At 49.3% G+C, this 71,103-nt stretch overlaps 2 protein-coding genes across 5 annotated transcripts in view; one reads left to right on the plus strand and one right to left on the minus strand.

Annotated features, from left to right (window-relative positions):
- The first annotated feature begins 2,845 nt into the window (after positions 1-2,845).
- Positions 2,846-26,861, plus strand: LOC107113230 (dual specificity phosphatase DUPD1). Its single transcript, XM_015414527.1, has 4 exons — positions 2,846-2,952; positions 3,884-4,110; positions 11,857-12,077; positions 24,271-26,861. Exons 2-4 carry the CDS (start codon positions 3,935-3,937, stop codon positions 24,525-24,527), a joined length of 654 nt encoding a protein of 217 aa, XP_015270013.1. The 5' UTR covers positions 2,846-2,952; positions 3,884-3,934; the 3' UTR covers positions 24,528-26,861.
- Positions 26,862-41,254: 14,393 nt separating this feature from the next.
- The window catches only part of KAT6B (K(lysine) acetyltransferase 6B), a 167,671-nt gene continuing 137,822 nt past the window's right edge, over positions 41,255-71,103 (minus strand). For 3 of the 4 annotated variants that reach the window (XM_015414530.1, XM_015414529.1, XM_015414528.1), the window contains exons 12-16: positions 62,405-62,636; positions 56,624-56,783; positions 53,907-54,200; positions 47,017-47,350; positions 41,255-44,109 (exon numbers count right to left, since the gene is read on the minus strand). In XM_015414530.1, coding sequence (XP_015270016.1) covers positions 41,651-44,109; positions 47,017-47,350; positions 53,907-54,200; positions 56,624-56,783; positions 62,405-62,636 — 3,479 coding nt within the window. In that variant the 3' untranslated portion in view covers positions 41,255-41,650. Of the gene's footprint in view, positions 44,110-47,016; positions 47,351-53,906; positions 54,201-56,623; positions 56,784-62,404; positions 62,637-71,103 lie in introns of those variants that run through there. The other variant, XM_015414531.1, reaches the window with a different exon arrangement.

The raw sequence follows: 71,103 nt of genomic DNA on the forward strand, positions 1-71,103 counted from the left end.
AGAGATGGATAATTTAACTTCGATCTTGAGATGACAAAATGGAATAACCTTTGAAAAAACATGGTCCAAATTTTATAAATGGATTGAAGAAAATAATATCTGATTTCCACAGACATACAACCGAAATAGGACAATGAAACACATGCTTTAATATAGGCAAAGATCTTTATATATATATAAACTATAAGGTGTGAAAAAATATGAAAAAGTAAAAATAATAACTGGTTAATGTATGAGGGTAAGAAGTAGATATAACATGGATGTATACTAATCCCCAACTATATGTATGTTTGTCTGTTATAAAATAAAATGACAAAAAACAATATTTAAAATGATAAAATGGCTCAGTAAAGACACATAAGCAAGGCCAAAACCAGGGAGGAGGGCTAATAACTGTGATTGGGGGTATGCCAAACACAACAAAGAAGTCTTCACCCACTGGCGAAAGACACAGATGGAGGGAGACAGACAAGTCTCCGGGGGGTGGGGGCAGTTCCACAGTTTTGATGCCACGACCGAGAAGGCCCTTTTTCCGGGTTGCCATCTTGAATTGGAGCCACATGGAATCATCTCACCCCACCTCCACACTCTAGTTTGTAGATGAGAAGACGTCAGGCACAGAGATGGGGGGGGGAATCTAATGCAAGGGAGTCCGCTCTCCAAAGTAGCCATTTCCTCCAGGGTGATGCTCTGTATTCTTAGGGCTGTGGATTTGAGGATAGGGACTTGCACTGAAGTGAGATTGTAAAAGAGTGTGTGGCTTTCTGAAAACCCTTCTGTTACAGTAATAATTATGCTACAATACAGTTTGTTAGTCTTAAAGGGGCTACTGAGCTTTTTACTATTTTGTATGTTATGGATGGCAGTGATATGAGAGCCAACTGAGCTGTGGGTCCATCTCATGCTACTGACAGTAGTTACACATTAGGCCCTGCCCAAATGGCTCTGGGCATTAAAGCGCACTTGCCCTGTAGTGATGGAAAGTGCTAGCAAATCATAGCCAACTCATGGTAACCCTGTAGGGTTTTCAAGGCAAGAGACATTCAAGGATGATTTGCCATCGCCCGACTCTGCATCATGTCCCTGGTATTCCTTGGAGGTCTCCCATCCAAATACTACTCAGAGCTGACCCTGCTTAGCTTCCAAAATCTGACGAGATCAGGCTAACCTGAGCCATCTGGGTCCATGGCATGGTGCTGTGTGGGTGCTTCCCAGGCAATCATCTTCAGCCTATTCTTGGGAGCCACAATCATTAGGAAAGAGCCATGTGATAGAAGTGTAATAATAATTTACTCATATTTGCAAGAGCCAATAAGATTTGAGTCTGATGGGGGATTGGGCAAATTGATCTAAGGAACTGAAAGAAGAGAAAGTATTAGCAAGCTCAGTGGTTAAGGATTTGAATAGAGCTCTTTATAGTCCAATCCTGAGGACACTTCCCTGGGAGTAAGCCCCCTTGGATAGATCTCAGTAGGATGTCTCTGTTAGACTGATGAGTAATTGTTATAGGAAGGGGATAAACAACTAAAGTAGATGAGATCCTTCTTTTCTATAACCATGGATCTACATCCCCTTCCTCAAGCCTTGCTGCTTGTCCCAACTCTCTAAAGTCAGAGCAGTTTGGCCAGTGGCAACCCTCTGCCTGTCCAGGAAGTTCAACTAAATGCCACTAGAAGTTTTGTCTCCACTGCTACATCACTTAATGCATTACAATATAGGTTCCTGTTCAGGCTATAATGTATGATGCTTTAGTTTGTGAAGATCTGTTTTCTTGGTCACATCAGTTGGTGCTATTTCCCCCCCTGTAGACTCCTCTTCCATCCCAACGGACTCTGCTGCTCATATGTTGTCTGTCAATCCCACCTTTCCTCCAGTCTCCCTTCCCTTATATTGGCCTCACAGCAATAGCAATATCACCCAGCCTGATGAAGGGAGCTTTGACGCTTGGAATCTTGTTCCCTGAAACTCTTGTTGGTCTCTAATCTGCTACTGGACTCAAATCTAACTGTCCCAGTATCACCGAGTAAGCACCATGCAAAGTATAGATCTGAACACGGGTCTCCTCAATCCACACTGGTCTTCATGCCATTGGTCCATCTACTTCAGCATGGTCTGCTCTGATGCAGGTGATCTCTAGAGACTCAGACAGAGAAAGATCCTTTCCAACACCTGAGGTTCTTTTAGACCTTCTCGGTTTAAACCTTTATCCTTGGGCACACAAAGCATGGTCTCTCTACCATCAGTCCATCAGTGTCATCATTGTCTACTCAGACTGGCAGTGGTTCTCCAGGGTTTTATGTAGAGGATTTTGCCCATGCTGTGCTTTGTTTCTGAGCCGTTGTGGTCTGGCTAGGGTGGTTCCCAAGCCCTCCTAAATTTTTGGAGAGCCCCTTCCTAAATCCCACATGGCTCCGCCTCCATAAATAGTGACAATGGCCTGTGATGTCACTGGCTCCTCCCTATGACGTCACTGGGCCTCGGTTCTTTTAAGGACCTAGCACAGCAATGCCTCTGGCCCAGCCCCCCCAGAAATTGGAAAGTCTATGCCCCTTGCCCCCTAGTTCCAATCAGCAGCTTTAGCTGGCTTCTTTTTGCAGGGGCCATTTCTGCCATGACCTGATCTCTGCCCTGAGGACAGTAAAGGTGCACGGGGTGGGGGGAGGACTCGTCGGCCACGGTTTGAGCCTGTGCAACACACGGGAGGCTTGCTGGCTTGAGTCACCCAGTGCTCCGGCTGCCGAACAGCCAAGGCCACCGGTTTCAGGTCACATCAGGGAATATTTAGTAGCAGATGTCAAGATTCCCCCCTTCGAGTGGGTATCACACAAGGTCAGTCAGCAAATCCTGTGCTAAAAATAGGTGCCAGTTTCAAAGTTGGTGAGATCTTCTTTGTCGTCCCCGACGGGCTCGGAAGATTCACTCTCTGCCTCCTGCTCCCGGAGCCACTTGCAGGTAAGCCGGGAGGCGAGAGCGCCGGCTGGCCTCCCCCCCCCACGCCCACCCTTTCCTTCCAACCAGCCAGGGCAGAGGAGGGAGGCGGAGGATGGATTGCGGGGCAGATCTTTCGAGGCAGCTGGTGGCTTCTTGCAGCAATTCTAGGGAGGAGGCAAGGATCACACCAGAGAGTCATTCGTTTGGGAACAAACTGGGTGCCTGGAACACTCAAAGACGAGCAGGACTTCCATCCCGGGGGCTGGACTTTTGACCGTATAGATTCACATCTGTCACTATACAAACTCTCTGGTTTGGAGATTTTTATTTTTAAACTGGTACCTGTTTGGGAGATTCTTCAATCTCATACTGGGGACCTTAATGTTTGAATACTATTCCTTAGGAGGAGGTCTGGGTCTCCCTGCCTGCTGACTTAGCAGACCACCCAGGGGACAGAGCTTTGCATGCAGCCCTCCCCCGAACCTCAATGGCACTACAGATAAGATTAGAATTTCAACAGCCAGCCCATATGCAAAAGAACCTCCTCAGGAAAGCTCCTCCATTAGCATGTCACAGGCCGGGGAACTCCTACAAGATAGTGACTCAGCCATACCCCACCTTCCTGAGTGGATATAAATTACCTGCCTGCCATTTTTTCTTCTACTCACCTGGACACAGAGAGTACTCCCTCTTTCTGTGTTATACCTCTGAGGATGCCAGTCACGGCTGCTGGCGAAACGTCAGGTCCGACAATGCCAAGACCACGGCCACACACCCCGGGAAATCTACACCCACTAGCACCCAAAAGGGATTGCTTGCCATCCCTGCCCAAATGTATGATGTGAATAACCCTTTGGGCAAACAAGCCTGTTGTTACAAAGACAGCCATATCTTAAAAGAGAACAACTGTTGCCTTGGGAACTTATGACCTTTTTCTGTTGTTGTGTTGCAGTCTCCCCCACCCTTCCAAAACTGATAGCAAAACTCATCCCTCTGCAACCAGATGTCTTCGGCAGGTCTGAAACCAGTAAAGATAAGTGCCTACACTGCAGTCAAAGTGGACCCTGATGGGGACTACTGTACCCCTGGTGCATTTGACCTGGAGCGGCTCTTCTGGAAAGGCAGCCCTAAGTACACACACGTCAACGAAGTCTGGCCCGGTCTCTACATAGGAGATGAGTAAGTAACGCCAAGCCAGCAGCTACTGTAACCATGGATCAAGATGTTTGTCATAAGTAGATCGCAGCAGGTGTGCGCTATTGACACTGTAACTCTGGGGCTGCGTGGGGTGCCGGCCAGCTTGTGGGGTCGTAGTAGTATAGGGGTCCCCAGCATGGAGCCTGCACGTGCCAGGCCGCCTGCTGACAACCTTTTTGGCACCCACCCAGTGTTTTAGACAGTGGGCGGGGGCAGGCGGGGGTTTTGCCCAGCAGAGCTTCTGATAGGCCACGAGGGGTTCGATTGACTGTGCAGATTTTTTTTTTAAAGGCTGCCCCCACATCATAAGGATCTCTGATTTGGCTCCACCTCCTCTTGCAGCAGCCATTTTCTGGCCCCCGTTTTGTAGCTGTGCTCGCCGTGCTCTGTCCAAAGGTGCACACCGCCCCCAAAAGGTTGGGAAACCCTCTTGAAGCAGATGGGTTGTCAGTTGCCAACCGGAAACGAGCAGGTGGGGAGACCTGGGCTGGAGGCTTGGAGAATCCAAGGGGTGATTCTAAATCCCACACTGGCCTCCAGCCAGAGCTCCCAACACTCCACCGTTATGGTGAGGAGGGGACATGGCCCACGACTCCCTGGAGCTCCCAGGGAGCAACGCGCCCCTCGCCTGCCCGCCCCAAGAGCAAGGGTGGCCCTAATCCAATGTGAGGTTTCCTGCTTGTAGAGTGACCTGATGCAAAGGACCTGATGAGCCAGGGAGACCTTGAATGACGGGCTGGATTTCTGGCAGGGGCAACAGTAGAGGAGATGGGCAAAGGAGCGGCGGCTGACCACAGAGGCCTCTTTAATCTTCCCCCACCCGCCTGGTCAGTGCCTCCCCTGGGCAGTGTTGACATTTCTCCCCCCAGCCCACCCCTGGAAGCAGAATGGGTCCTCCAGGGGGCAGGAGTGCCTGGGATCGGTGGACCCAGGAGGAGCCCTTGATCCTGCCCTGTAAACGCCACCAGTCCCTGCCCTTCCAGCTCCCGGTGAAGATGTGGTTGGGAACACTTCCTCGCCCAGAAAGAAGCCCCCTGGTTTGCTTCAGCAGGTGGTCACGCTGGTCTGCCGCAGAAGAGCTGGGCCGGAGGTCTGTAACAGCCCCTTGGAGACCAAGAAGACTGGCCGGGCAGGAGCTCCGTCCGGGAGCTCTGGCTCTCAAAAGCCCCCCGCCCTGCACATCTCGTGGAGCCAGCCTCAGAGTATCAGGGACTGAGGCCAGGCATAACTCTAACTGTAACTCCTCAACATCTCAACATGATGACTTTTGAAATGAACACACTGTCATACACCTTCAGTCACCCAGTGAAGTTCCTTGCGTGGTGGTGGTGGCGGTGGCTGCTCCCAAAGCAATGCTTTAAAAAATCTGTTCAGGAAATCAGATCTCCAGTGGCCAATCAGAAGCCTTGCTGGGCAAAAGACCCACTTCCCCATTCTCTTTCTAAAATACTTGGCAGTGTCAGCTATGCTGCCGTGGGGGTATGGTTATGACGGCCCACCTGTCCCATTCCTGGAAGGGGATACGGACATGGGGCTGGGGGACGCTGCTCAATGGTGTAAACCATTGCGGGACTCTTGGCCTCTCCTGTGCAAGACGTTGACGGCGGCCAAAGAAGCCTATAAGGCGCAGGCTGATAAGAGAAGGGTGGCGGGTTGGGCTCTACAGCCTGGGGACTCTGTGTATGTTTCTACCAAAAATATCAACATGACCAGGAGGCCTCCCGGAATGGTTGGGAGAAGGTGATTTTCGAGAGGTCAGTCTGTCAGCTATGCTGCGATGAGGGTTGGGGAGTTCATTCTGTGTCTTGGTAATTGCTATTGCATTCCTATCTCTGCTGTTCTGCCTGTGCTGAAATGCTTATCGCTACAGATGTGCAGGAGGAGGATGTATTGTCTGGAAGTCTCCTGTGTACCGTGAGAGACTACTAGTTCCCAGCTTTCGCCACCTAACGGTTTCCTAGCCGGTCCCACGTGTGGGAGGGTAGCTAATTGGCCCATGCCATGGGGGGGCATACGAATGCCCTATATCCTATTATGCTCAATGGGTTGGCGCCATTCTTAAAAGTGCCTGTGCTACTGCATCTATAGCATTGCAATAAAAGTATAACCGTTCCTGAATGCGTGTATTTCGTTGCCAGCTGTGGGTTCTGACAGGCAGGTGCCAGAATCAGCGGGCACCAGGGTGCCACACTGGGGACTTGTGCTGCTTTGGCAAAAAAGGGGAAATGGGCATGTGTGGAAAAACGGGTTCCTGGCTACAAAGGTGAGCCTGAGGCATGGGTGTTCTCTCCCACTTCTGTCTCTGCAAAAGGTTAAATGCCTCAACGGTTGATAACCCCATGAGCAAAGGTTATCCTCCACCCTACAACTGTCAAAACTGGACTAAAAAGGTAAAGGTAAAGGTTCCCTTGCTTGAAAGCCAGTCGAGTCTGACTCTAGGGTTGCAGTGCTCATCTCCGTTCCAAAGCCAAAGAGCCAGCACTGTCCGAAGACATTTCCGTGGTCATGTGGCTGGCATGACTAAACACCAAGGCACACGGAACGCTGTTACCTTCCCACCTGTGGAGTCGCCGTGTTGATCTGTGGCAGCAGAACAAGGTCTGAGTCCAGGGGCACCTTTATTTATTTTTATTTTATTTGTTAAATTTATACCCCGCACCTCCCCGCAGAGGCAGGCTCAGGGCGGCTTATAATATACATATATAAATATATCTGTTAAAACACTGACATATAAAGGTAAAGGTTTCCCTTGCTTGAAAGCCAGTTGAGTCCGACTCTAGGGTTGCGGTGCTCATCTCTGTTTCAAAGCCGAAGAGCCAGCGCTGTCCGAAGACGTTTCCGTGGTCATGTGGCCGGCATGACTAAACACCAAGGCGCACGGAACGCTGTTACCTTCCCACCAAAGTGGTACCTATTTATCTACTTGCAATTTCTTGCTTTCGAACTGCTAGGTTGGCAGGAGCTGGAACTAGAGACGGGAGCTCACTCCGTCCTGCGGCACACTCGGGTCTCGAACTGCTGAACTACTGACCTTCCACAGCCTGCAGTTCAGCGTCTTAACCCCTTGAGCCACCGCAGCTCCTTCTAAACTGGACTACAGACCTGCTAAATTCCCTGCTCCCTCTTACTCCATAGGTGCTCAGTTCTTCCTTGTATTATCAGTGGGTAAAATCAGACATAGGAGGGAGGCACCAAACACCACCTCCCACTCTCGCGAAGCCTCTTCCCTCTCTCGTCTGAAGATCGGGTAGCGAAGGAGAGGTGAGGGTGGCCTCACAGCGTTGGAGCGCCTTGTGGATGGCAAAGCAGTTGAGTCAGATACAGCCCATGGAGGCTTGCCAGCCAACGGCAAATCCACTCTCACTTGTCAGTAATCTACAAGGTAATGCTTCTGGCTGAACCAATTAATATTCAAAATCATGCCAATTTCCAAGTCAGGATTCCTCCAGAGCCATCGCTTTCACAGTCAGCACAGCCGAGAAACTTTCAAGCCTGTCAAGTTGAGACCTCCCATCATTGGTGATACGGAGGACACCCGACCTTTCTCCTGTGGCTCTCGAGGCAGCTTCCCATCCCGCTACTGAGCAGGGCTGCCGCAACACAGGCCTTCCGGCCCTGGCCTCACGCCAAGATATTGCTGAAGACAACGAAGAATCTACAAGCCAGACATACCTAACCTTTTCCGTACGGCGACCCGTTAAGTCCAAATTTACTTGGTAGGGTGACCCACCCAGCGCTGGCCCAAGGGTTTGGTGGTGGTTGTCTTTTTGGTGCCCTGGGCAAACGATGACCAAGGCACCCATCTAGGTCAGCATGTGCCATTTTCTACAGTGGCTAAACAGATAGTTCCGAGAGACTAACCAACATCGCACGGAAAGCACAGCTGCCCCCACTATGAACCCAAAGCGAGTGGCAGTCTGACAGACACAGCCTTTGCCTCTGGAGGGGCTGCATCCCCGCCTCTGACCCCCCCCCCTCCTCCATGACTCACTCTAATCCATCCCTTTAAGAGTCTAAGAAACTCTCACTCCCGTGACCCTCAGGACAAGTTATACTTGACCAACATGTATATGCACCGAAGGAAAAACACCAACTAACACAGGGCATGGAAGATTCTGTTCCCAGGGTCAGAGCGTGGTTTCCAAAATCCAAGAGAGTTCCATGGAAAGCGCAGAGGCAGCCATGAGGGAGGTCTGGCCTGAGACCCACTTCTGGAGGCCTTATGGCCAATGTTCCCTCTAAGCTGTGGAGTCTCGTGAGCAAAAATTGTACTCTGTGAGGTACTGCCATTAAAGTTGGGAACGAGCGATTTGCCTGCTGCATAAATTAGTTTGCTCTGGATCTATCCTTCCTGAGCTAAGACAAACATGTGTGAGCTGGAGGCTAAAAACTGTGAGCTAGCTCACACTCACTCATCTTAGAGGGAACACTGCTTCTGGCCCACTTTTGGGTCCCAAACCACAGGCTGGGAAACCCCGCTCTAGACTGTGAGGCAGAGGGAGACACTGACTGCCCTGCTTCTAGGTCAGCTCATGATCTCATACCCAGTTGTCTGATATAGAACGCCCGTGGCAATAAGCCTCAGCCTCTGCTCTTCTTCTGCCAAACTACTTGCCTCCAGATGAGCTGCTTAGTCTTCCCTTAATTCCTTGGACCAACAGGGCCCCAGAAATCAGCAGCTGTATTGGGGAGGGTGTGTGTGTCAAAAGACTTTTCAAGGATTAGCCTAAAGAACATCACCCAGTGATGTTGTACAACAGGTCGACCACATGCAATGTCTGAAGGGTATTTTTGTGTCTGGAACTTTGTGGGAGACATTGTGCCCAGAGTCCTTGGCTGGCTGCTGCTCCCAGGCATCATTTTCAGACATGAAAACACTCTTCACACATTGCAAGGGAAAATGCGGTTGGCCAACAATAGGAAACTTCAGAAAGAAGCAGCACTGCTGATTGTCTTGGTACAGTTACATACATACATGAACTATGGTGCTGGAGAAGACTCTTGAGAGTCCCTTGGACTGCAAGAAGATCAAATCAGTCAATCCTAAAAGAAATCAACCCTGACTGTTCCCTGGAAGGCGAGACAATGAACCTGAAGCTCAAAAACTTTGGCCACCCAATGAGAAGGGAGCACTCACTGGAGAAGAAGACCCTGATGCTGGGAAAGATTGAAGGTCAAAGGAGACGGGGACGGCAAAGGGTGAGATGGTTAGACAGTGTCACAGATGCAACGAACATGAAGTTGAGCAAACTTCAGGGGACGGTGGAAGACAGGAAGGCCTGGCGTGATCTGGTCCACGGGGTTGCGAAGAGTCGGACTCGACTATGCGACTGAACAACAACAACACATACATACATACATACATACATGTGCATACTTGCTTTCTCAACCTTTTGCTCAATGCATAAGAACATAAGCAGAGCCCTGCTGTATCAGACCAATGGTTCATCTAGTCCAGCATATCCCGTCTCACACAGTGGCCAACCAGTTCCTCTGGAGGGCCGACAACATAGAGGCCAAAACCTTCCCCTGATGTTGCCTCCTGGCTCTGGGATCCAGAGACTTAATGCCTCTGAATGTGGAGGTTCCCCTCCGTCAGCATGGCTAGTAGCCACTGTAGAATCTGCCCTCCATGAATCTATCGAATCCACCTTTAATGTTGTTTATTCCTGTGGCCATCTGGCAGCAAATTCCACACTTTAATAATTACCTACATAAAGAAGTATTTCCTTCTGTCTATCCTGAACCCACCGCCCATCAGCTTCATTGGATGCCTTTGAGTTCTAGTACTTCGGGAGAGGAAGAAAAATCTCCCTTTGTCAAGTCTCTCCACCCCGTGCATAATTATATAAACCTCTGTCACATCCACCCTTAGTTGTCTCTTTTCTAAACCGAAAAGCCCCAGAGACTTTTCTGTCTTTCCTCCTAGGGGAGGGGCTCCAACCCCCTAATCATCTTGGTTGCCCCTCCTCTGTACCTTTTCCAGCTCTGCCGTGTCTTTTTTGAGATGTGGTGACCAGAACTGTACACACAGTATTCCAAATGAAGCCATACCATAGATCTATACCGGGGCATCATAATATCGGCCGTTTTATTTTCAATCTCTTTCCTAGTGATCCCTGTCAAATCATAATCCCTGGAAGGCCAGATAATGAAACTGAAGCTCAAATACTTTGGCCACCAAATGAGAAGGGAGCACTCACTGGAGAAGACCCTGATGCTGGGAAAGACTGAAGGTCAAAGAAGACGGGGACGGCACAGGATGAGATGGTTAGACAGTGTCATAGATGCAACGAACATGAAACTGAGCCAACTTCAGAGGATGGCGGAAAACAGGAGGGTCTGGCGGGAGCTGGTCCATGGGGTCGCGAAGAGTCGGACTCGACTGTGCGACTGAACAACAACAACAACGATCCCTAGAGCAGGGTTTGCCCTTATCACTGCCACAGCACACTGGGTTGACGCTTTCACTGAGCTATCCTCTATGACACCGAGATCTTTCAGTCTCACCAAGTTCAGCCCCCATTCGCCTATACTTGCAGTAGGGATTTTTTGTCCCCATATGCATCACCCGACACTTAACAACACTGAACTTCATCTGCCACACTGTCTCTCGCTCACCCAGTTCGTGGAGGTCCTCTTGGAGCTCTTCGGAGCCAGCCGGGGTCTTCACCATCTTGAATAACTTTGTGTCATCTGCCAATTTAGAGGCAGATGTTGTGATCTGGATGCTTTGAAAAGCATGACCCAGACGTTCCAACAATCTTAAGTACATCTGAGGCCACTGAAATCAATTATCTTGAGCATAATTATTTTGGCTTTTATTTGTGTTCATTGCATTTGCTGTGAGTTGAAAGTTCCATCTATGGCATTAGACCAGTGACCATTCACACAGTCAAATCGTCACACTATGCAGTCATTAACCAGCATCCTGTTGGATTACTTCAAATAATAAAAGTATTCCTAACAGATCGGGTAGCAGATGATGTGAAGGACCTCTGCCTAAGACCCTGGAGGGCCTCTGCCAGTCTGAGTATGTTACCCAAAGGGGCAGCCTTCAGTTAGTTCAGGGGAATTAGCATAGGAGGCTGCGAGAGGGGGCAACTGGGACTGAAACACCAATGTTTATGGGGATTGTTCCTGTGAGAAATTGTGACTAAACAGGAGATTTGTTCAAAATACAGAGTTTTTTATCAACAGAAAAAATGAAGAAAAAGGGGGGGGAATTCATTCAACAAAACACACAACATTCAAGAGCTAACTAGAAAAGCAGGAAGGAGTGGGGAAACAGCGTTCTGGGAATTGGATGATATTTACCAGTCTTAGAGAGCTCCATGGAAGCAGCAGATCTAGAGAGAAACGGCCAGCATTTTGTTCTGTGAAGGAGAGAAAATAAAGAAGCCCATGAGTGGGGGTGCATGTGGTTGGTACCAAGAACGCAACGGGTTTTCGGGGCTGATTCTTATAGGAAAATTGTACTGTGAGGCTGTGGAAAGGGTTGTGTCTTTTCTGGTGGGAAACTTTTAGAGAACAATCATGATCGTTGCTTTACCAGGATGCTTACAGGCACAGTAGCTTGTTTAATTGCTGGGGGTGGTGTTAGATTCCAGCACTCGCAGTCTGGGGAGAAGTCACCAACCGCTGCAGATTTCAATAACCAAGTCCAGCTAGATCCAAATGTCATGCCAGTGTTATCCTTGACAAATAATTGCTTCTCTTTCCAAACAGAAAAACAGCCCTTGATCGTTACAGTCTTGAGAAAGCTGGCTTTACCCACATCCTCAATGCTGCCCACGGCCGGTGGAACGTGGACACCGGATCAGACTACTACAGGGACATGGCCATCGAATATCATGGCGTGGAGGCAAATGATCTCCCGACCTTCAGTCTCAGCCCGTTCTTTTACCCTGCTGCTGAGTTCATCCACAATGCTCTCCAGAATGAAACAAGTAAGGGTCTGAATTTTTAGCAATGACGTCCTCTGCACTGAACGTGAGCCGCTAGGGCTGCCTCCTGCACCTGCTATCCTGGTCAGAAGGCAGATACCGCTTCTGAGTAGTAAAATCACATATATTCTGCAAACCTGTGAAGGAAAAACAATCTCTCACCCTTAATCATTACTTCCTTCCCATCTGTAGCCATAACCCCTTTTTCCAAGGAAGAGAGATTATAACAAGACATACCCCTGAGCATATATGAAGCACCTAGTATCTTCTCAGCTTTGAATCTCTGCAACCTGCCCACGTATGCTTAGAACTGAGGAGCAGGCCTTTTCCCCGAAGGAGGCGGGACGCAACATGTTGGGATCTCAAGACAAAAAAGGGGGATTCTGTTGGTGTCTCCCCCATTCCATTGGCCAGCAGCTTCCTTGCCTGGTCTTGTGTTAGGTGTACCTGGTATTACTCAGAAATTCATGGCTTCCATTTAGTATCCTTTCCTTGTCATGGACAGATCCTTGTCTAGTAAGAGACTTAGAGAAGCTTTATAATTCCACAAGACGGGGACAACGTATTAAGACGGTCTGCCCTCAGAGACTGATGGAGCCTGATGGTTTCCTAACATCTCTGGGAGGGAGGGAGGGAGGGAGGGAGGGAGCTTCCTTGCAAGGGACCGGGGGCCGTATTTGGGCAAGCTTGCGTTGCCAGCCTCCAGGCGGTAGCTGGAGATCTCCCGGGACCAGGGAGGGAGGGAGGGAGGGAGGGAGGGAGGTCATTTTAAAGCCAACTCTGTGTTCGTAATGGTACTTCTCTGCCACCATCATTCCCTCTGCAGTCTGTTGTGGCCAGTGTGTAAAACATGTTGCAGATGAAATCAGCAGGTGTGGGCTGGGAGGGGAATGACCCTCCGCCCAGGCCCAGTCTCACCTTGCCCCTAAGAGCCCTCCAACAAAGGGAAGGGGAGCGAGTGAGCCCCATGCCGTTTGGCCATGCGCCTTCTTCCCTGCCTAGTGTGCAGAAAGGCCTGTTGGCTTGTAGCAGCATTAGCTACTGCACACCCAACACAGGCGGCGAGAGCCTCACCTCACGCTGGGACCCTGAGGTCACTGGATCCCCAGGACTTTCCCACCCCTGGAAATCAGGGACCTCCACTCCTTCCTGTCATGTTTCATGTGGATATTTCCACTTGGTGCAACCTGAGGACATGGGCGGGATTCTTGAAGAAGGCAGGTGGACCACGATGCCCCCTCCCAGCTTATTAGAACAGCCGTCGGTCTGAAGGCCCTGAAGAAGGCGGTTGTAGCCTCCCTCTCTGAAACCACCATTATTAAACACTTACCAATGTACACTAACTGCCGGACCGGAAAAACACCACACAAGGGCAAAGGGCTCAGACTTGCGATGGTTGTTCAGCTCCCCACATTCCTGGCGGAGGCTGATTCCATTCCAGTCCGGCATACAATCTGGTTTTAGCATTGCTGGGTGCATGACATACACTGAGGCATTGGCTGACCCTATCTGTAACTCCCCCCCAACAACAACAACAACAACCCCCACCCCGGGTTTTAGATTGTGAGGCGGTGGTGTTTCCCCCCCCCAATACATTTTATTGAATATTTATGAAAATATCCAAGTGAATGAATACAACAACTATAAGTGCATAGAGAACTTCATATATAATCTATGTTTAACAAATGATATTCAAATAGCATCTAGAAAGAAACAAAGTAAACATAGTTAAATAAGAGACTGATAAAGAGACAGTTTCAACAAACGATGCCTCAACTCCAAAATGAGTTGATCATATGTGTTAGCTGCAAACTTCCACATCCATCTAGAGTAGAGACATTTATCTTACCATAATCTCAGGTCATCAGTCACTTTAGGGGTGTCAGTGTGTTGCGAGAGGTATTCTAAAATAGGAAACCATGTTGAGACAAAAGAGGTAGGATCAGGAATGTTGTCAAAGCGTGTAAGATTATCCGAGAGTTTTGCCATAATTTATAAATCCCACATCTTTATATGCCATTGTGAAAGAGTGGGTGCCATTGTTGTTTTCCAATGAGTGGCTGCAAAAAGCATTATGGAGACCCTCTCTACCATCGTGGGAGCAGAGCCATGAACTGCCCAACTGTTCAAAAATAAGTGTTCAGGTATAGGTAGAATTTCTAAGTTGTTAAATGATTTGATCTATTTGAATGCTCCCTTTTGGGGCAAGCTACCCAACAATGTAAATAGGTGTCCAAATCCCCACATTTTCCCCAGCATCTTGGATCATGTGAGTGGGTTATGTGAGATAATTTTGTGATGCGGTAATTTTCATTTAAAAAATAAGATCTGGTTTGTAGAACAAGAACATTTCTCGTGGAAGAATGGGGAGGAAGAGAGGACACACAGTGGTGGCTGGTACTTCCTGAGCTCCACCACTGGACTTTGAAGTTCTGCTCCCCCAAAGCTCCCCATGGCTCACCCCCCCTTTTGAAGTCAAATTGAGCTGCGATGGGTGTGGGCGTGGCAGGAGACCTCCAGGGGGCCAAGGGAGTCTGGCCGGCCTCTCCAGCCAAGCGTCAACTCTCATAGCATCATGATTTTGCCCACATGGGCACTTTGTCAGCCAATGAGTTCCGCTAATGACTAAAGTCCCCTTGTATATGCAAAGTATGTCGGTGAGTCAGAACAGACTCATGGGGACCCAGGAAGTTCCACCTCAAGGGAGGGGGGTTCTCAAAGGCAAGAGAGGAGTGGGGGTGGTCTGCCCTTGCCTTCCTCTACCTTGGTGGTCTCCCATCTAAGCACCCACCTGGGCTAGTCTGGGCTACTATGTGTAACAAGCATAAAATTAACCCTATAGTTTCTTATGCAAAGTGTTTAGCACAAGTAGGTCAAAGTTTCTTACCTTTAAAAGAACTGTTCTTACTCAATATCTGCATTTCTGATCAACAGTCCATAGACACTAAAATATACAGAGCCTGGTGGCAGTTTATCAACAGACTTTTTTATTTGGGAAAATTCCACTTCACTGACTCCTGGTTACATGGTTCTCAGTGTACCAACAAAAAACTTCCTACATGAAGCCACCGCAGTTCCAGATTGTTGTACTTTGCATGCAATTTTCATACGTGCAATAGATGCCCTATCCTAGGGAGCAGACATATTGTAGTTATTGAGACATCCTTATTCTGAAACTATCAGTCCCAGGTAGAATAACATAAGAAGAGCCCTGCTGGACCAGACCACTGAGGGTCCCTCTAGTCCAACATCTTGTCTCACACAGTGGCCAACCAGTTCCTCTGGAGGGCCAACGACAGGGCAAAGAGGCCGAGGCCTTCCCCTGACGTTGCCTCCTGGCATTGGTATTCAAAGGCTGACTGCCTCTGAACGTGGAGGTTCCCTTTAGCCACCCTGGCCAGTAGCCAATTATGGACCTATCTTCTACAAATCTGTCTACGCCCCTTTTGGGGATACTCCAGAGCCAAGTAGGGGTTTTACCCACCTCTTAGTTCTTCAGATGTAGTAATAATATGAAACAGTTAACCACATGGTCTGTGCCTGCAGTGAAACTGCTCAAACTGACTATAAAGAACGTCACGATTAGAGTTGCAGCTGTGGTGCGCCGGGATCTTGGCAAGAAGTGTGGCTCACCATCAGCCAGAGATTCATGGGAGCGCAAACCAGACAAGATAATGGAGAATGAGGGAACAAAGATTCTTTGGCACTCCCGATCACAAACAGATAAACACCTGGAACACCCCTGATATCACAACTGTAGAATAAATAAGAAATAGGGTTTGGATCATTGATATTGCAATCCCAGGAGACAGCAGAACAGAAAGGAGAAGATCACAAAATACCAAGACCTATAAACAGAGTAGAGCACCTCTGGAAGAAGAAGGTGACCATTGTGCCAGTTGTCACTGGAGCCCTTGGAGCAGGGCCTAGAAGGCTCAAGAAACATCTGGACATTCTGAGCCTTGAGCAAATCCAGAAGAGAAGGTTTAGAGGGGACAAGATTGCAGTCTTCAAGTATTTGAAGGGCTGTCACGTAGAAGATGGAGCAGATCTCTTCTCTCTTGCTCCGGATTGCAAGACTAGATCTAAAGGGTGGAAATTCCAAGGGAGTCGTTACCGGCTAAATATCAGGAGAAACTTCCTAACTGTAAGAGTGGTTGAGCAGTGGAACAGTCTGCCTCGGGAGGTGGTGGATGTTCCTTCGCTGGACGTTTTCAAGCGGAGGCTGGACGACCATCTCTCGGGTATGTTGTAGATATGTAGGACCTATCTTTCAGCTATGCTCCTGCAGAGTGCAGGGGGTTGGACTAGATGACCTGCAAGGTCCCTTCCAACTCGTAACTTTCTATGATTCTATGACAGCGTTGCTCGGAACAGCAAGAATCCTGTGAAGAAACCTCTGCAATTCCCAAGAACCTGGTTAGATCTTGAACGGCAGAACACCATCCATTAGTCTGATATCTGATATTATTATTATCTTAATGATAATAATAATAATAATAACAATCACAGAATGGGTAAGAATTGCTCGTCAGCCAGTTGAGTTGAATTGTCCCTTTGTTTAAACATTAAAATTTTCCAGGACCTCAAGGAAAAGAAATCCACTTCTTTCTTTGAATTTTGACAGTCATCAGTGAGTCAACCCAAACAACTGAAGGTTCTGGAGATGTACAACCCACTTGGGGCAGAGGGAGGAAATGGATCTTCTGAGGAGGAGAGACAGGTTGGAGCCAAGTCTGTGAACAGCTGCTGCAAGTTTAATGTCCTCTAATGTGCCTTTCTCTCTGAGGGCCGGCTCATATAGTACGTCCAGGAGGAATCCTTGCTTCTCTCTCGCAGCCCGCTAAGCAGGGACTCCCACATCCATGAGCTCCAGATGAGTGCCGGAGGCAGGCGTCTCCTGGGGAAGGGGTCAGGAAGACTCAGCACAGCACAGGGAAAGCAGGGGCAGGATTTATGTGAAGTGTGAGCTGAGGAGGGAGGAAGTGGGGGAGTGTGGGTGGGGTCCAGAAAAGCATACAATGTCTCCCCCTCTTTCCTTTCACATTTAGACGGGCCTTCAGCTGGTATAATGTCTGAGGCAGGTTCCCCCTCTTGCTACTTGATCCGTCCTGTGCTTGCAGGCAGGATTTATTTTTACCCTCACCCAAGCAGGGGGAGACTGCAACCACTTTGACAGTGAAAACATGGTACTCAGTCCACAGGGGCCTCACAGCTTGAGTCATCCCGCACACCGTTTGCTGGCCTGCAGACAGTGCTCTGATTCTAAATGGGGGGATTCAGACTTACTAAGAAATGCTCAGCCTGAATGAAGCATCAGCTTCTTATTCCTCCACATCTGCAAAAGAGCCTCGCCGGGGATTTCAGAGCAAAAGCCTACAGAGAAAAGCAAACACTCACCAGCTAACCGACAAAGCTCTTAATATCATAGGGCCACTGGCTGAGCCCCTGACCTCCTGTCAACCCCGCTTCCGGTCTCTTTAGACGGCAGGCCGCCCGCCTCACCTGGCATGTCCTCCAGAACCCAGCTGAATTTTTAAGAGGTCTTCCATTTTCAACAACTCCCACTCATAGCTACAACTAATCCTTTGTTAAGGCTGAAAGAGGAACAAAGAGAGACTGATGGCTTTAAAGATGGTCCCCTTCCATTCCTCTCCTCCCCAGCTTCTGCTGAGTCAACTTCTGCTGAGTCAGTCTCAAAGACACAACTAACCCTGGGCCCATCAGTACCAGGGTGGGGCTCAACTCCATGCAAAGCGACCCTCCAGAGGGCAAATGTTGCATTCGAACCAGGTAATGCTTCCCTCCTGCAGGGTTCTATTCTAGCCACAATCATAGCTCCTCCTGTGCCACCTAGGAGTGGTCTTGGGACACTTCTTGGCCCCAAGGTTCGTAAGGGGAGAGTTCTGCACACCCACAGATAGGTAGGAAGTTCCAGGAACCATCTTTTACAGAAACGGGTTTCTTGAAAGCAAAAAGCAGGAAAGATTTATGGTGCCTGTTTCAATGTATACATGATAAACTAGCAGGGGAAAGGAAGCCCACAACCCCCACAGTAATAGTTAAAAAACACCAACAGACCCATGTAAAGCAACAGCACACACTTGGACCCAACCAGAGTGCCTCTTTATGAGCTGACAAGCAAAGCTTGAGAATTCCTTCCTTTGCTATTAGCACTTTCCAATTGTTTTGCTTCAGCTCCCACACACATCAATGGGGTGCCTCACAGCTACAAACCATCAAAAGCCGTCATGTTATATAAAATGTCAGGGCCAGTTCAAGGTATTCTGTTGTCCTTCTTAGGTGCTCTTGCAGGGGCCGTGGCTCGGGCCTGACCAGTGCTGGGCACAGGCACGGGGAGGGGGGGGGGAGAGAACCTCCCGATGACTAGGAGCAAGATGTAAAATTTCCGAAAATTTTGAAGCCATGGGGGGAAAATAATGTTCCCCCAGGATTGTTTTCCAGACAAAACCTGAAATATGTGCAATATTTAGGTAGAGGTAAAGGTTTCCCTTGCTCGAAAGCTAGTTGAATCCGACTCTAGGGTTGCGGTGCTCATCTGCGTTTCCAAGCTGAAGAGGCAGCACTGTCCAAAGACATTTCCGTGGTCATGTGGCCAGCATGGCTAAACACCGAGGTGCACAGAATGCTGTTACCTTCCCACCTATTTATCTACTTGCAATTTCTTGCTTTCGAACTGCTAGGTTGGCAGGAGCTGGGGCCAGAGATGGGAGCTCACTCCGTCACGCAGCACTAGGCTCTTGAACTGCCAAACTACAGACCTTCCGGTCTGCAGCTCTGCATCTTAACCTCTAAGCCACCACACACACACCCCAGTGTGATATTTACTGTCCCATAAAACCTAAGTTAATTTTACTGCTTTAACAACATAAAATGCATTGTTTATAACTTAGCAAATAAAATTGACATAGTTGACATACTTATGGAATTTAAAAGTTATAAATGCCTTTTCTTTTTTGGTATTTTGTGTGTGTGTATGTGAGTGTCCATGTCTGGAAGTCATGGCAACCTCTGGCGACTCCGACTGGGGCATGGAGGATGTTCAGAGAAGTGGCTTGATCGCCTGCCCTAGCATCCCAACCCTGGTATTCTTTGGAGGTTTCCCATCCAAATACTTGCCAGGGTTGGCTCTGCTTATCTTCCGAGATCTGATGAGGTCAGGCTGGGCCAGGCTATCTACAAGCAAAACTGTAAAGGCAGCCAACACCTGAGAGAAAACTGCTAGTCGGTGCCCCTTGTGCTAACTTAGGGCAATGAGCTACTTGTCCCCTAGTCTGTGAGTACATGTGTCAGAGTGGTTTGAGGGAGAGGTGAAAAGGTGAACCGCAAGGTAAGAGTCAGGTCAAAAGGACAACAGAAGGCATGCAACAGTGGAGAAGCAATGAGAGCCTTGCGTGCTTCCCTCGTGAAGTTCAGGTATCCTTTTAGTTGCAGAAATGCATCTTGGATTTAAGAGTCGTAGATGTCTGTAACATGACCACCTTGTCTTTAAAAGCATTCACTTGTTCTAAAAGAAAAAAATATTTCAGAGGATTATTTTTCAGTAGTGTGGCGCCCCTGCCTGTTGAAAGGGGTCTTCTTTGCCCCTGTCGCTGTCCTGACAAACGCTTTCCCCCTCCTTAACAAGGGAATGGGAGGCCTCAGAAATTGGGCCGGCTACCTGGTTCCGTCACCAAGGTTAAGCCTGCACCCCTGCGCGAGTCCTCGGAGACGTCCGCCGCGTCGTCTCTCCCTCCGACTTCCCGGTCGGCCCGTCTCCCCTCTCGACTCCACAGTTTCCTCCTCCCCGGCCTCCCTCTCTGTTCCCCCTTTTATTCCATTTTTCCTCCCTCCGTCTCACTGGGCACCTGAGCTGCCCATCAAATGTGGCTCCGTCTCCATATAAGAGCTCCGACGCTCTGCTTGGGGCGGGGCGTTTCGACCCCGCCCGGAGCAAGGGCGTGGAGGCCCCCTGCTGCCTGGCCGCGCCGGCCCTGCAGACCTCGGTGATGGCGACGTCTCCCTGGGATTTGCCCTCCTGCCTCGTACCCGGGGACGTGCTCTGCGGGGAAGGGGTTGGGCTGTGGCCCGGCACCCGCCGTCCCCGTTGCTTCCTGCCTCTGGGTTCGCTGTCTCTTTGCCCGTTTCGGAGCCTGGAGACTTCCTCTCGGGGCCGTCGGCCGTGGTAAGCGGGGGAGTTGCGGGGTGGGGCTCGAGCGGGGGCTCCAGAGAAAGGTCCGGACAGTCGGACCTGGGACAAGCAGTTTCAGTAGTTCTGATTTTTGCATTGGAAAAATGTACAAAAAGGCCTCAGGGGAACAGGAAAAAAATGTGCTCCCCTCCTGAATTTCCCTTTTCCCCATAGGCCTTCATATCTCTAGCTAGGAGTGAGCTATGCACCTGCAGGGATTGGTGCTTCCCCATAGTGCTGCCCCATGCAATTGTGGTGGTGGTGGTGAGGGCTTGGCTAGGGAACTGGCTCCAGGAAAGGTCACTTTCTCACTGAACAGCCATGCTTCTACTTTTAAAGGAAGCTGAAGGTGGCACGCTGGAACCTCCAGTGTACATGTGGTACCTTCACACTTCTGTTGTCTTTGGCCAAATGACTTTTGCAGATTGTTAAACATGCAAAAACCTGTGAACAGTGGTATGCATCACAAGGCTTCTACTGCACCGCTTTCAACACTCTGGATAAAACAATCCAGAGAACAGTGATAGATCAAAGTCCCTCTTCTCCCCCTCCTACCACACTTGTCCAGCTAGCCTTGTGGCTCTCTCTGCCCGTCAGCACACATCTGCCATACTACGGCTCCTGTCCATCCAGTCCTTTCCCTGGGCTGAGATAGAGGAGAGGTGGCACAGGTGTGTTCCATGACTGAGAAACTGTAACTGTGGTGAGACGTCAACCGTACTCCATCACCTATTTATCCCACCCTTGATCCAAGGAGCAAAGACTGCCATGCCTGGTTCTCCTGTCCTCTATTTTGTCTTTAGACCAACCGTTTGCAGTAGTTGAGGCTCAGTCACCCACATAAGCAGACACCCTCAGCATAGTCTAACTTCATCTGAGCTGCCACCCTCAGCTTTCAAACGCATCCTGTTAATTCCTCCCCCCAGTCTGGAGTCTCTTTTTGAAATGATGAAACACGTTTCTAGCCCTCATTGTTTGCTTGGAAGGGAATCAGTTGGATGACAGAAAGCTGCAGAAACCAGAAGGCAGAACTCATTTTAAAAATAGTCCCAAGTATAACCACTACGTCATACTGGCTATTACCTGAGCCAACTCTGTTGATGATAAGCTTGACTGGTGCTGAAAGTGAGCATTAAAGTGGTGGACTTGCACTGAGGAGACCTGGGACGGAATCCTGGCAAGAGTGCCATGGAGTAAGGGGTCATGGAGTCAGAGCTTCGGATCGTCACCTTCTCTCAGCATAACGGATTCTATAGAGTGGCTGTGGAGGGGGCGGCGGCGGCGGGGACCGTGGCACTTACACCAGCCTGAACTATATGGCGGAAGGATAGGCTATGAGCAAAGTATTAATGGCGTTGGCCAAAAGGTAGTGCGTTCTTGGCCATTGCCCATGTGAACATTTTTGCAAAATGCCATATCTGATATGTTGTGAGGAAGTCTGAGACTGATTGGAAGTATTCATTGCCATGCTATGTAAATGTCGTTCATTTCAAGAGAGTTTGGTTGGGACATCCATGAACGCACCATTGAAACAAGTAGATGCTGTATGGCAGCTTCACTAAGCAGATGGCTTCCTGCCCCTCTCCTGGGGAATTTGATGAAAGATGTAGAAACTCCAAGAGGTTCAGTTCTTTGTGTCGTAACCTTCCCTTATGGCTCATGAGAACTCTTTCCTGTAGTTCAATCTTCCCATCTGGCTGGGAAAGGGGAGTTGAAAGTACATGTGGGGGGGGGGGAAATCAGACGTGATACTTCCTGTGAATTTAGAGAGCACTTCTGGACTGACGTTTGGGAGCAGGTGGGGGAGAAAAGGAGAACACTGTACTGAAGATCCAGACTCAAAAGCTTTTGCTTAAGAAACAACAAAACCCCAAAACCAACGAAACTTGGGTTTCCTAAAGCACTGAAGGAGCATAAAGCATAGAAACACTAGATTGGACAGGACATGGATTTTACTGGTTTGGAAACACTTCATGACAGGTTTCAAGAAGAGGCTGGACGAATATTTGTCAGAGATGCTTTAGGCTGCTCCTGCATTGGGCAGGGGGGTTGGACCAGATGGTCTGTATGGCCCTCTCCAACTCTAGGATTCTAGGATTCTCCAGTAGTGGTAAGATTAAACACGAGTCAAGGGAATGTTGAAGGAGATGAACTAAATTCTTTACTCTTGAGACAGTTTTCCAGTTTGGAGAGGGACTGTGGCTCTGAGGTAAAGCTAGAGATGTAAAATTTCTGGAAATTTTGAAGCTCATTAAAAAACCCATTTTTTCCCCGGAAAAAAAATGGATTTTTTGGGAAAAATTGGAAAAAATACTACATTAGCATTTCTTTTACCTTTTCTAGATTGAAAGTCATTCTGTTACTTTAGGACCATAAAATATGACTATGGACATTTTTACTTGGCATGAAATTATCACAACTAGCATATTAAAAATACAGTGTATCCAAACAATTATTACAAACAGAATACCCACCCACATGCAAAAACAAAACTGAAACCTTTTTATTTTCTTCTGACAACAGCACCTCCTAAAGGAAGAAATGCATCTTGTTCTTGCATTGGAGAGTTCCGTTTGTAACCTAGGACTTGCTTGTCCTCAGTGCACAGAAATTAGATCGATCTGATATATAATATATATATATTAGAAGTGATTTGGAAAATATTTGAACACCTTGTCTTAAAATATTTTATTCATCATGTTAAAATAAAACATTCCATAATCAATTTTTTCCTTTTCTTTTTTCAATTTTTCCAATTTTTCGGGGGGAAAAAGGCTTCAGGAAAAAAATGGGAAAAAAACTTTTCCTAACTTTTCCGGGTCTTCACATCTCTAGGTAAAGCATCCTCTTGGCATGCAGAAGGTCCCTGGTTCAATCTCTGGGATCGCCAGTAAAAAGGATGACGCTAAGGGTGATGGGAAAGACCTCCACCAGAGACACTGGAGAGCTGCTGCCAGTCTGAGTAGACAATACTGACCCTTGATGGACCGGGTTGTCTGACTCAGTCTAAGGCAGCTCCGTGTGTGTGTTCACCAAGAGGAATTTCAAGTAAAGATCAACTGGGAGAGTAGTCTCAATTTGGACCTGGGAGAAGGGACAGTTCAGCCCTTCGCTTTTGGACATAAGAAGAGTCTGGCTACTCACGTCCTTCTTCACACTGAGGCCAGCCAGTTGCCCTGAAGGGCTGGCAATGGGGCAGAGAGGCCAATGCCCCACTTTAGTTGGCCCACAGAGCTTTTTGCCTCCTGCCAAAACACATGAATAGCTGTATATTCCCCCAACGGGACACACAACTTGTGGGAGAAAACTGACATAAGAGAAGGATTAAGCCTCCTCAACCCTGCTCCCCCATGTTGTGGCTCCAATCTGAATTTGAGCATCCTCTGTCTACTATTTCCACTTTAAACACCCATGGAGATCCAATCATGGATCTGGTGGCGTGATGCCTAGTTAGTCCAAAGAGCACACACAAATATTTTGAGAGTCACATTGGACATTACCAAGTAAATACGATGTACACAAAGCATCCGTTTACATGAAGTGCTTATTGTCTGCCCTGACCCGGGTGGACCCGGGTGGCCCGATCTCATCTGCTCTCGGAAGCCAAGCAGGGCCGGCCCTGGCGAGTCCTTGGGTGGGAGGCCGCCCAGGGAGTCCAGGGTCGCTCTGCAGAGGAAGGCCATGTGGCCAACCACCTCTGAACGTCTCTTGCCCTGAAAAGCCCACGAGGGGCTGCCATACGTCGGTTGTGACTTGGCTGCACTTATTCTCTCCCTTTAGGTCATCAGGAGGACGTGTGAGAGATTTGAGTATTTAACTTTTGCCATTGAAACGTGAAGTCTATGCAGCCTGAAACATCTTCCAACTCTCTCTAAAATTAACTCTTTCCTGACACTTTGACTCCCTGGAGGGTTCTGGGCAGAGTGTTCAGAGGCAAGTCCGAAAGGCCATTGGTGGAGAACCTGACGGGCACCCCTTGCCCCTCTCTCTCTCTCTCTCTTACAGATAAGGTTCTAGTCCACTGTGCCATGGGCCGCAGCCGCTCGGCGTCCTTGGTCTTGGCTTACTTGATGATTTACAAGAACATGACTGTAGTCGATGCCATAGATCAAGTGCTCAAGCATCGATGCATCCTTCCCAACCGCGGCTTCCTGAAACAGCTCCGAGAACTGGATATACAGCTGGCCCTGGAGAGGAGGAATGCCACAAATGGGGTCGCCTCTAGCAGAGAACAGGCGGCTGGCATCGAGACAGAGATCTAACACTTCCTGTCGCCCAGAGAAGAAGTACCATTTAAAAGAAAAGGATCAGTGAGCTTGAGACGATTCAGTCAAGAGAGTCATTTGTAAAGAGGGTTTTTTGTGGGGGGGGCGGGGCGTGGGGGGGAAGAGTGGGGAATCAATAGCACTTCAAATGCCTTAAGGGTATTTTCAGCTGGGAAATACACAAGCGAAGAAAAGAAGGAAATCCTGCAAAGAAGCCTTGAGGGGGGGACTTGAAAATGATGCTCTTCAGACTCTTGCTGGGGAAAGGAGGGGGTGGGTGACGGGGATTATAGGAGCTCCTGTAGCCCAAGGCGGAGCGCACAACATATGGGAGGGGCTTAGCTGGGGTCCAGGTTGACCCACTGCTGGAAACTGATTGACTGCTGCCCTTTTGGAGGTGATGCAGTTGCTCCCATTGACAGCAGAAAGGTCTCAAGGCGTAAGGATGTTCGCTTGACAAGGAAGCAGGATTTCTCTCTCCTGGGCAAGGGGGTGGTAGCCACGAGGGCCACTCACATTCCCCACGCCCTGATTTATTAAAGGCTTTCAACCCTGTTACGGGATCATACAAAGAACGAGGCAGCGGGCTCTCTGGGAGAACGGCTCACAATCTAAGGGCCGCAACGAAGCAGCAGTGGGAAGGGGAGGGGAAGCAGCACTTTCCCAACTCAGTTTCCTGTAACCAGCGACTCTTCCACTTGGCCCTCCGTAAACCTCACCCTGTGAAGGAAGAGTCCGGGGGCAAGTCGATCACAACCGCGCTGGTGGAGGGGACCTCCCTGGCTCTCCCTCCCTCTGGCGTGCGTGGCTTCAAACAGAATAGCAACTTTCAACAAAAGCCACAGCCAGTACACTTTCATTGCAACCGCAAAAGCAGACTTGCACACAGTCCCAACGTCACTTTTCATGCTCTGTCTGACCCGCAGAGCATACCTGAACTCAGTGTGCTGGGGGCCATTATTTCAGATACCTCTTGAAGGCACAAGGAGAGCATCTGGTGCTTTCCCTTGGTATATTCTTCGAAATTCTCTAGTTTTGCTCAAAGTTGTTTGTTTATTACCTGTCGACTTTCTTTATATCTTACTGAGGCTGGTGACAGATTACAAAATATAAAAACAATACAATCTGGCCGCAGAAGGCATCCAATCACAATGCAATAGGACAAGGATCACGACGTTAGAAATCAGTGCCAAGGCAAACAACGACAAGACGTGACAGACAAGAAGCAGTGCAGGAAACGGGATGGCAAAAGCTGAGGTCCCGTTCTCTGCCTCCACCACCCGGCTGGCCTTTGCTGCTTCCGTAACAACGGCCACTGCCTCTCACCAGCAATTCTGCCGCTCCTCAGTGCGAGGAAGCAGAGGGCCACAGCAGATCCCACAACTTCTCCAGAAGCAGTAAAGCTGCTTGGCAGGGCGGGCAAAGAGAGGGGGGAGCCCCAGGGAATCATAGCGTCGGCTGGAGCTTATATGCCAGGTAGTCCAACCTCCTGGTCAGTGCAAGGCATCCAAAGCAACAGCATCCCCCAAAATTGTTGCCCAGCCTCTATCTGGAGACCTTTGGCAAGGAAGAGCTCATTGGCCCTATAGGCAATCTATAGATCTAATTCTCAATCTACAGATCTAATTCTGGGGATACTTAAACCTGTGGGTTGGAGCCATGGAAACAAAAGGGGGTTTTCGCCCCCCCCCAGCAAGCTTCCCCTAGGTCTGCACAAAAATCAGAAGAGGTGTTTTGTTTTGTTTTTAAGGAGGGGAATTTAGGAACAAAGGAACACATCTGCACAAACACCATCACCTGACCAGCAACAGGGCGGTAAGGATGTGCTGGGTGGCTCACTGTGCTGTAACGCAGCCCGTCCCCGCCTGTCCTCTGCAGGCTGGCTGACAGGTGCAGAGGAGGAGAGGGCGTCACAAAGGAGATGGCAGCATTGTGGGCGGGTGCGGAACAGCAGGACTTGTGGCAGCCCTTCCACTCCAGGTGGATGGCGGGGGGGAGGGGGAGCAATGCCCCCCCACCCCCAAGCAGCAGAAAGAGCAGACGAGTGGGCTGGTCTCACGGGAGGTGTGCAGGTGGCCGGGTGAAGGGGAGCTCCTGCTGCCCCCGCCTGCAGAGACCACTGCTGAGGCAGCCATGCTTGAGGTGGGCCGACGGGTGAGGAGGGGAAGCCCCCACTGCTGGGCCCAGGAAGGGGAGCGACAGGCGAGTGGGGAGGGTGGCCAAACAAAACACCTGCGATACTCTTAGTGGGTGAAGGGGAGTGGTAGAGGGGTCTTCTCCTATAACGTACAGTCATTAAATCCCACCTTGCCCTCTGGGACTTTTTTTTTTTTTTGATAAACCAGATCTGACATCTGTCTGATTGCCTTTCCTTTGGCTCATAGCTAGAGCTGCGAACAGCGAGGACTTGACCTTTTAGAAACCTTGCAAGCTCACAGGATAACACTGAGTTCTCTGTAGTTGCATCTCTCGGGCACTATGACAGACATCAAAACATGTGCAAGAACCAACTATGGCCAGCTGTACTGCACCAGTGTGGGGAACTGTTCACAATGTCAGTGAATGCCTTACTGACAGCTGTTCTGCATAACCAAGAGCTTACATTACTGAGCATCCCAGATTTGCAGAAAAACTTGATGTCTAAGACACATTGTGGGTTAACCCTCCCCCCAAATGATAGAAGCACGGTCTGTGGCTATAAGAAATTAATGCCCTCAATTGCCACTGCTAGGCAATGTTGCCAGCCTTCAAGCCTTGGCTTTTGTCAGTCAAAAGCCAGGAGGAGGTGTGGGGTGGGGCCCTTTCCATGGCTGCTTTGGCCTTTAAGGGAAGAAAAATCTAAGACAGGTGTGGCAAAAACCACCAGGCAAGTTGCTGCCATGTGAGTTGCATGACCCATCCAGGCCTCACTGCTTGCTACTGTTCAACATGAGCCACTCCACAAAAGGCAACGTGGTATAACAGAGTTTCAGCGGAGGACCTGTGAAACCCAGGTTTAAATCCTCACTCTTCTGGAAAAGCTCAGTGGGTGACCTTAGGGTACCCTACCTCAAAAGGTCAGTGTGAAATAGAGGACAGGATAATGACGTAAGCTGCTTTGTGTCCCCATTGCGGGGGACGGTGGGGTATGAATGAATTAAATAATAAATATAGCTGAAGATGGAGGGGCAGATAAAAGGTAGGCTGGTTGGTGGGTAGGAAGGCGAAAAGGAAACTGGGAAGTTGAAAATATGGGCCCTGCCAGGAGCAGGGAAATAATGTGGAGGGGGTATAGAGAGGGAAAGGCAGGAACTCCTCACAGATCCTTGCTAGTTCCCCATTGTACGATTGGGCCCAGCCTGGCCAGGCACCACCCAACTTAGCTGAGCCACATCGACCGGGCTGGCACCGCACAACTGGGCCAGACTTTACCTGAGAAGTGTCTGCTGCGGGGGGGGGGGGATCAGAACATGGGGACAGCTAGCTGGTGAATGGGAAGGAGAGAAGGAAGCAGAAAAAGGGTATGGGGACTTTCCGAGAAAGGAAAGAGGATAGTGGGAGAGGGGAAACTGAGATGCCCCCACAATCCTTGCAGGTCCCCCGCTTGTTCCCCCCCCTAAATTTCAGAACCCCATCCCCTTTCCTAGCGACACTTACGTTGGGCAGAAGGCTGTTGTTGCTACGGATGTGGCCGCCACCCTGCTACCTGAGTCCGGAAAATCACAGCTGACGATGTAGGCCTAGAATCCAGCAAGAGCCATGGCTGCTTCAAGGATTCGGGTACCGGAGAAAGCTCACCATGGTGAGTTACAGAGCCAGATGGGCAGCCCATATTGTCACAGGGAAATCCCCTGAGATGCAGTGACCTCCCTTATGCTTTGAAAGAGACAGATGACACTCTTCTGCGCATCTGAACCTCATTTTGGCTTTTCACACTGTTTCATGAGGATCGAAAAGATGCTGGGGAAATTGGGTGAAGCTGCGGCTGTGCAGCAAGTAGTGGAAGACTGACACATACAATCGGGGGGGGGGGAAGGAAGAGCGAGGCAGAGCAGTGGCTTGTGGGAAATTGGTCTGTGTTTGCAAGGCAAGAGCCTGCAAGATCCTTTTGAGTACCAGGAACATAAATCACGACCCAGTCTTTCACAAGGGAATATATAACCACATGCTTCTAACAACACCAGAGACGTAACTGACTGGGGTCCCAGCTGAGAAATGTTAGAAGAAGGGCTGCATATCTCTAGCCAGTTTGGTGTAGTGGTTAAGTGCGCGGACTCTAATCTGGGAGAACCGGGTCTGATTCCCCACTCCTCCACTTGCACCTGGCTGGACGACCTTGGGCAAGCCATAGTTCTGATAAGAGCTGTCCTTGAAAAAAGAGCCATTTCTGTCAAGAGCTCTCTCAGCCTCACCTACCTCACAGGGTGTCTGTTGTGGGGAGGGGAAGGGGAAGGAGTTTGTAAGCCGCTCTGAGACACCTTTGGGTAGTGAAGGGCGGGGTATAAATCCAATCTCTCCTTCTTCTTATGCTGAAAGATTCACAATACTAAGCACAGTTTCCAAGGCAGCAGAAAACCTGAAAGGAAGGGTATCTTCTGACCCGTAGAGGATCCCCCCAATAATAGTCCTTGAAACAAAATGACTGGTATTTTAACGTAGTAATCCCCCCCTCACCTGATTGTGCCCATAAACAATGCACCACAGCATTTTGTTAAACTGAGAAGCAACCCCACCAATGGGAAAAGCAGAACATTCTGGTTTCCACTCTTTTCGTAGCTTCCATTTACTTAGCAAGCTCTGCTTTTCTCAAGCTTAGCACATCTCACAATACAACTGTTGACAGAAATGCTCACACAAAACAAAACGGCGTTGCTCGAATTTACTTCATCCAGAGCTATCTGTCTTTCAAACATCTAGAAAAATTGGGGGAAGGTTTTGCTGTCCATTGCACACACTTGCTCAACTTGGATATTTTATTTTGAATCCACCACCTGTCTTTTTACAAAAAGCGGGTGCCACTGTTGAGCCACCACGTCGCCGGGGCTCCCAAAGACCACCTGCAGCTCGAGAACTTGTTCTCAGCTCAGCATCCGCTGGATTGCCATGGTCGACCGGCGCAGAAAGCATGTCAAGATTTGCAACCTGCCCTCTTCCAGGGACTGAAAACTCATCCTGTGCTTGTTAGTCTACTTGGCTAAAACGGTTTAGACTAGAAGGGTTCCCAACCTTCTTGAGCCTGCAGGCACCTTTGGAATTTGGACACAGGATGGTAGGTACAATCACAAAAGGACTGTTGCAGGAGGCGGCACCAGCCACAAAATGTCAGGGAGGGAGAATATGCGCAGCTCTTATAGTAAGTTTTACAGGCACAAGCTCTGTTTCACAGGATGCCTTTTAATCTGCACAGCCAATAAGGGACCCTGCTGGGCAAAAGTCCCACATAGCCCCACCCGCCTTAAGAACATAAGAGAAGCTAGTGTTGAATCAGGCCAAAGGCCCATCCAGTCCAACACTCTGTGTCACACAGTGGCCAAAGATACCAGGTGCCACCGGGAGGTCCACCAGTGGGGCCTTCTGAAAGCACTTGGCAGGATCCAGCCCAGGGGTTGGCAGGCACCATGTTGCCCCCCCCCCCCCGGTTTAGAAGGGCAGAAGAGATCCTCGGGGACAACCAACTGGTCAGTGGGAACTATTGTTTGGTCTGAGCTGCCAGAGGGAAGGGTATGGAAAGCAAAGTAAAATCCTTAATGTCACAACAGGGGGCAAGGCAAAAGGTAATCAAGACCTTGTGGTGGATTGCAGCTTCTGCTAGCCATAGCTGTAAAAAGAAACTTCTGCAGGATGTGCCTCTTCTGAGGGTACTGCAGTGGGGCCTGCAGGCATCCATTCTTAGCGAGGGGAAGGGGGCAAGGCCCTAAAGGCAACCTGTTTATCTTCGACGTGAACTCTGTGCTTCACATCCATGGGAGATTAGCGAGCAGTGGCCTACCTGGAAGAGGGTGCTGGCAGGTCATTACTGCGAAGCTGAGGATAAGATGTGACGTCCCATGTTGGTACGAGAGTTCTTTTGGACATCTAGGGCGTAGTGCCTTATGAACGTATTAGGCATAGCCCACATAGCGGCTCTGCAAATGTCCATTAAGGGAACTCCCTGGAGGAAGGCAGTTGAGGCTGTTTAGGAAGAACAGAAGCACACGTTTCGTGTCCAAGGTGTGTAACAGCCTCTCCTCTGAGGATGTCAGAGCAGGGAAGAAATCCAGGAGGAAGACCTCTGCCTGTAGGTGAAATTCCGAAACTACCTTTGGCAAGAACAAGATGTCAGGTACAAGGCGGACGCCGTCTGGCAAAAATGACAAGTAAGCAGTATCATGTCTGAAAGCCAGTATTTCTCCAACTTGCCTTGCTGAAGTGACAGCCACCAGAAAGGCTGTTTTCCAGGACAGGAATTCCATGTCGCAAGTTGCGAGCGGCTCAAAGGGTTTCCTGGTGAGTTGGTGAAGGACCAGGGGAAGGTCCCAGGGGACGACAGGACTTTTGATGGGAGGGTTAAGGTGTAACAGTCCCTTCAAAAAATGTTTAGAAAGAGGATGCGAGAACAGTGTGCATTCCTCAACTTGAACATGGTAGGCTGAAAGTGCAGCCAAATAAACCTTTAACAAGGAATGTGATAGTCCCGAGTCAGCGAGAGACAGGAGGAATTCGAAAACCTTCTCGAGACCTGCGGAGGTGGGGCATCCTTACCCAAGGAGGAACAAAACCGTAGCCACTTGTAATGATAAGATTTTCGTGTAGTGGACTTTCTGGAGTTTAGCAAGACATTTGCTATGCAGGAGGAAAAGCTGTTGACACCACTCTCCAGGCTGTCAACTTCATTCATGGCATGTCGTGGTATAGGAGAGGGGACTCGGTTAGGAACAGAAGGTCTTGTACCGGAGGAAATTGGTGGTAGACCCCCGCTGACAGATCATGATGGTTGAAAACCATGGTTGCCTCGGCCACCACGGGGTTATGAGGATGCAGTCTGCTCTGTCGCTGATGATTCTGCGGACCACTCTCAGAAGTAGAGGCAGTGGAGGGAAGAGGAAAAGAAATTCTCTGGACCACGGGTAGAGGAGACCGTCCCTAAAGACTGCGGGTCCCTGCCACCTCGGCTGCAGAACAGAGGACACTTTTTTTCGCCCTGGTGGTGAAAACATCTATCTAGGGGAACTCCCACTTGCGGAAGAGTGGAGGAAGGTAAGTCGGATTCATTTCCCACTCGTGCAAACTGAGTCCTGCCCGACTCAGGTGGTCCGCCTGCACATTCATGTGCTCTGGGATGTGCATGGCGACTAGGAAAATGTTGTGGGCGATGCAGAAGTCCCATAACCGAAGGGCAAGCTTGCAGAGGCGTTGAGAGACAGTGCCCCCTTGTTTGTTTACATAGCTGAGGGCAGTAGTATTGTCCGTGAGGACCGTGACACACTTCCCCTTGATCAGGGGCAGGAAACTGGTGATAGTGAACCGTATCGCAAGCAGTTCCAGAAAATTGATGTGCCGGTTCCATTTCTGTGTGTTCCATCTGCCTCCGACACAAAGTCCCATCATGTGGGCACTCCAGCCTGAGAGAGAGGCATCTGTAGTCAGGGTAATTTGGGGTGATGGAGGATGGAAGGGTGCTCCCTGGAAAAGGTTGGAAGGGGCGGTCCACCAAAGTAAAAAGTCCTGTACTATGACAGGCAGGGATAGGTGGGTCGAGTGTGTGTCTCGTTCTGGATTGAAATTGCAGATTAACCAGAGTTGCAGGTGGCGCATTCTCAACTTGGCAAAAACCAGGACTGATGTAGTAGCGGCCATGAGACCGAGTAGCCTTTGTATTTGGAAAACCGTCACTGAAGGCCGAGTACGCATCACAGTGGGTAGATTGACGATGTCGGCGGCTCTGTTTTGTGGCAGGTAGGCTGTGCAATTTGTGGAGTCCAGTAGCGCACCGATGTAGTGTATTTTCTGGACCGGTTGAAGTTGAGACTTCTCCAAATTTACTTGCAGACCCAAGTTTCCCAGGAGGGTTAGCGTCTCGTTGATGTTTGAGACTAGGGTGTCCCTGGAAGTCGCAACCAAGAGCCAATCGTCGATGTATGGGTAGATGGAGATACCCTTGAGACGAAGGAAGGCTGCAACCACCACCATCGTCTTTGTGAAGACTCTCGGTGCACTTGAAAGGCCGAATGGCAGAGCTGCATATTGGTAGTGATTTTGACCTATTGCGAAGCGTAGGTATTGGTGGTGGGATGGGTGGATGGTGAGGTGGAAGTACACGTCCTGGAGGTCGAGGGTGGCCATCCAGACGTTCTTCTGGAGAAGTGGCAGAATCTGCTGCAAGGACACCATGCGGAAGCAGTGGTAGCTCACAAAGCAGTTTAGCACCTGTAGATCTAAGATTGGTTGAACGCCTCCATCCCGCTTTGGAACGGTGAAATAGCGGGAATAGAATCCCCTGCCCTATAGATGAAATGGCACCGGCTCGATGGCTCCCTTGTGCAGAAGGACGGACACTTCTTCCAGAAGGGCTGGAGAAGGGTGTGTGGAGACGAAGACAGGAGTAATGGGGTTCTGAATAAATTCTATGCGGTAACCCTGGGTCAAGATGGACAGCACCCATTCGTCTGTGGTGATGAGGCACCAAGTTTGGAAGAAGGGGGTTAAACGGGTGGGATGTGACTGGAAGACATGGAAGTAAAAAACCCTGTTTGGCGGACTTTGCCTGCTTACTGCGGGAGGATTGTTGTCCCGATCCAAATCTAGGTTTCTGAAATGTGAGCTTCTGGCCTCCAGAGGATGTATGTGGCCTCCATTGCCGCTCAGGAGACTGATGGTTTGGGGTACATTTTTGCCAGGGTCTAGACCAGGGACGAGGCCAGAGCACGAGAGGCTTTTATGCTTTTGTCCTTGTCTTGTAATATGGAGTCTGTTGTAGTATTAAAAAGATCAAGGCCATTAAAGGGGAGGTCCTCTACGTATGTTCTTGTATCTGGCTGTAGATTGGTGTTACGTAGTCAGGAATGTCTTCGGAGAGCTATGGCTGAAGCCACTGTCCTTGAGCAGGTGTCTAGGGCATGTTTAGAGGTATTAATTTGTTGTTTTGCCAGCACCACGCCCTCCTTTTGGATGATGCGGGCTGCCTGATACTTATCTTCTGAAAGGTTTGCCAAGAGCTCGGAGAGCCTCTCCCACAAAGTGTATTGGTATCTACTCATACACGCGAAGTAGTTCGTGGTCTTCACCCCTAGTGCTCCAGTAGAGGAGAAACATCGGCCGAATGCATCTAGCTTTCTGCTCTTCGTGTCTGAAGGGGCAGAATGGGTTCTCTTTGACTTGGATGAGGAAGTAACTACCATTGAATTTGGTTGAGGATGGGCAAATAAGAATTCCGCTTGTTTCTTGGACTCTATACATATGGTCCATGTAGTGTGTGGACACTGGAGCCGATGGTGGTTTATCCCATGATGCTTTAGCTGCCTGTAATAGGACCGTGGACATGGGTAGTGCTATAGCTGTCGATGTATCTAGTTGCACCACATCGAAAACAGCATCTGTAACCTGTGGTTGTGGTTGTACGATGGAAAGGCCAAGGGAGTGGGCCATTCTTTTAACGAGGTCTCCGTAGGAAGTTAAGTTTTCAGATGGAGATATCGGATTCTGGTAATTGTACCGGAGTGGGTTTAATCTGACTGATTGGATTTGTTGACGTGGGATAGGGGGACTGGGAGGACGATATTGATCCAGTCAATGTCGAGGAAGGTCATCAGATGCCTGATCCGGATGCCAAGAAAGAGACACTGAGGATGTCGGCCTTGATCTACGGGGTGACCGTGATCTCTAAACAGAGTAATGATCCCAATACGAGTAACCTGCTGGAGTCAACCATGGCATAGATGCGGGTGGATAAGCTCCACAGAGATAACGTAGTTGACTGTGATCCCAGTAGAGGGCAGGAGGTGGTGGGGGTAGGAAGACTCGTGGGGATCTACTCTTAGAGCGGGAATGTCTTGGAGACAGCGTAGTATCTTGTCTCTGTGAACGGCCCCTATCAGCCCGATCATAGATATTGAAAGGCCGATCTTCGGCGAGCAGACGGGGAGGATGACATTGAGTGTTTGGAGGAATCTGTCGATGCTGACCTCCAGCGATATCGGTGCAGAACTCAAGAGACTGTCGATGTCGATGACTGAGCAGAGGGAGAACGATCCGTGCCCAGGGGACGACTGAGGATCTTGACATTATCGATGTCGGAGAAAGGACGCATGTCAACCAGTGTATCATGGTCTAGCTGGTGTATTGGAGAGTCCATCAGCTGGATGGTCAGTATTGATGGAGCGACTGGTGCTTCTGATGCCGATACTGTTGTCGGAATTACCCAGTGCAGGACAAGCAACTTTCCCCGCCTTCGAAGCCTTTAGGGCCTTAGAGGAACCCTTTTTGGTGGACTGGTGCTCTTTACCCGATTTCTCCTTTTTCTTTTTCACGGGAGTGGACGCGGAAGACTGCGCCATCTGTACCGGACGTTTCGATATCGACTGGACAATGTCGGACGAGGATTTCGAAGCCGGAGCCATCAATATCGATGGTATCACTGGTACTTTTGGATCCATGGTGGAAGCGGGACTTAGCGCCGATTCTAGTAACGCCACCCGGAGATGCGCCACTTGGTTCTTCCTAGTTTGATTGGAGAACTTGGCACAATGGCTGCAGGACTCTGGTGGGTGCATCTCACCAAGACAAAAAATACAAAGAGTGTGACCGTCCGGCGGAGCGAGCTTACTGCCGGCACCCTTTACAACATTTGAAACCCCCCCACCTTTTCTCCATAAAATAAAAAAGAGGAAAAACTGAAGAGAAATCCGAAGAGCCTCTGAGGAAAATAGCTACCAATCTGACCGACGAAGGAAAAGTGCTTCCAGCGCGGTGGAAAGAAAGGAACTGGCGGGATGTCTGCGCCCACCCCTCTGGGCATGCGTGGTGGGGGTTCCTGTGCATGCCTGAGGTCTGGGCGTGAAAATCCGTTAGAGCTTGCTACAATGCTGATTGTTCCAGCGCAGGTGAACTGTATCCCATGGGTGTGAAGCACAGAGACCACGTCGAAGATTTTCCTAGCAAGGGTGTCGATTTTTCTGCTCTCCCGGTCAGGTGGAGTCGGGTGCTTGGATTGCTTGGCTTTCGAGGCTGAATGGACAATCAAGGAATTTGGTGGGGGATGCGAAAAAAGAAATTTAGCATCACACGGTTGGACCTTATAGAGAACGTCGAAACGTCTCGGGGCATGAGGAATGGTAGCAGGTGTATCCCAAGCCTCCCTCAATGCATTCAAGTGAACCGGCAGCATGGGCAATAAGGCTCCGGAAGGGAGATCCGCTTGCACAAGCTCGTGAACCAGATCAGTGACTGTGGGTGATTCATTAGTAAGTTGGATCTGCAGCACCTGACACATGCATGTGAGCAGTTGTAGGTAAGACTTGGAGCCATCCGATGGCAAAAGGGAGCCTTACTGTCCCAAATCACAATCCAGAGGCACCGGTCCTGAGTCTTCTGGATCCGAGTCCGAATGCTCGGATTTGGGTTCAGACGACCTCGACGTGGTTTCAAGAGGCTTGGCGAGATCATTGGGCATATAGACAGGCGGGTCCGAGAGATGTATCGGAGCCGAGTCTAACAAATGGGGAGCTCCTAAAGCAGACGACGGAGTCGGCTTCATAGGCCGTGACAGACACTGAGATGGTGCCATAACGGGAGCTGGAGGATCAGCGGGACCATAGTGAACGTCACGATGCTCTGGCTGGTAATAAGACAACGGAGACTGCGCCGTTGATTCACAATGCATCCTGGAAGCGTAGTAGCGCCTCTCATAAGTGCGAGGAGAGGGAGACCTCGAATCCGATGAATATTGGTGGTGACAGGGAATCGCCGACCGATAGCGAGAAAGATGGTCGGCCTCATATAAACGTCTGTGGAACGTTTTGGGAGCGTCTAGGGAACGGAGGCAGTTCCACGGTCGAGAACCAATCTCCACGGTCCTGGAAGGCTTGATCCCGTGGGTCTTCGGAGTCAGGGAGTTCGGAAGGCGGTTGACTACAGGCTGACAGGGAGCGGGAGGAAATCGGGATGACTTGAGTGTGATGTCCTTTTGCTGAATCAGAGTCGAGGGGTTGGCGGCAAATGTCCTCGGAGTGGAGATCGGTCAGATCCGAGCGTCCTTGTGGTATCGGTGCCAGGACCAAGGCAGCCATCAATGTCGGCACGTCGAATGTGGACTTAGATTTTTTTTAGTCTCAGAGGGTCAGAGGACATCTCTTCGGCTTTTTCTTGGACTTACATTTGGTCTTATCAGAAGCAGCCGAGACAGTCGATTTTAGGGACAACTTTCCCTTTTTGTCGGACTTATGCTTCTGCCCAGGGGTAGCGGCCGACTGAGCCAAATCGCCCTTTGATTGTGAGGGAGGCGGCGAGGTGCGAGCTGCTGAAGCCTGCGACACCTGCAGTCGAAGGGAGGCTTCGAGGAGAGAACTCCTGAGGCGGGCTGTGCAGTTTTTACAGGCCTGAGTGCCGAAGTTGCTACAGTGAGCACAAGAAGCGACCCGATGACTTTCTCCCAGGCAAAAAAGGCAGAGGGAGTGGCTGTCTGTCAATGGTATCTTGGTGTTGCAGCCGCAGCAGTTTAAAAAGATGCTTTTCTTCTTCGCATCCGCCAAGGTGCGTGTGTGGGGGTGGCGGGTGGGAAGAGAGGTGAAAGTCCACAGACGAACGAAGAGATTTTTTTTTAAAGAAAGAAAAGACAGAACAACGAAATAGTTAGGATGTAGAAGAAAACGGAGAACTGAGGTAGCTGAGGTAAACCAGAGGAGGGAAGCGCAACGAGGTCTGAATGTGGCGACAGAAAAGAAGAAACTGAACGGAGGCGGGGTTTCTCCTCAGTTCCAGGCATGCGCAGTGGCAGCCTGTTCCCCAGAGCGGAGGAGAAAAGCCCGCCAAAAAATTTGTCGGAGGCTAGCTCTTTCAGAACTCCGAGGTTGGCTTTGTGGGCGTGCCCAAAACCGAAGTGTGGGACTGCATAGGGACCACGATGAAGATCATAGACTTGGAAGGGGCCATACCGACCATCTAGTCCAACCCCGTGCCCAATGCAGGACCAGCCTAAAGATCGAGATGGGTAGACGTGTTAGTCTGTCTGCAGCAGCAGCAAACAGCCTGAGTCCAGGAGCACCTTACAGACTAACAAAATTTGCGGCAGGGGAGGAGCTTTTGTGAGTCGCTGCCCAGTTCTTGAGATACAGTTAGAGTGTGAGTCCATCTGTCCTTACATTGTGGAGAGTGGAGTGGTTTCAGATGCCGAATGACAATAGCAGGCTTGACTGGATTAGGTGTGATATGCAGAGGGGTAGTAAGCATGGGGAAATCAGTCCTGGTAATGACACAGGAAACCTAGGTCTCAATTCAGTCCAGGAGGATGCATTGTCTTGAGCTTCATTATTAGTTGCAATTCAGCAGTCTCTCTTTCTAATCTCCCTTTGAAATTCCTTTGTAAGAGAACTACTACTCTGTCAGGTTCCACAGCTAACAACTGAGTACACGCTTATCAGAAAGGTTATACTTTATTGCAGAGCTATAGATGCAGTAACAAAGTCACTGTTAAGAATGGCAACAGTCCTACAAGCATAATGGGATATAGGGTATTCGTATGCACCCCCCCCTTCCCTAGGCCAATTAGCCGGACTCCCGTGCGCGGGAGAAGGGGCCCCAGACCGTTAGAGGCCAAAGCTGGGAACCAAAAGCGCTCCCACGGTTCCATGCATCCCAGACACTACACTGGCAACCTGCAAGGTCATTGATAAGAAAGCAGTACAGAAGCAAAAGTAAAATAGCCGCAGGTAGCACACAGGTCAAGCGAATGGAGCCCCCCCCATCATGGCAGCATAGCTGACACTCTTAGGTCAGCAACTGAATGTCCTGGAAGGTTAAAATGTCCCCCCAGCGGTTTTTGAATGTTGTGATTTCTAATGTCAGACTTATGTCCATTTATTTTTTGTCTGGACCCATGGCAAAGAAGCCCGCAAAAGATTTCACCAGGCCTTTAACAACTTCCACCCCACCATCAACCTAACTATGAATAATTTTGGGTTTTAACTTCTGCTTAGGGCAATAGCTGCATGAGCAGTACTAGACAGACGATTAGAAAGATATATGATAGATAGGCAGATAGACAGACAGATAGATAGAATTACTCTACACAAGAAATAAACTTCCTGGACACTTCGTTTGTATAAAGTTGCTGTGTCCCGGGGAAAGGAGCACTAGAAAGGTGTCATCTGTAGTTGGTCCTGCTGGGACTTTCAGGTCATGTTCTTAAGATCTCTGGGTAAGCATTACTGGAATTCAGCCTCTTTGGAATGTGTGGGGCACCACAACATGCAGCCACGCCATGGATATGGAGGTGTTCACACTGGTCCTAGCAGAAGGCTCCAACCAAGGATTAAAACTGGAAGGGAAGGGATTAAGGAAGGATGCAGCGAGGAAAGGAGTGGTCAGAGTTTGAACCAGCAGGGGCACAGCATTTCTACAAACTCCGTGCCAGATTTTCCAGATTCTGACGACCTTACCTGCTCGGCCAGTGGTTCCCAGCTGGGTGGCCGGGGATCTCGGACAGGAAGCGCCGTGCTTAGGCAGCAGCCAAGACCGTCAGGCACTCTGGAGCAGCCACTAACCTGTCACAACGGGCCCCACAGTATCCTGAGAAGTAGGGCTGGGGACCTAGACGTGATGGCTGTGAACTCCGAGGCATTAACGTTCTCCACTCCCGTTAGAATAAGCAGCATGCAGAACAGATACCTGTTTCTAACCGAATGCAGAAATGCACATACCAAGACAAATGCAACACAAGCCTTTCCCAGAGTATGGAAAGACCTGCCCAGAAGTTCAGTAAACAAGGGTCCCTCCCAGCCATTCATCCGAAGAGACTTCATCCGGAGACTCCCCCGCCCCCCCCCCCGGCCTGGAGATGCCTGTTGCTATCCACAGTCAAATGTCCTGAGTTGTATGCACTTCACAACTCTGCTTTACCCCAGAGCATTGCCACACTGGGCATTCCCGGCAGGACTCTTAAGGGACAGGAGGCTTCCGTGGGCAACGGTGCTCCTTGACTCCACTCCTTTGCAGGCCTTGCCTCAGGCCAGTGGTCTGGCAGGAGTGAGAGTGGGAGGGGGCAGCACGAGGAGGCTTGGGCGTGAGAGGGCTCAGGGTCTTGGGCACGCGAGGTGAGCAGCACCCCCTCCTGGACCTGCTCCACGGCTGCTGGACTCGCTGCCTCCGAACCAAGGCGACACGGCTTCCCGTGGGGACCCAGGAGGGGGCGGATGGATGGAAGTGTGGGCGGGGGGGGGCCTGGAACCAAGAGTGCAGGGCGGGGGGGGCTGCTGCAGGTCACTCTGCTCCAAGCAGTCTGGGCTTGCCAGGTCCCCACCACCACCGGCTGCCAGATCCAGGCTGGGGAACTCTTGGAGATTTGTGGGTGGAGCCTGGGGAGGATGGGGGGGCTCAGTGGGGTGCAGTGCCACAAAGGCTGCCCTCCAAACCATCCATCCCCCCCCCCCAAAGGAACTGATCTCTGCAGTCTGGAGATGAGCCGTAATTGCAGAAAATCCCCAGGTCCCACCTATATCTCCATGTACATTAGATGATGACAAGACACAAGAGGCTAAAAATGGCTCATCATAATTTATTTTTATGTTAAAATGTACAGCTTGTCTTGTGTGTGTGTGTGTGTGTGTGTGTTTTAAGTGACTGACTAAAAAGGTAACAGATAAATACAAGAGCGTCACTGGGTCTATTTTTATACATGAAATCAAGCCACTTTTTGGCCCTTACAGCCACTCTGTACAGGTACAAAGGCTACAAAAAAAGGAAGCCATATAAACAGACACAAATACCTTCTGCTTTTTTACATGCGCTTTGTTAAGCTTCAGTTGAGAGCTATTCACACCCTACTGCTCTATTTATTTCTTTTAAAAAATAACTCCAATATTTTATAAAGATAGAAAAATCTACAGATGGAATGAAAATGTAAAGTTAGAGGCATTTCCATAAAATAGCAACTTTACACCAAGCTCACTATCTTTTTTTTTTTTAAGTCCTGCCAAATATTTGGACATACACAAAAAAGTTTCAGAACCTCGGTAAACATACGTATGCTTCAGTTCATCAATCAGGGCCAGCATCAAAACGAAACAGGAAGCGTCCTTCCCCCCTCCTCTGGAAAAACGAAACCTGTGTCCAGAACAGAAAGAGGAGTCGGAGAGCACCCCCCCCCCCCAACGTTCTCCTGCCGGGCTCTGTAGGGAAGGAAGGGAATTGCACAAGAACACTGCAGCCACAGAACTCCCTGGTGGACTGGATCCCACAATCTTTGAACTAACTGAGATCTGAATAGCTTTAACAGCGTCTCTCTCTCTCTCTTTCTCCCATTTTTTTTACAAGATTTTTAATATAATTAACAAAAATATAATTTTTTTAAAAGCCCCTAAATTGGGGTAACCTAATCAAGGCAACAAAAAAACCCAAACCCACAAATTAAGAAATGGCTTACTGTTAAGCACAACACTTGTACAGTACTACGAAACGCACTGTCACTAACAAAGACATTAGCGGCATGCGAAAAGTGTCACTTGAGGAACAAAACTGACCATGAAGGCAATGCCAAAAAGAATTTGCAGGGCGGAGGGGAGGGGGGAGGAAGGGCAGGAGGGGTGGGAAGCTCATGGGCCCAGCACGACATCAGATATGCCCCAAAACTAGGATCCACATTTCGAATGGGAGCAGGCACATAAAACATGGCTGTGAACCATCAGCTTGTTTTGCGTCTTTGCAGTATAACAAACCAGTTCCGCCTCTCCACAGAACTCGTTATATAAAGAAAATGGCAAACAAAACAATATTAAAAAATAAAGTAATGAGAACACATTTATATAAGGCTTTCTGCTGCATACAGTTTTTTCATGGTGCCAACAAATGTATTTGCATTCACACCAGTTGCTGGTTTTGAAATCACACTCTCCACATTTTTGTGCAGGTCAAACCCTTGCACACCAGTTTGGTATGTCCTCCACCCCACCCATCTACCTACGCATATAAGAGCCATTCAGGGACTGTTTGGACATGCCAGTGTTCATGTAGCCATGATGTGCCGGAGGGGTGTACATCATGTTGCTGTGGGGGGTAGTCTGCATGGACTGTTGTGCATATGGCTGGCTTCCCATCATCCCCATTTGCATCTGCATAGGGTACTGGGCCGTTTGATTCATATACCCGTGGTTTGCATGGTAGCCACCGTTCATCATGGGCTGGGACATACTATAACCATTCATAGCATTTAGCGTGTTCATATTCATGTTCACTGAGTTGACATTGTACGCTGGGGCCGGCATTAAGTTCACGCTCATGTTCATGCCGCGCTGCATGGTTAAGGTGCGTGCCGGCCCTTGCATGGCCACAGTCTGCGAGGCACGCCCATAAATCTGTGGCTGATGGGCTGCCGCAGCCGGTGGCAGAGACGCCGCCTTAGTCCTGACCGAAGCGTGGCCCTTGCCGGGCATCTGAGTCTGCAGCCTCTGGGCGTGGGACAGGCTGATATTGGAAGCGGCCATGTTACGCTGCAAAAGAGGCGGCGGCAAGTTCATGGGGGGAGGCGTGAGGTTCGGGGGCGGGGTCATCGTAGCCTGGACTTGGGCGCCCCCCGGGACCGGATGAGGGGACTGGGAGAGCTGAACAAGCCCCGTGCTGCTGAGCGGGGCAGACAAAGAGGCACTGTTTGCATAGGAAGTGACCGCGGCTGAATGGCTGTAAGGCAAGGAGTGGTCCATCAGCGTGTTGGTCAACTGCTGCAGTTTGGCGAGGCTGAAGGTGGCGGACGGCTGCGGGTAATGCCCCGCCGCAAACTCACTCTGGCCCATTCTTTCGTACAAGCCGGCACTGCTGCTGTTGTTGCCAGACTCGGGGATTTCGCTCAGCTGCATAGGCGGGGTGAAATTGGCAGCCATGCTGCAGGGGGGGAGCTGCTGGCCGCTGCTGGGGGGCCGTTCCGTCACACAGCCCGGAGGGGATTTCACATTGCAAGGGGGCGGGGAGTTGATGCGGGTGGTCTGCATCATGCTGCAGCTCCCGTTCACGCTGGACATCTGCTGGGTGACGGCGCAGCTGCTCTGCGTCATGTTGCCGGACGTGAGATTGCTGTAGGAGCAGCTGTTCTGGGAGGAGCCGTTTCCACAGAGGCCGTTGCCCATGGTGGAGTCGTAGCTGCTCGGGTTCTCGTAGTTCTCTGTCGTGCTCTCAATGCTGCCCAGGTCGCTGAACCCACTGTCCACAACCTGCTGCGAGTGGTCAGAAACAGAGGGAACGTCCATCATGGGACTGGTGTCCATGTTCTGCAAAGAGGGCACAGGGATGGCACTTTGATCCGGGCTTATTTGGGCATAACTGTTTTCCAGGGGAGGCACATTTGGACTGTTAACAGACCGAGCGGACTGGCTGGGATGCGAGGGGACAGAGGAGGCGGGGCTGCTGCGGTCGGACTGCTGGCAGTCGTCCAGGGCGGCCACCTGGGGGCTTTGGTCGGCATTGCTGTAAGTCTGCAGGCTTTGACAAGCCTCCTGGGTCTCCGCACAGTCCTGGAACCTCTCTTCTGGCTCGGCGGTTTCTTGCGTCAGAGATTTTACTGCCTGTGCTGTCTCAGAATCTATCTCCACGGATTCCGCACTTTCGTCTCTGAACACGGAATCAGGCTCATCGCTGTCCTTTCGGGTGTGATTCTCGGTGTTTTCGTCAGCCGATTCAGACACGGGCTCTGGGACCGCGGGAGCCTCCTGACGGCCGCTCTCGCACGGAGGGGCGGGGCCCGCCCTGCAGCCCATCAGGTCCTCCTGGTCCGAACTGCCACTCTGCTCGTTTGAATCTAAAAAAGGCTCCTCCTCCTCGGCTACTTCCTTGAGAGCCTCTCCTGCCGCTGCCTCCTCCTCCACCGCGGCTGAACCCATGTGGCTCTCGTCTTCATCATCAGCATCATGATCCTCATCTTCCTCCTCCTGGTCCTCCAGCTGCTCCGGTTCATCTTTCTCCATTTCCCTTTCCTCTTCTTGGTCTTTCTCTTGACTCTGTGCATTTTCCACCTCTCCTACGACACTGTTCTCTTCTGCTTCCGCTCCTTTTGTGACCTCGTCTTCTGTTTTTTCAAACGTCTCCTCAGGTTGCTCCAAACACTCAGACGCGGGCTCTCTGGCGTCACTGTCAGGTGGCAGGATGGTTTCAGGGTCTTTAATCTCATCCAAGATGGCGGGGACATGAGATGGGCTCTTTTCGGCCGTCTCTTTTGACTCCTCTCCCAGTGCCTGATAGTCAGGCTCCATGGGAGTCTCGGGGGGAGTGTACAAATTAAGTTTAAAGCCTGTTTTCCGCTCTTTGTTTTGCCTCCATTTGGATGGACATCGTTTCACTCCTTTGGGCCATCCCTGTTTACATACCACTGGTTCAGGATTGTCTTTACTGTCATCTTCCAGAATGACTGCACGCTCTTCTGCATTAACTGTAGGCGGGAGAAAACGAGGAGAGGACAAGGAAAGAACAAGTCAGTCAAAGTGAGCCACCCCTAAAAGGCGCAGAAAAGCTTAATGCAAGAAAACGTCAACTATTTCAGGCATTCCTATTCTTTAGGATGGCGGCATGTGCTTCCTCCTCTCACTGGCCCTGGCACACCACCCAGGCATTTCTCCTGTCCTAGACTGATCAGGCAAACTCACGCTGCCCTGCTAGGGGACGTGGAATCCACTTGCAGAACTTTTCTGAGTGCCCCCCGCCTCCACATAGGCTTTTAACAACAGTTTAAGAAAGCTGTAAAATGTAATAGGAAGGAATAAAAAGGGAATAGTTACAAAAACAGGCCACGACATAAAAGTGTAAATGTTGGAAGCAGTACTTATAAAAAAAGACACAATCCTATTCTAGATAAACAATTTTAGTTACAAAAGGGAGATGCGTGACAGCAATTTCCATTAATGGGATTAATAAATGGGCACACATTTCACTTGGGTTTAGCACTAATGTACTTTTTAAAAAGACGCACTCTGGGGGAAAGCCAGGAGGAGATCCATTCAATGTGTAATTCATCAGATGCATTTCTGAGATGTAAATCTGGCCAACGGGCCTCTGGGCAGTTTGCTAGGAATATCCTGACGTGTCTGGCCTAACATGCACCTGAGCAAAGGTGAAGAGTGAAGAGTATCCTGACACGTATGTGAAGCCAGCAGGGCCAGAGAAGTGAAGTGCTGCAAGCAACAGGACTACTGAGCTCCCTATAAAGAGAGCCGGCAACTGTCACGCAAAGCAGAGAGGGAGCAGCAAGCTCCAGGCTGCCGGGCACCGGGTGTCCCCCAGGGGCTCCACACCCAGCACGCGCAGATCACTCCACACCGTCAGCACTTGGCAGCAACAGCAGAAGAACCACTTTGTGCATCATGGTGCAGGGTGGGGAGAAGACGAGTGGAAAAAGGTTTCACAATTCACAGAGGTTCCCTCCAAGAAACCTCATTCGGATCCACATTTTGAAAGATGGTTGGTGGCTCAAAAGAATAAATTGATTGGCTGCTTTAAGAGAAAAGGGGTTCTTTTCCTCCTCTAATGGGCACAACTCTAATGGCTCAATTTTGGGTGTATGCAAGAAAATATTTGCATTCCTAATCCAATGTAAGAATTTGTTGGATAGATAAGAGACAAATACACAACTATCACTCCACAGATTACAAATTCAGATAACCAAGTGTTTTTTTTTAAAGTGGCTGAACTCTCATATATGTGAGAAAAATTTCCCAGCAGGACACTTTTTACAGTAAGAGTAATTCAGGTGGGTCGCTGTGTTGGTCCGAAGCAGCAGAACAAAGTTTGAGTCCGGTGGCACTTTTAGGGCCAACAAAGTTTTATTTAAAGTGTAAACTTTTGTGTGCAAAGCACACTTCTACAGGAAGAGTTGTGCCGCAGTGGAATGGGCTGCCTCGGGAGGTGGTGAGCTCCCCCTCCCTGGCAGTCTTTCAGCAGTGGCTGGACAAACACTGGTCAGGGATGCTCTGGGCTGGTCCTGCATTGGGCAGAGGATTGGACTAGATGGCCTGTGGGGCCCCTTCCAAATCCATCATTCTATGACATGCACAGACTTCCTGGCACAGCAAATCCAACGTATGATTGCAAAGTGACATGAATGACACATGCAGGTACTAATTTGATGACTGTTGTCCTTTTCAGTGGCTTGTTCAAAGAATGCTGCCAGCTGAGCATGCATGTTGCACATGCGCGCACGCACACAGAACGATCATTTTACCACCACGGTTTAAGTAGCTGCTGAGGCATCTGAACTCTCATAATATTCTGAGAACTCCCAAGCTGGGCCAGGCTTATATATTCTGGAGCTTATTCGAGGCAAACACTGGTGGCAGCCCCAGGACCAGACTGGCCCTCTGACCGGGTGACTTGTTGTCTTTCTCTTCCACCGTTGTCCCTCAAAGCAGCTCACAGGCCTTGCTCGCAGGCTCTCCATCCAAAAGAGGCAAGGCACCCAAAGGAAGGAGAATGGAGGGCTCCGCCCCTTCCCTAAAGGGCCCCTGCTTCTTAAAGCCCCCCCCCCACTTCTTCTCAAAAGCATTTAAAGGGATCCTTGGCGTGCGTTAAAAGCATTTAAAGGGCCCTCCACCTAAGATCGGTGTGGGCACGTGCTCCCCGCTGGTCAGCTGAAGGGGCCTTTAAATCTTGCAGGAGGGGAAGGAGAGGGGGGCACGCCACCCTCCCTTCATTATGGCCAATAATGGGAGCCCCACCAGAGAAGATTTTGCCCCTCAAGCCACAAAATCCGGGCTATGGGCCTGATGGAGGGGGTCAGTTGGACAGGAAGGATCTGTGCTCTTCCCTCCCTGAGAGCCTTGGGTGGATGGCGCCGGCCAAGGCTCTTGGCTCCTCTGGTGCTCTACTTCCCGGGAGAGAGGCACGCAGTCCTTTGTCGGGAGCGCTTTCCCCCTCTTCCGTAATCTTAAGGGCACCAAGAAGTGGGACTAGAATTCTTTCCGGCTGGGGTGGTGGTGGTGGGAGAACGAGGACAGGACGAGAAAGGGAAAGGCCATCTGGTTTGTTGGAAGAGGAACCTCACGGCCACGAGGGCGGAGTTTTCATTCTGAATGGGTGTCCAATTGAAGCAAAATTAGGAAGTCCCATTACAGAATTCTAAGGAGAACCACGCGTGCCAACTGGTTAACATACCGAACGAAGGATGAATTACTCAACATTTAGACCAAACCAAAAACAGAGCCTAGAAGATCACTGCCAAAAGCGTTTAAAAGTTCTGTGTTATCTAGAATGTAAAAACACAAAAGCTTTCAAGCAAGAACCTGCGCCACCACAAACAATGTAAAAAGATACACATGCAGAGAGACAAACCCCAGTTCCCACTCACCTCTGCAACGCACATCGTTTTGGTAGCACTGATTGTCTCCTTCCTGCTCCTCTTCTTCCTCTTGCTCATTCTCCTCCTTCTCACCAGGCTGAGGCTGGAAGGCCAGGTGAGCCCCAGGCTTCAAGTCCTCCTCCTCCTCCTCCCCGTCCTCCTCCTCCTCCTCCTCCTCCTCCATCTCACAAGTGGGTTCCAGCTGCGGCATCGGCCAGTCTTCTTCTGAGTTATCAAAGGGCTCGTTCAGCACTTCCGTGGTTTCAGAGATAGTCTCTGTTGTGACGCTGCTATTAATCCTTCTGCGTTTGCGACCCCTTTTCTTCTTCAACATGAAAGGCCTCTAAAACCAACGTTAAAGAATGAAAGTCAGGCAGAAGAGTTAAATGTGCTTTTCAGCAAACCAGCCCAGTCTTATGATGCACATTCGTGGCAAACTAGCTTGCTTGACACTCTGGATATCATTTATTTAATTATTTAGAACATTGATTAACTGCCTTTCTGCCTTATGGAGCGTAAGGTGGCTTACAACATAGATGGAATACACAAAACAAAATACATTAAAAAAACCCACATTTTAAATCACAATTCAGGACTGCTAGTAAACTTAACCAAATGCAGCCCTAGATAAAACTGTCCGAATCAAAGTGAGGGGGGCCAGGCACACTTCCTTGGGGAGGTAATTTCATAATTGTGGGGCTGACACTGAAAGGGCCCTCTCTCGTGTACCCACCAGACAAGCTTCTGTGACTGATCGGACAGTTGGAAGGGACTCTCCTTGTAGATCGGAAGCTGGGTGTAACTGCAGTTAATATCCGGGTCATGTGCTCCTGATAGCTGGCCCCGACCAGCCGTCTAGCTGCAGCATTCTGCACTAACTGCAGCCTCCCAACTCTCGTCAAGGCCAGGGTAGCCCCAAGTAGAGTGCACGGCAACAGTCCAGTCTACATGTAACTAAGGCACAGATTATTGACCTCGACTCAGCAGGACTTCTACATACGTTCGCCTGAATTACATCCCTCTCCCTGCGAGCAGCTTCTAATGTGTTTGTGGATCCACTATGTGCATTACCATATTCCCCCCGGGAATCCCAACCTTTTTTTTTTAGTCCTGCAAACTGAATTCCTACTGTTGCATGAACGCAGAGGAACCAATATAGAGCAAATAATGCTTTCATGGTGTCAATATAGCTAAGTTTTAAAAATTGTGATTTTAGACTTATAGCCACAATTTAGATTTCCATTCTGATCTGCAATTTTTTTTTTGAGTATTCTCACAATAAAAGAGAAGGAAAAGTAGTAAGCCACCAACACAGCATACAATTTATTAAGACTCAACGGAAAAATTATATTAGACCAAGGACACTGTAAATTCTAATTTGTCCAGATTTTGCATAATCTTTTATCCAACAAATTTGCATGGCTAGTTCCATAGGGTTTGCAGAAATAAAATAAGAGAGAGGGTGGAAATGAATAAACGCATCAGGGTACTTTGATACTGCTTTTAAAAAAAATAATGTTGCTGTTTTACGATTCCAAAGAAAACAGATCCAGATGTGTTTGCACAGCATATGGAGTGGTTTCTTGTTCACAGAAAATCATTTGGATCTCTTTTGTTTCTTTAGCACCACAGAATTACAATATTTTAAAGGGGAAACATCTAGGCACATGGATCCACGTGCTCAATTTTATCCCTTCATTTTATTCCTTTAAGCCCCACAGATGGATGCAGTCATATAATTTTTTGAACAAAAGACTTGGCAGGATCTGGGCAAATCAGAATCTGTTCTCAGAGCAGACCAAGGGCATCTGACTAAAGTGTATGCGTTTAAAATATTTATAAACCTGCTTTTCTCCCAACTGGAGCGCAGACCTTAATTTGTTTCAAGATCACTGCTGTGATGTCCTATTTGTTTCTAGAATAAAATAGTTGAGATGCTCCATTTTGCAAATACCAGAAGCTAACTAAAGTTACGCTTTGACAGATACTTGAGTGTTTTGGGGTGCATAATTCAATGGACAGTGAATCCAAGTTTAAATCTGAGTTATGTCTCAAGACTCCAGCCTGACCATCACTTTAAATGATGGTATTAAGCGGAGGCTACAAGAACATAAAAGGGGCCCTCTGCCCCCTCACTCTCGGGAGGACAGACTTTAGGGAGGACGCGTCCTCTACACTCTGATGGGGGAAAGGAGACTACATGGCAGGACAGCTGTGGGTGGCAGCCAGGACAGAAGTCAAGGGGGTGAGGGAAGGGAGGAAGAGGGGAGCCCTTGGTCACGTTTAGTAGGGAAACCAGTCCAGAGTCAACATTTCATCCCAGTCTCCAACTGCACTCTTACTGCTCACCCCTTGCCCCACCTTCTCTCCACAGTGGGAAATGGGATCCAGGTACTTAAGCCAAAATGGAAAAGCATTGGAAATTGAAAGCCGCTTTAAAATGTAACTTGATAAGTGCCCTCTACAAACAAAAGGCAGGAAGGAATTCTAAATGCCATAGTAGCAAGCGTGATCCAATAGAGAGATGCATTTCCCAACCCAGCTTTAAAGACAGGCCCCATTTTTTTCTTTTCTCAGACATTCTGCTGCTTCTTTTAGCCAGAAGTGTGCTGGACTTTTTTTTTTTGGGGGGGGGGGCATTTTTCCTGACAACAGCAAACTGTCAACGGGTGGTGGCTCATTCAGTAGCACTCCCCTTATATGTTAGGCTGAGACCTTCTCATTCAAAATCATAGAGGCCATTATCTAAGGGCTTTTCTGCATGTTTTCCCCCATCAGTTCTCTGCAAGAGAAAAGGCTAGAGACTTACTTAAAAAAAAAAAAAAACTGGGAAATTCAGACAACTTCCTTAAACCGACATTATGACAATAGATAGATAGAGATCTTAGTGCCTTTAAAAAAAATGCTGCCTGATACCAATATATTAATGTAAGCACGCACAAAAAAATAAAAGGAGGGGTGCTGCAACACCCCAATGACAACAGCACCCTCCCTTAAGGCATGTGAGGGAGACTATAAAACTAGGGGCAGGCCCATAGCCACAGTGGTGCACGATGTGGCTGGGCCCCACCCATCATTTGTCATGCCCTTCCGATCAGGACTAGGGGTTGTTGTAAAATCTGTCACACGTCTTCTGCCAATGAGAGGGGGCATTTCCTCCCCCCCCCTTGCAGGCTTCACCAATGAGGGAGAGATTTACGCTCCCATCCCATATGTAAACCGTCTCTGCCTTGTAAATCTGGGCTGGTCGAGACAATTGAGCACGTGCTTTTATTCTGTCCGTTCTATCACAAGATTTGGACAAAATTCATTACTCCAATTATCGCCGCCTATCCAGCCAGGTCGAACCAATTTTATTCCATTCTCTTTTTAGCTGATTCCTGCAATGAAACTACTGCAAAGGTAGCAAGGTTTTGTGCCACATCCAGTTTAATCAGACAGAAGATTATTGCCTCTTTTAAGAAATTTTAAATATATTTTAGTTTTAATCTATTTTATCCATCTTGTCTGTATTTATTGCTTAGTTGTGCTTATGTAGTTATTGTGCATATTATATACTAATGTACTGTCTGAGCTTGGATTGTAATAATGAAACTGAACAGAACCGAGGGAGAGATTCTCCTCCCTTCCTAGGGTTGCCAAGTCGTTCTGACTCACCAGCGAGGGAGCGTTGCCTCGGTCCGGGAGCTGCTGCGGGACGTGCGCGCGCGCCGCCAGAATGTCACAGGAAGTGACGCAGCTTCGGGGGGCAGAGTTCCCCCCAGGGCCCGATTCCACCGCGGCAGAAATCGGGCCTCCAAAGCAGGGGTTTCCCCGCCTCCTGCCCCCACTTGGCAGCCCTATTCCTTCCTCCTGCCTCCCTCCCAGGCTTTCCCTTTGCCCTTTGCTTCCTGCACAAAGTGGTTGCTCCGGCTGTGCTCTCAAGCAGGTGACACGGTCCTTTTCCTGCCTCAGCTTGCTAGCTCCTGCCAGTCATGCCACTCCTCTGATCTGCAGCACGGTAGCACATCAAGGCGGAAGCTCTGGTGGTGGTGGCTCTATTTTTGCCTGAGTGAGGAGTGTTCAAAGGTGGTGGGGGTCAGAGGTGGTGGGTGGCAGTGGCAGCCGCTGTATTCTGCCTTTCACAAGTGGACTCGTGATCATTTCACGGTGTGTGCAGGTACCCGTGCAGCTGTTCTGGCCCTGGAAAACACTTGGGGTGGGGGTATGAGTTCTTTACCACAAGCCCACAGTAGATTGGAGCAGCACAGCATTTTAAAATCACTGTAAAATGGTGATAATGAACTGGTACTACCAACAATTTTGCCTTTTCTTTTACGTGGGCTCAGCGGGGTGTGTGTGTCAATCTCTGTATCTGTAGAGGGGAGCCTCCCCAGCTTCCCTTCCCATCTGTGTGAAGCAAAAAAGCCACCCTTCCCCGGCATGCCAGGCAGGCTGTAGCTGTGTGTGTGCGTGCGTGTGCGCGCGTACACATGTTCACTAGGGTTGCCAACTGCATGTTGGGGAATTCCTGGAGATTTGGGGGATGGAGCCTGGGGAAGGTGGGGGGGAGGGACGTTAATCATGTATAATAATCCTCTGAAGTAGCCATTTTCTCCAGGGGAAGTGGTCTCTCTACTCTGGTGACCCCTTGGAATTCCGGGAGATTTACAGACCCCCCACCCGGAGGCTGGCAGTCCTACTGCATTCCAACCTGTGTGCCGACAGTTATCCTTAAGTCTCCCTATAGCAAGTTATGTGGAGCTAAACCAAAAAACAGTTTGGGGCTTTTTGGTGTGTGTGTGTGTGTGTGTGAATTCAATGGAAGATGGCGTTAAGAATCAAAGGGGCCATCCATCCAAGAAAATGCACCTTCTTCTGCGATCTCTGTTAGCAAAGCCTCATTTCATGCTCAGAGGAAGAACAGACACTTTTATGGTGCACATGGGGGGGGGGGTTCCCCCCATTTCACACCCTGCAATCCAGGAAAGTGGAAGTGGGACAATATGGGGGTGGGGATCTTCATGCATTTGCAAGACTCTGTTCATCATGTGTAAATAGAGGAAGGGGATGTTTGGCTTCAAACAAAATGGATTATCGTTTAACTTTCTTTGTTGAATGACCCCTTGTAGAGACTTTGCAGTACATCATAGCTCATTCGTAATAAAGTAAATAAGCAATGCTGTGCTCACCACCACTGTACTCACTTCCCCCCAGTAGAAATTGCCTGGCTACGGGCCTGACCAGGGCGCCCCCTCCCCCCCAACCCGATGTGGTGCCCGTGGGTGTGACGGCTGCCGAGTGTTTTGAGGAAGCGGGGGGGGGGGGCAGGGCTTCTGACTGACTCCTGGGGACTTTTCAAAATGTTGCTTTGGCGGCAGCTGCCACCACAGCGTAAGGATCTACACGGTGCCCTGAGCCTGCCTCGGCAGGGAGGGCAGGGTATACATCAAATGAATCCATAAATACCGAAGTTAAGCTGCGGCAATTACGGTGTGCCTGGCTCAGCCTCCTGCAGCAGCCACTTGGTGGCAGCCGTTTTGTTGCTGCGCCCTCCGTGCTGTGTCAGGACTCCAAATGTCCCTTCAGGCTCCAAAAGGTTGGGGGACTCTGCTATAAACCGACTCCACAACTGTGAAGGTGCACAGGGAGGGCAGATGTGCAGAACAACTGTGCTCAGACTGTTTGTGGATCAGTGGCCAAGAAGATCAGGAGCTAAGTCAAGTGTATGGAGAAGCTCTAAGGCAGATAAAAGGGGGGGGGGGAATGACAGCACAGCAGTCGCCATGACACTGCTCTTTACAAAATATGTCCTAGGTGGAAAGGATAGTTAACTTTGAATAAAACCCCCCCATGCCTTTTAAGGCATCTGGAACAGAAGCTTCCAAACAGCGATGAAAAGAAGGTTGCTTTGTAGTCCACGGAAAGCCGCTGGGATTCACTGCTAAACGGCAGCCCCATTAAAATCAGAAACATTTTAATATAAAGAAACAGATGAGCAGGAAAGTGGCTGCTGGGAGGAAATTAAGATTTTGCCACCCAGGACCTTTTGTGCTCCTGAAATCGCACTTACGGGGGGGAAATGAGGGCAACGATCTACGACCAGTTACTGATTTTATGTTGTAAGGAGAGGGTTATTTAGTTTGGGCTGGCTCTGGACCCCTTCTGAGCACTAAAAAAGGCGGCACCACGAGATCCATATGGATAAAAGCCTCGGGGGGGGGGGGGGGGAGGCTCAAGTGAGGAGCCAGAAAGCAGCAGAAAAGCTAGTGCAGATCTAACCCTTTGCACTGTCAGAGCACAATGGTGCAAGAATGTGTTCGGCCTCCGTGCACAGAATGCTGGTGTCTCCGGTTCAGATTTCTGCAGTCCTGATCTTATTACTTTGATTACTGGATGTCCCATCCCGTTAACTGCATTCACTTACACTGGGTGCTTTCCCCTTGTGCCTCCTTGAGAAGGGAGGAGTTATACATAAGGTAAGTAAAATACGAACGAGAAGTAGCAACACCACGAGGCTCACTTCTGACTGGGGGGGGGGGAGACCCACAGAGCTGAGTCCTAGGAAAACCTAGTGGGTTCCCCAGCTGCCAAGCTGCAAGATCAACACAGTGAGGCTGAGGATCTTGTGCAAAAGTAAACCAATGGAGAATAATATTGGAAGGACAAATACATATTAATTAACACCACTTGCAACCAGCAGAGGGCTCTGCCCTGACAAAATTCCTCTTCTGAGTGTCGACCCTTCCCAATGGGAATAAACAGGAAGAGCAGCAGCCATATCAAAATAAAAGAAAGGGAAACCTTTATAGGGTCAGCAAGCGGACCCCCCCCCCCCCCTCCAGCACTTCTGCAGGCTGGCTAGAAACTCACACTGTGTGATAATCCAGTCTGAAGAGGCCTTGAAACCCATGACTGACCTTTCTCTTTACAGCCAGCAGCTGGGGTTTTGCCAGCCTGGGAGGAGAACTTGGATGATGCCCCTCTCCATCCTTGTCCTCCTCGCCCTCCTCCTCCTCCTCCTTCTCCTCTTCCTCACTGCTCTCTTTTGACGGTGGGTCTGCGGGCTGCCCTCGCTCTGCCAATACCATCATGTTCTCTGGAGGCCGCAAATAATGCACTTTTGCTGGGGACGGCCTGCTGTTGGCTCTCGTGGACAGCACCTCTTGCTCTTCCTTCTCCCAGGAGCTCGCTTGCTCCATCAGCCGCTCTGCCTGAGAGCCAAAGGAGTTAAAATAGTGGTTCATCAGCCATTCTTTAAGCTCGGCTAAAAAGAAACAGCTACAATAAGTCAGGGCCGATTAGCAACGAGGGCTGCCCTAGCAGACCCATCTCAGGGGCTCTCCTATAAGCCTCGGGATAACAAACCAAAGAAGATTGCATTTCATGGGATATTTAACACTATTAATGATGCAGCAAATTGATTTCAGTTCTCCTGCACCACATTACATGCCCTCTGACATGGATCACTTTGAACAGCTTCATAGACACAAAGGATCAGTTGACACCCACAGTCTTGGAGGCTGGCACGGAGTTCACGCCGGCAGCAGTTCAGGAAGCAATGAAAGCCAAAATGACGTCAAGCGTCTTACAAACTTTTCAGTCCCGACAGGCATGCTGGATTCCGAACTCTCAATCAATTCCACAAACCCTCTGAATCCAAAAGACAGAAGCTACCAAACCTCATTGAGCGTGTGCCACTTAACTGTCCTCTTCACATTAATTATGCTGGTTAAACGCACCATTTTTGGCTTGAAACGACCAGCCTGCGATGCTCACACATTCTACAGGTTCCCCTGAACAGTTCTAAGTGGGCTCACAAGGCCACAACAGGATGCTGCATTGCAAGGAGCACCTGCCGCTCGTGTGCCTGTGGCTCTGGCCCTGACGGCAGCCCCATCCTGGCTCCAGCTGAGCAACCGGGACCCCGGAGGGCAGGCAGCCCCAGGGACACTCTGAAGCCACCCAGAAGGAAAGGCAGCAGCCCAGTCCCGTCCAGTCCCGGGGCCTGCCTGGCCAGGGTCTAAAACTGTCAGCTGTTTTGACACAGTTATGTATTGTATGTATTTTTGGTAAAGGAAGCATTTGCATTCATTTGTTTAGACCCTGCTTTTCTCCTAAGTTGGGACTCAAAGCAGCTCAGAATATCATTCTTCCCTCCTCCAGTTTCTCACAACCACCACCCTCTGAGGTAGGCCAGGCCGAGACTTTGTGACAGCCCAAGGCCACCCACTGAGCCAAAGGGAGCAACGGCGGAAGTGACTCACAAAACAGACTAATGCGGCTCCTGTCCGGATCAATCTTCAAGGTCGCCCAGTGAGCTCCCACAGCAGACGTGGGGATTCGAGCCCGAGTCGCCCAGAGTCCTTGTCTGCTGCTCCATCCACCAAGGGATGGGGACCGTGGAGTCTCCGGCTGTGCACAGCGCCGTCCTGTCTCTTGCTTTAAGGGTGCTCCTACTATGTAATGCCTACATCCGTCAACATGTCATGAGCTGATGCTCTGTTTCCGCTCTCCTTCAGATTTCTGCCATCCAAACCCTCTTTCTTTGTTTACTGGATGTCCCATCCTATCGATTGTATTGACTGGCACTGTGCAATCTACCTTCAGTCTATGAGAAAAGGCAGACTATTACAAGCTATAATTCTGGGTATAAGCATGTACATGAATGCTTACACCCAGAGTTATGGTTTGGTCTTAAAGGCGCCACTGGACTCAAACTTTGCTCTGTTGCTTTCGACCGACACGGCCACCCACCTGACTCAATAAACAAATACGTGTATTTTGTGCTAGCTATACCCCCGACCCCTATTTTCTCCTTCTTTTTGAGAATGATGCATGTGTGCCCCTCCAAATTTCTTTCAAAGGCATCATCTGAAGTGCTGCCCCTTCTTGCCTGGCATTCCCTCCCACAGACTCCACCCGGGGCCACCCCACTCGCGTCTCTCCAGGCCACCCTCTGGCATGAAGCCTTGGGATTAAGCCTCAGCAGGGCTAGTTCAAGATATCTGGTCACCCAAATCTAGGCACAACCCTGGACAGGGCAACACAGGTTCGTGGCAAGTAACCTAATTTCCTGGGATAGGATTTTCTTTCATTTTCAGGTTCCTATTGCAAGGGATTGTAAATTCCACGGCAGAATGCAACCCAATGGGTACGACCATCGCTCCCCTTCCTTACAAACCAAAATGGAGTTTTGTGGCACCTCAAAGACAGATTTCTTGCAACATAAATAACCAGGGGCTAAGCAGATTTTGTCACGGCTTCTGTGAATAGTCACTGTGCTTATCTTGTATTTTTCAGTTCTGCTTTGAAAAGCCACAAACAGTACCTCCTTAACCCCACTGCTCATAATACCCCCCCATATACAAGAGTGGACTGAGGATTCCCTTCACAAACAGGCTCTAGCTATGAAGCTCCCACTACGGTAAATCCGTTTGCCTCTAAGGTGGCCAAAGACTCCTTTTGAGTTATGCTGTAGCAGATTCCCCTGACTACCCCTTGGAAATTTATCTTTGGACATTGAGACCTCAGCAGGGCTTGGCCCAGGAGTTTATTTTCAATGCCCAGGTTGACTCCCGGAAGAAAGTGTGATTTTGAGCTTGTAGAGGGTGCCTTGCTTTACACCTGCGATTACCTCTTTTTCGGCTTCTCTCTCTTCCTCAGAAACTGCGGCGTTAGGGATTAAGATGGGAGTCCACCTCAAGCTTTCTGGATCTACTTGGTTGATGCGTGGGTTGGATTTCAGTTTCTCCATATGACTTGAAATCAGTTTCTCTCTTCTAATTAGTACAAATCTGCAATTTAAACACATGCAGTATTAGGAGAAAAATAATAATAATAATAATATCTTTCAATTTATTAATCGCTCAATCCTGCAGAGCCGCTGGCTCTGAGCGATTTACAGTTACACATATTAACAAGGGACTAACAATGATTCATAGGGGGTAAGGGAGGACAACATATAAATCTTTTTTAAGTCGCACACATTTGCAGCCAACGGGGTTTTTGTTCAGCTGTAGACTTAGACGTGTTCCAGACGGCATTCACTCGGCTTGGCTTGATGACGTCAGTTTTTCCAGGACTGTTTCGAGTCGCAGTGTCGGACTGCCACTGCCTGGCCGGATTGGCCCACCACAGGCTTCTTAATGCCGAAGAGATCTTTCCAGGCTCCCGAGCTGGACATTCCGTTTCGCCGGCTAACATTCGCCGTTTCGCCGGCTAACACCTCCCCCCACTCTCTAAGGAGTGGTACCCATTTTATCTACTTGCCGAAGCTTTCGAACCGCTGGGTGGACGGCGAGCTGGGGACAAGGCTGGTAGCTCACACCAGCGTGGGGCTAGAACTGACAGCAGTTCTGTTCAGTTCAGATGTTACTGTAACCAGAGGATAAATACTAAAGACAAGGAAACAAACAACCCCACAAGTCCTCAGAAAGAAATGTCCTGTGCATCTTTGCCAGCTTATAAACTGCATTTTTGCAAATCCACCACCCCTATTCCTGCAATGGCCCTTTTTAGGCTGCAGGCAGCAGACTTGCAAAGAAGCAGGGGCCAAGACAGAATTGACCTGGGAAGACGCAATAGGTAAAGACCATCAAGTCAAATCACCTAGTATGAGTGAAAGCTCTATGAGACAGTATTGCCAAAAGCTGCTAGGGAATGCAAACCTAGCCAACTGGAAACCCTTTCTGGCAAAGCAAAGGCATCCAGGAGGCGTTGAGAGAGCCCGTGGCTTCTGAACTGGCAAAACCACCGCCTAGCTCAAATATTTGACAGGCTTGTGGCCCTTTATAATGACGGATCTCTACCTCTCAATCTTCACCAAGACCTTGCTGATTAGAAACTGCCCCCTCCCCGAGCTACAAGATCTTAAGAGCATCTAAGAGTCTCTTTGGAAGGAAATCGCCTGAAGAACCATGGGGCGAGAGTCTGCTCCTGCTGCAAACTGCATCTCAAAGAACCAGACAACAGAAGAATCACCCGGCTTGGGGGGGGGTAAACAGTGGGAGGGCTTCTAATGTCCTGGCCCCACTGGTGGACCTCCTGATGGCACCTGGTATTTCTGGCCACTGTGTGACCCAGAGTGTTGGGCTGGATGGGCCACTGGCCTGATCCAACATTGGCTTCTCTTAGGTTCTTATGTTATGTTCTTAAGGTCTTTAAGCCCAGAGGCAGCTGCCAGCTCACTGCCCTAGAAATGACAGATGCTGTCTATGAAAGATAGTTGAGAGAGTGCAAGAGGATATCTTCAAACAGCCACTCTTGAGTCAGAGATTGTTCTAGTCAATGGGCATCACCATTTTCTGTTGGGATAACTTCAGTCCTTGCACTATCTGCAATGTAGATGTCCACCTTCAGTCAGCCATCACATACAAAGGTAGGATAAACACTTGAAGTGGAGATGTAGCTATTTTAGTCTTGAGTCCAGTGGCACTTTTAAGACCAACAAAATTTTATTCTGGGTATAAACGTTCGTGTGCATGCATACTTCTTCAGATAAGAATAAAATGTTCTTGGTCACCTCGAGATTGGATTACCGTAATGCTCTCTACATGGGGCTGCCCTTGTCTCAAAAGTGGAAGCTGCAGCTGGTGCAGAATGCAGCGGTGAGGCTGTTGTTGTGTCTTCCTGTGCGGGAACACATCCAGCCCGCCCTAAAAGCTCTGCACTGACTGCCTATAGCATACCGGATTCAGTTCAAGGTGCTGGTCATCACCTTTAAAGCCCTATATGGTCTGGGCCTTTCCCCATATGTCCCCCGGAGAACACTAAGATTGGGATCCCAAAATCACCTGGTCCTCCCGGGCCCCAGAGAAGCCAGGCTGGCCGCAACAAGAGCCAGGGCCTTTTCTGTGGTGGCCCCGTACTGCTGGAACGAGCTTCTGGAGGACATCAGGGCCCTGCAGGACCTCCTACAGTTCCGCAGGGCCTGCAAGACGGAGTTCTTCCACCAGGCTTTCGACTAAGGAACTGCCTTTAACATCCTGGCCCTGGCCCTCCAACATCACCATCAGCACCAACAGCCTGGCCCGAGCCTGGACTAGGGTGGTGGGCCACCGTTTAATGCCAAGAGATCGACGCCATCTGCCATTAACATCGGTTGAATATGTACGATTTTATATACTGTGATTTTAATTAATTTATGTTTTGATTTAATTAATTTATGAGCTGCGGTGGCTCAAGTGGTTAAGACGCTGAACTGCAGGCTGTGGAAGGTCAGTAGTTCAGCAGTTCGAGACCCGAGTGTGCCGCATGACGGAGTGAGCTCCCGTCTCTGGTTCCAGCTCCTGCCAACCTAGGCCGTTCGAAAGCAAGAAATTGCAAGTAGATAAATAGGTACCGCTTCGGTGGGAAGGTAACAGCGTTCCGTGCACCTTGGTGTTTAGTCATGCCGTCCACATGACCACGGAAACGTCTTCGGACAGTGCTGGCTCTTCGGCTTTGAAACGGAGATGAGCACCGCAACCCTAGAGTCGGACTCGACTGGCTCTCAAGCAAGGGAACCTTTACCTTTATATGTCAGTGTTTTAACAGATATATTTATATATGTATATTGTAAGCCGCCCTGAGCCTGCCTCTGCGGGGAGGTGCGGGGTATAAATTTAACAAATAAAATAAAAAATAAATAGAGGTGCCCCTGGACTCAGACCTTGTTCTGCTGCCACAGATCAACACGGCGACGCCAAAGGAACCTATTTTAGTCTTGGCCAGTATTCCCTCTAAGCTGAGTTAGTGTGAGCTAGCTCACAGTTTTTTAGCCTCCAGCTCACACATTTTTGTCGTAGCTCAGGAAGGATGGGGCTCCAGAGCAAACTAATTCATGCAGTAGCCAAATCGCCCACTCACAAATTTAATGCCAGGAGCTCACAAAGTAGAATTTGTGCTCACAAGACTCCATAGCTTAGAGGGAACATTGGTCTTGGCAGGGTGTAAAAATCCCTTCTTCAGAAGAGCATCAAAAGGAGATGGAAAGAGAGCCCCTGGGCTTAGAAGCCAAATAAGAGAGCCAAAACATTACTATTCAGGTGGGTGGTGTCAGACTCCATGTTGGTCTGAAGCAGCAGAGCAAAGTTTGAGTCCAGTGGGGGCACCTTGGAGACCAATAAAGTTTAAATCTAGGTATGAGCTTTCATGTGCGTGCACACAAAAGCTTACACCCAGAATAAAACTTTGTTGGTCTCCAAGGTGCCCCCACTGGACTGAAACTTTGTTCTACTGCCTGCAGCATTTAGTGCTCTTACACGGATGGAAGGAAGAGACTGTGTCCTGCCAGTTAACGGCCATTCACAACATCTGGAAATCAGACATGAGACGTGTCCTGTGGAGGACAAGTGATCATGGGCTGTCTACACACTTGATCCTAGGCCACTGGTTATGGCCAACAGCACCCACAACCTTCAGTTTGATCCTCTTCTTTTTTTTGAACCAGCAGAGGTGGCTGTCCTTGAGTTTGACAGATTCAGGGGGTTGCCTTGCTGGTCTGCAGTAGAACACCTAGATCCCAATCCAGTAGCACCTTAGAGACCAGAAAGATTTGGGGGGCGGGGTATAAGCGTTCAAGAGTCAAAGATCCCTCCACCATGACAGATTTGGGCCCCTTAGGCTAGGAAGGAAGGGTCAGCCATGGGCTGCACTGCCACTCGTGCGCCTGCAATGTGTGCTACCGGTTGCCTCAGTGACAGGACAATGAGGCCTAGCCCTCCCATGGCAGCCTCTGAGGTATCCCTGGAGGACTATCTGTAGGAGTTGACACTAGATGCAAACCTGTCCTTGTGGCCTTTTGAATTATTATGACACCCCCCCCCCCCCCGGATACTCCAGTAGAATAAGATGGGCTTTTTCTTTGGGTTTGCAACAAAAGGAAAGGGAAACCCAGAGGTCAATTCGGGGGGGATCGCGGGGGATCGCAGTTCCCCTGGGTGACGTACGGGGCACATGACGAAGCCCCGCCCCCTGCTTCCACCCGCCCCGCTTCCGGCCCTCATTCAGCTAGGAGGAGGCAGGAGAAGAGGGAGGGTAAGTTGCTTCCTCCCCGCCTCTCCCCACCCCTGCCTGCCTCACACTCCCACCGGCCTTGCTGGTCCACCGCCGGGCCCCTGATGTCAGGGGGCGTGGCATATGCTAATGAGTTATGCTAATGAGTTCCCCTAGCTCTTTTTCTAAGAAATGACCCCTGGGGAAATCTATGCCAGGGCGCAGGCTAATATACAAGCCGCCATTCTGGAGGTCCATGGTGAGGAGGACTCTGGATGGAGCAGAGATCCTTCCCAGAGGAAGGGGCAATACTGAGCTTCTGGGACAGGCCACACACTCCAGCTTTTCTCGCTCACCTGCCCTTATGATGCTTCTCTGGCCAGATAAAAAAAGGGTATCACTCCTTCACCCCGAGCCATTCGCTTTGCCACCTCACGCCTGGTCCTCAGAGCCCTCTCCCCAATACTTTCTTCCTCTGTCGCGTGATGCCTTCAGCCTTTCTTACAGAAGGAGTATTAAAGCTCGTTCAGGGCTGAGCGTGGAGGCCGGGTGGCAGCCTCTGGCCTAGATTCAGGGCGGGGCAGCTGCCAGGGCCCGGGGTTTCTGGTGGGGCCCCCTGCAGCCGACTCCCTGCTCGGGCGTCTCCTCTGATGCCTGCACTCACCCCCCTTCCCCTGCCTGCTTGCGAGAGAGCTCTCACCCCCCCCCCAGCTGCACATGCTGCCTGGCACTGCTGGGAAGGGGCGTGTGGGTGGTGCCGTGGCAGCGGCACTCCTGGCTGCACCCACCACCACCAGGGCCCGGCTGTGCAAGCAGTGTGGGGGCAGCTGCGACTACAGATGGCGGAAGGCTTGCGAGTGGGCAGACAAAGGATGCACGGGCAGGTGGGGAGACGTGGGTGGGCGGGCGGGCAAGAAGAGTGGACATGGGGCCCCCGGAGCATTCTCTGCCCAGCCCCCCCCCCCAAACCTGGAACTGGCCCTGCCTAGATTCCCCATTTAACCCTCCCTCACCTGCGGAGGGGGTGAGAGAGGCAAAGGATCTCCTGTATCATCTGGGCCTCTGCTGCTCTTCTTCCTCCCTTACTGCATGGTGAGGCAGTGGGGGGGCAGACAATGGCTCTGCAGGAAATCCATTAAAACCTTGATTTTCTGCTTTAAAGTAGGGGGGCAAGGGGGGACAGAGGACAAAGACCCTTCTCCTTCTGGATTCTTGATTTTGCCTGTGCAGTTCTAGAGGGAACAGCTGCTCCTAATCCAGAATACCGTTGTGTTTACACACGGAGAATTACAAGTGTGCAAAATGGTCCCCGTTTCCTACACAAAGGAAGGGGTGTGTGAGAGAATAAGAAAACACACATAGCCACAGAATGAGGCAGAAGGGCTGGTGCATGCAACCTCGAAGCTAGCAAGTCTGTTCAAACCACATAACATGTACTGACTTTTCTTCTCTCCTGTCTATCATGCTGTGCTGCTGCAGGGTAGTGGCAATGTCATGGGGACACATCCCAGTGGCCCGGCTCATTCCCTTGATGCTGATCAGTTTCTCGTGGTGGCAGTAAAGGTACTCCAACACAACGCTTTTCCAGTACGCCAGGTAGGACACACGACCCAGATCAGACAGCGGCTTCTCAGGAGACCCTGCTTGTCCCTCTCTTCTGGAAAGTAAGTAACCTAACAAAGGGGGGCAAAAGAAGAAATCACAAATACGTAAGCAATGCAGCCATCCACTGCCATTTAAGCCTATTCTTTGGCAATAATACAATGATGAAATATTCATTTTACAGTTCAACAAGTCCATGTTTCAAATAATGGGAACACCGCAGAAAGCTGTGAGATGTTTCCTCATGTTGCTTGGAGTAGAGGCAAATACTTAGGAGTACAGTCTCAAACATTTAAACCAGATAGGAAAAGAGTCCCAGCAAGACCACTCAGGACAACTGTTCCTAAATTGCAGACCTCTTTTGTTTTCACTGGATGAAAACCTCGGAACTCCTGCGCAGGCTCTCTCAAAAGGAAGCCAAGTCAATGTTGTCAGCCTTACTCAAGACATCCCACTGATCTCTACGTTGCACGCCCCCGTAATGAAATGTAGCAAGCAATCAGCAAGGGTTTAAACATAGGCATCAAGATAGCTTAAAAAAGAAGTGTTTAAAAACTATATCCTTTACATGATTTAACCTTAAAGCACTATTGCCCAAGAAAGTAGCAGCCTGGCTGTCTTCTAAATGTATGCCCCAAAATACCCATCAGGCTTGTTCGGCAAAAAAACCGAATGTAGCAGTGCTGGTGGATGATCACACGGAGAAGGGACATAGCAATCTGTGTGGAACTTCACGTTCAACTTTAGCCAAATGCTGACCTTCACCACATCAGGCCACACAATCAAACCTTGGTTACATTTAATTTCTACTCTCAACCCCTTCGGATGTCTCACAGGGTTAGATTTTCCTTAAAATATCCCCACAAATGGATTTTATTTCTCAGAAGTCTAAGTGCACTTTGAAGATAATCTACAGATCATGTGTGAAGAACGGAAAGAATCCTTAACACATGAACATCAGTATTTATGCTTATGAAGAAAAATGGCAATCTTCAGGAGACGTTCTTTCAAGTTATCATCTTGTTTTTCTGTCTATCTTAATAAATATTTTCAAATCTAGACTTCCAAGGAAAGGGCCTTTTTGGTCACAGCAGTGAAACTCTGGAACCCCGTCACCCGACAGACTTGCATGTTCCCTTCTGTTGCCATCTTCCGCTGGTAGGTAAAGGCATTTGTATTTAGTCTACAGTAGGGGTGTGCAAAAAAAAAAAGTATTTCCTGATATTCCCAAATCCCAGTATCGGTATGAGATTGGGATTCGGGAAATAATCAGGATTGCTGAATTTATTCGGCTCCATAATACCCTATGGGGACCGATCCCATAGGGTACAATGGAGAAGGGGGGGTGAATTTGCACCACTTCTGGGTTCACTCACGCATGGCTTGGCTTTGCAAAAGTCAATTAAATGCCTTCTCAAAACCACCACTATGGCAGTGGCACAGGTGAGTTCAGTTCTCTCACCGAGTTGCGCCACGGTGGTGGTACAACTCTGCGACTTAATTCAGAAGGCACTTAAAGTTTAAATGTCTTCTGACTTCAGCTCTACTCAGCGAGTGAAGCTGAGCCCGAATAAAAGCCAAATAATATTGGCTCTTAATCAAGCTCAGCTAGATTGGTAGCTGAATCAGAATACAGAATCTGATTCAGCTTAATAAATACCTGAATAATACTGATAAGGTATTTGGAGGGATATTTATTTGGCTCAGGGTATACTGAGCGCACAACCCTAGTCTGGCATTCTCTCAGTGATTTCTCCTTGCTGTCCTATGTTTTAATTGTTGTTGTTATGTTCTTGTATCAGAGGGTAGCCAGCCATGTTGGTTTGCAGTAGAACACCTAGATTCCAGTCCAGGAGCACCTTAGAGACTGTCAAGATTTTGGGGTATAAACTTTTGAGAGTCAAAGCTCCTGGTATGTGACAAAGGGAGATTTGACTCTTGAAAGCTCATACCCTCAGATCTTGCTGATTTCTAAGGTGCTACTGGACTGGAACCTAGATGTTTTGTATGTGTATTTTAGATAGATTTTAATTGTTTTAATGACACATTTTATTTGGTTTTTTATGGTTTTTAAGATGTGTTTTTATTATGTACGTTTTTAATCAGCTGCCTTGGTGGCCCTGACGAGGGCAGAAAGATGGTGCATAAAATAAACAAAGAAACAGGAAAACTTTCAAATAGGAAATGTTTTGAACGAAATGCCCATCTTCAAGCTCTTCCAATTTCCAAGATGCACAACAGGAGGCTTTATAAACACCGGGCCTCCCTTCACAAGTAAAATGGAGAAGGACAAAAATCTGTGCAAACAGGTGCTTTGCCAAGTCTCTGTTCAGATGCCAATAAAGGCTTACAAACAATTACAAATGCTGGCGTGACGGATTCTTCGTCATGACGACTTAAGATTCTCTGGTCTCTAATACCGTCACAGATTCTTCAACTAGAAACCCTTCCTGTATTTCCACTTGTGACATCAAGTACACACATATTCTGGCCACCACAACATACAAGGCAAATTTCAGTTAAATACACCGGTCTTACAGCAGAAATACACTCCCCGCAAAAACACTTATTAGAGCTGTAGAGCTTTTTAAAAAAATGTGAAGAGTGGCTTAAGCCACCTAAGGAAGTGCATGGCAGAGGAGAGAATTGGACTGGGGACTTCCCAGTTCGCAGCTCAGTCTCTCAACCACTGAGCCATTCTATGTTTTGGCAACAGAGAAGAAACATTACAGGTTGTTATTGTAGGAAATATCACCAGGTGCATGCAAACCACAGCTACATTGCATGTTTGTACTGGCCCCGGTTCTCGACTTCTTGAGACACAACAAAATTTAGAAATACTAAGGAGCGGCTAGGAAGTACCATCAAAGGTCAGTACAGTTTGGCAAACGTATATACAGAAATGAAAACAAGAGACTGTACTTAAAAGTGTACCCCATAATGGCAAACATTAAACCAGTGGTTTTCAAAACGCGCTCTCAGGAGCCGAGGCCCCCCAGAAAGATTTAGCAGTCAGGAGACTTGAAAAGACAGCTTGCCCTCCATGTGCAGTTTCAAGGAAGTGCTGGGTGCCTTCCAGGGCATACGATGAGATCCAACAAACCTCGCCCACGTGGACTCTGTGCACTGGACTATACATACCCAGAATACTTTGCAAGGCACCAGGGGTTCTGTGGTTCTTTTCCTGAACAAAGAAAATAGGCAAGAAGTGTGGTTCCAACCAACTTTACACTCTGTCTTGTGCAATTGTTTTCTGTGCACAGATCTGGACCTTCCTCATTAAGGGGAGAAAAACCTGTGGCAACTCTGAAGGATGTTTTAGAATGAGCTTCTGTAGGCCACAAAGTCTTTGTATTCAGCCGTAACAGCAGCAAATTACTGCTACTGCCCTGGCATTCTCACAGTATAAATGTTAACACTAAGTACATGACAAGTTGTAACATCCTGCACACATCTACTACAAAGCTCATTTTACTTACAGCAAACATGATTTAATTGGTTGTGTGATTCAAGTTACATCCATTAAATTAAACTTACCAAAAAGATTCCAAATAATTGATCTAAGTTGCAGGTAAATAAAAAACATTGATCTTGGCTGCTCGTGTATTTATCCTGAAGCATCTGAAATGAGTACAACATGCCCCTGTTAAATAGATCTCCCCAATGTCTTAATATCCATCATGTCTAAACTGTGGATATCCTTAATCCTACAGGATCTCCCCAGAATCTACACAGCCCAAGTGGAGAATGGCCATGCTGGTGAGGCATTGACGTAGCACAAACTGTGTGCTGAGAGACTTAATGAAGCTGGAGCCAAGATGCAGGGGAAGTCCCCCTCCTTCTCAAACAATTTATAGCAGTGACTAGTAAGTAGCCAAGCTACTAGCCAGAATCATAAACTAATGGCAACGGCAGTCCCACCTTACACTGTAATCTGTATGGGGTTCCTAGCAGTGCCACCTGGTCTCACCAATGAGTTTCATCAGACCAACAGCCCACTAATCTTAGGACTATCACAACTGTCTGCTGGAGGACTTGGGGGTTCAGAGCACAGTCCTCACAGGGTCTTGCCATCTAAAAGCCTCCCACAGAGCGGGAATCAGGACGGTGGCTTCCATATCCACAAACCACGCATTCCTACTACAGCAGTTCAGTTCGTCTCATTTGCTGCCCTTCGCTTTGTCCATCATGCAGGATAGTTAAAAAATTTTTTAAAAAGACAATCATAGAAAGGCGAGCAAAGACAAATTTCTGTGGCAACAGTGCGGAATGGCTGGCATTACCACCATTCTATTCCTTGTCTGCAGCATCTTCAGCCTTCTGAACCCTACTCTGACCCCAATGCAGCTTTTATGTAGAACAGTTACTAACAATAGCCTCCTAAAAATACACTCCCAGAACTGCCCCTTTCAAAGTAAGCTTGAGGGCTCCCCGTCAATGTTCCCTCTAAGCTGTGGAGTCTGGTGAGCAAAAATTCTACTTTGTGAGCTACTGGCATTAGAGTTGTGAGCGAGCGATTTCGCTGCTGCATAAATCAGTTTGCTCTGGAGCCATTTTTCCTGAGCTGACACCAAAATGTGTGAGCCGGAGGCTAAAAAACTGTGAGCTAGCTCACACTAACTCAGCTTAGAGGGAACACTGCTCCCCATCCTTAGGGCTAAAACAAAAGCCAAACTAAGTATTTGTGCAGGACTGCTAACATTTGCCACGTCACACTGCATCGTCACTTTCCACCGAGGACAGCCTGTGTGCAGAGTCTGCGGAATGTGTGGTCTACGGCCCATGGCACTCACCCAGGGACAACAGCATCTCTATGCCTGGCCTCGGCCATGTCACACAACTCTGCTCTTGGTCTCCGCTTAGTAAGGAGCCACGTCCCAGGTGACACCACAAGGATGACACACAGGGACCCATGCCTGTGCAGTTTTTGTTGGGTGGGTGCCAGCCGATGGACATACAGAGAAACCTGCTGCCATGGGAACCGCTGCAAATTTATTAACAAAACCAAGTTGCAGATTAGTAATACGGCTCATCCCCTTAACATCAGTAGAAGGTTTCCAAGCAGCCCCAAAAGCAGAGGTTTTCTTTTCATACAGGCCAAACTTTTACCATACCAACCCTTTCTCTCTGAGGGTTCACATGGGCAGCCAGCGGTTAAATCAACCAAGTTATCACGCATGTTTAAGAACAATGTTGAAAGCACAGCAGGCTCATCAGGGAATGGCCTGAATGCCCACCAGGGACGGCAGCTCAACACTGGAAGTTCTATGAGTTACTGAAAGTAGAGCCCACTGAGGAACACACCTGGACCTTGATAGGATGGATGACTGCACACGGGTTACATACTGAGAAAGCTGTTTCGGGAAACACATATTCTCAAAATCCTTCTTGGTGTTTGTAGTACTTTGTCCATTAGATCTTACAAAATAAACTGAGATGATTCTAAGACAGAAATATAATATACCCTGAAACTTTGAGGAGAACCATTATAGAATCATAGAATCACAGAGTTGGAAGGGGCCACACAGACCCTCTAGTCCAACCCCCTGCCCAATGCAGGAGCAGCCTAAAGCATCTCTGACAAATATTCGCCCAGCCTCTTCTTGAAAGCTGCCAGTGAAGGGGAGCGAACCACCTCCCTGGGCAGCTGATTCCGCCTTTGAACCACTCTGACCATGAAAAAGTGTTTCCTGATATCCAGCCGATACCTTTCTGCATGTAATTTGAAACCGTTGCTTCGGGTCCTATCCTCTGCTGCCCACTGGAACCACTCCTTGCCCTCCTCCAAATGACAGCCTTTCAAATATTTAAAGAGAACGATCATGTCCCCCCTCAATCTCCTCTTCTCCACACTGGACATTCCCAAGGCCCTTAGCCTTTCCTCGTAGGGCTCCATCTCCAGACCCCTGATCATCCTCGTCACTCTCTTCTGCACCCTCTCGATTTTGTCCACATCCTTTTTGAAGTGAGGCCTCCAGAACTGCACACAGTACTCAAGGTGCGGCCTGACCAAGGCAGATTACAGAGGGGCCAGGACCTCCAATGATTTCAATGCTGTGGCCCTTTTAATACATCCCAAGACTGAATTTGCATTTTTTGCCACTGCATCATACTGACTGCTCATATTTAGTTTACAGTCCACTCTTACCCCAAGAGCTCTTTCGCATACACTACTCCCCAGAAACGTATCCCCCATCCAGTATTTGTGCTTGACATTTTTGTGGCCCAGATGTAATACTGTGCATTTATCTTTCTTGAATTGCATCCTGTTCGCAACTGCCACCTTCTCCAGAGTATTCAGGTCTTGTTGAATTTTAACTCCATCTCCTTGGGTGTTTCCTAATCCTCCCAATTTGGTATCACCACCAAATTTAATGAGTAGCCCTTCTACCCCTTCATCCAGATCATTGATAAAAACATTGAAAAGTACCGGGCCCAAAACCGAGTCCTGCGGCACACCGCTGGACACCTCCCTTCAATCTGATGAAATGCCATTGACCACCACTCTTGGGGTGCGGTCCTCTAACCAGTTCCCTGTCTACCGAACTGTCCTATAGTCCAGTCCACAGTCTTCCAGTTTGCCCATCAGAATGTCATGGGGAACCTTACCGAAAGCTTTACTGAAATCCAGGTAAATCACATCAACAGAGTTCCCACGTCACATGATCAAAGAAGGAAACCAGGTTGGTCTGACAAGATCTGTTGGGGACAAAACCAAGTCGACTTCCCTGGATCACTAAGTGGTCCTTCAGATGCTTACAGATAGATCCCTTTAAAATCTGCTCTAATATCTTCCCTGCAACAGAAGTCAGACTGAGCAGCCTGTAGTTTCCTGGGTCATCCTTGTTACTGTACGTGTATACACTTTGTAAAATTGATGACATTTGGGCATATTATATGTAAGAATATCTTTATCCCCCCCAAAAAATTAATGCTGTCCTAAATTTTCATATAGTTTGATTTTGAGACAAAAGTTGCCATGGTGGGGGCTTCTGCTGGAAGACACATGCCACACCAAGGTGGTGTGTGTGTGTGTGTGTGTGTGTGTGTGTGTGTGTGTAGTCGGTTTCTGAAAACCTTCCTTCTACACCCCCACACACCAAATGTTGTGTGGGTATGGGAGTCCCTTCCAAAATCTTCTCATTAAAATAGGGCTGTCTACTCCACACTGGGAAGTCCCTGGAGAAATAGGACCAGGGAGGGAGAGGACCGAGCTTAGTGGGGCACCATGCCACAGAGCTCTTCAAGAAAACTAAAAAGCTCTCTCATCTGCAGATCAGCTGTAATTCCGGGAGATCTTCAGGCCCCGCCTGGAGGTTGGCAACTCTACATTAAAAGTATTTAATTGTAACAGCTCATAACTGGAACATAAACTGTTACCACCCACGACAACAAAGATTTCCTGCTCTAACTTCAGAAACCTTTTGAACGTCAAGCCTATTTCTAAAAGAGCACAAAGCAGAACTGAACCGGGAGTGGAAGCACTTAGTAAGTATATTCGCTGTGCTCAGGGTACAAAGCCGTTCCAGCTGGCCTGCTGTCCATAGCTCTGGGTGAAGCCAGCGAGTGACGCTGAGCTTCAGGCAAAGAAGTGCGGACAGTGAAGCTCCCCGGGGTCACAAGAGATCGCACCACTCCTGAGCTTCACACAGACTCCTCCGACCTCAGGGCCCACCCAGGAGGGGGTTGCAAAATACTCACTGCTCCTCTAAGCCATTTCTGAAGGGAGGGGAAGTCACAGAGGCCAGGCTCTTCCCGGGTTTCCCTGGCAGGACTATGCTGGGAGTCTGAGAAGAGAAGACGGGCCCCAGGAGTCGGAGCCCAGACACCCTCTGCTGAAAGAGCCGTCTGTCCACGGCTAGCTACTCCTCTGACCTCCCCTTCAGAAAAGCTAGGCCTGCAGTTTGGAAAGGGGGGGGCGATGTGGAGGGGGGGAGCGCCTGTGAACAATCACAAAGGTCTGTTGGCTTTTTCTGAGTCCTCCGTCAGTCCTGGACAAAAGGCTGGCAGGGTGGGCAGCTCTCATCTGGGAGTCTCTCTCCCCCATGCCAAAGCTCTCCGGTACTGGCTGTGCTGGCCTGGTGTGGGATGCTGAATTTGGCATTCTGGCTGGTGTTCCGGCCACCTCGCGCACCAGCAGATACCCTGCCGAGGCTGTTGGAGGCGGTAGTGGGCTGGGCCTTGGAGTTCCCCAGACTTTTGGTCCTGGGGGATTTTAATGTCCATGCTGACATGGCCACCTCTTCACAGGCCACGAACCTGGTGTCCTCCATGGCAACATTGGGACTCTCTCTCAATTTGTACCAAGCAGGCCACACACTGGCTTTGGTCTTTGCGATGGGGCTAGATGTGAGTCCCATTAATATAGTCCCCTTGGCCTTAAAGGTATTCAGTGCCAAGGTTCTAAACCAATTCCTGTATGGTGGAGAAATTATTTACTCCTAGGTGTGTCTCAGGCACAGCACTGAGAGCAGAACTCGGCGGATTATCAATGGACGATGGGCTTGAATTAAAAATCTGAGGGAGGATCTACTCTAC

The sequence above is a fragment of the Gekko japonicus genome, unplaced genomic scaffold, assembly GCF_001447785.1.
Source record: "Gekko japonicus isolate JY-2015 unplaced genomic scaffold, Gekko_japonicus_V1.1 scaffold484, whole genome shotgun sequence".
Classification (NCBI taxonomy): domain Eukaryota; kingdom Metazoa; phylum Chordata; class Lepidosauria; order Squamata; family Gekkonidae; genus Gekko; species Gekko japonicus.

Bases quoted from the DNA above. Each gene is read 5' to 3' on its own strand.
- LOC107113230 (XM_015414527.1), top strand. From the start codon at position 3,935: ATGTCTTCGGCAGGTCTGAAACCAGTAAAGATAAGTGCCTACACTGCA. The intron at 4,111-11,856 runs GTAAGTAACGCC...CTTTCCAAACAG, and splicing joins GGTCTCTACATAGGAGATGA to AAAAACAGCCCTTGATCGTT. The intron at 12,078-24,270 runs GTAAGGGTCTGA...TCTCTCTTACAG, and splicing joins TGCTCTCCAGAATGAAACAA to ATAAGGTTCTAGTCCACTGT.